The sequence below is a fragment of the Cryptomeria japonica genome, chromosome 5 (genome assembly GCF_030272615.1).
Source record: "Cryptomeria japonica chromosome 5, Sugi_1.0, whole genome shotgun sequence".
Taxonomy (NCBI): domain Eukaryota; kingdom Viridiplantae; phylum Streptophyta; class Pinopsida; order Cupressales; family Cupressaceae; genus Cryptomeria; species Cryptomeria japonica.
The window spans coordinates 607,386,907-607,458,995 of NC_081409.1; the positions used below are offsets into that span (position 1 = coordinate 607,386,907).

The 72,089-nt window shown below is 36.2% G+C and overlaps 1 protein-coding gene across 1 annotated transcript; it reads right to left on the bottom strand.

Moving 5' to 3' along the window:
• Window positions 1-37,512: 37,512 nt before the first annotated feature.
• Window positions 37,513-38,079, bottom strand: LOC131875990 (18.1 kDa class I heat shock protein-like). Its single transcript, XM_059220745.1, has 2 exons — window positions 37,851-38,079; window positions 37,513-37,769 (listed from the first exon to the last, which is right to left on the bottom strand). The coding sequence occupies exons 1-2, from the start codon at window positions 38,077-38,079 to the stop codon at window positions 37,513-37,515; spliced, it is 486 nt and encodes a 161-aa protein (XP_059076728.1).
• Between the last annotated feature and the right edge of the window lie 34,010 nt (window positions 38,080-72,089).

Here is a 72,089-nt window from a genome sequence, read left to right on the forward strand (position 1 = left end):
GAAGAATCAGAAGGAACCAACATTGAAGAAGAACCTAAGATGATGAAGGCAATCGATAGAGTTGTAAAGTCTGTAAAGATAGTAAAGGAAGTGTCGAAGGCAACTCTACCTTTTGATATCTCTACCTACAAGCTGGTAACTAACTTTCAAAGGACAATGAATCAATTAGAAAGGAAGAGATTTGAAAAGGTAAAAGAACATTTTCAATCTTTTAGTGAAGATGAGAAAGAGAAAGTTATTCATCAAGTAATTGATCATTTGTGTCATTATATTAGATTGCCTCAAGATATATTGAAAAGGATATTTTAAAGTCTTTGCACACTATTCTTGTAAATAAATGGGAAGAAGCTATTAAGTTGGAAAGATAAATTATTGATGAGATTCTTGTACAGTATTTTCCCAACTCGTCTAAAGATGATATTAGTGCTTTAATTGATCAGCACAAAACTTAGTTTTCTTTCAAAGCAAGAAGACTAAAGATTCTTAATAGAAAGAGGTCAACTATTGAAACTGCAACCTGTCAAATTGCCTGCAATATGAAGTAAATGCAAGAACTCATACAATCCTCTAAGAATGAGGAAGATGTTGTCAATAGACCAAAATTAGATTAAGAAGAGATTGTTCAAGCAAATATGGTCTATCTTGTCAAGGATGACACCACTATTCATGTTATTGATGATGTTCATGACATAGTTGATATATCTGGAGATGTCACTACATTGGATATGGAGCCTCGTGAAGTCACAAATTCACAGTTCAAGTCAGTTGAGCAAATGCCAACTCAACTAAAAGTGGACAACCCACCGGGAATGAAACAACTCGAGAAACCCCAATCTACAACACATCTATCTACACCTATTAACAAACTTGGTTAGTTAGTTGCAGATGCATCTGATCAAATCAAGTCAATGGAAGATGTTGCTCCAATCTATGCTGAAAAGAGTCACATGAAGAAGTATGGAGAAAAACTGGCAAAGGATATTGATAGTACAAAAATGGCTCTATCGCACAATAAATATTTGTTGAGCAATTTTATTGAAACGAGAGGAAATTTTCTTGCTTCCACCTCTAATTTTTCTTTCTTTTATTCTGACATTTCAAAAAGGCATACAAAAATAGAGCAAGAGCTTGAACAAGTATGCAATGCATATGCTCCTCCTAAGGATTCTATTTTTGCCTTTAATAAATTTGTAGATGATTTGCATAACAGGCTAGATATCTAAGATATTGAGAAGGCAAGGAGACTCTGGTCTCTAAATTAATTCAAAAGTCTGCTCACATCACTAGTAGACATACTTCAGAGAGCTTACTCAAATGTAGAAGCTATCCTAGCAACTCCTGAAACCTGCACACTGGATTCCATGGAAGAGTTCTGTTCACAGCTGATGTCTATATTTGAGTACACTGAGAACGTGTTGGAGTCATGGACAAATGCTTTGTCACAATTGAAGAAGAGCTACAATGTTATTTTCATGAGAATTGCTTATGCTTGAACTTTGATTCAAGTTTTTCAGTTATTATTGTATATGTTAAACACTTTGATACCAATTTTCTATATATATATATATATTTTTTTTTTCTTTTTCAATTTGGCATTGTTGTCAAAGTGGGAGTAGAAATATGTATGTGTGTTTTTGAAAATTTTGTATAATGTTTGCATTAAGGGGGAGCATGAGTATATGTGTAAATTTGTTGTGTATGTAAACTTAGCGGTATTACTGTAAAATTTTCTAAGTGTTGCCATCAATGCCAAAGGGGGACATTGCTGTTATGATGATTGTAATATATTCATCATATGTTGTCATTGATGAAACACTCAGACACACACATATGATTATATTGACTACCGGTGTAACTTCAATTGTTTACACTGTCAACTGATATACTTAGTGGTTCATCTCTAACTAGTACTTTGTGATAACCGGTATGTCTATAAGAGACAACCTGTGGTTATACTAAGTCAGCATCAAGATGAAGATCAAGATGGAGATCAAGCGAAGATCATGACAGGAGATTCAAGGATAATTGTTCATGTGTTTTACTCAAACCATTATTTGATTGTTCCAATTGGTATTTGATAATTTTATGATGAGTTACCACAGATTGTGATGAGTTATGATCATTTGACTTGATACACTGCACCTAGGAAATTGTGTTATGATTTACTTAGAGAAAAATGAAATCTAAGTGTCTATATATCGACATCTTAGTAAATCATTTTTTATATGATGGTATGCATGAAGAGCGAAAGATTTTGATGAAGAGTGTGTTGTATAGAAATGTTGAATATGCTTATAAGGATCTGATAAAGAAAGTATTATGCTACTCAGATAGATCAAACCAATCCTGTTGTTTTCTAACAATTACAACAAAATCAAATCCCCTAACCGAGTAAGCTCTAACAAGCTTCAATGTATAAATCCTCTAATAGGGTGACCCACTAGTTTGGATTCAGAAATCATCCACCGAGGTTACTCCTAATAGGGTACTCCCTTTAACAAGGTATAAGCTTCTAATCAAGCTTTGGGATCTCTAACAAGATTCACTCCTATTACAGCACTTTGTAGACCTTAACCAACCAGTTATCTATTACTACAGTTAGTTAATTTGTGAGTTCCATCTCACCTTAGTTTTTACCTAGTTGGGTTTTCCATGTACAAGTACTTGTGTTATGGTGGATGTTGTTATATCATTTTAGATTGCATGCATTGTGTTTAAAAGCTTTGTTCAGTTCATCTACCGGTTTGTGTTTGAAGTATTTTTATTTTTGGTCTCACTGATTCATCCCCCCACCCTCTCAGTGCTTTTCAAGTCCATCATATGATCGGAAAAGTACTTTTGTTCGAGCTTTCTTTCTTGGAAAGAAACTTATTTCATGGATCAACAAGAAATAGTCATGTACCTCTTTATCTACTATTGAAACTGAAGTATTGTTATGCTGATACTAACTGTACACAAGTTCCATGGATGAAGCAAATGTGGAAGGACATAAAGTGCATTGCAATGAACTGGTAGTTATTGTTCATTGCAAAAATAAATTTTATTGTTAAAAAATTAATAATAATATACAATTTGTATAGTCATTTTTATAATATATTATAAGATTTTTAAATATACAGATTTCCTCCGTCCACTTTATAGAATAAAATCAGCATAGTTATATTTTAAAAATTTATGTAGTGGTTATAGCAGTATGATTATCAACAAACATTGTTAATCAGTTAATAATAAATAACGGTCATAACTATCTTATATTTTACTATATATTTAAAAATATAGAATTGTATCATCCAATTTACATGCTTAGAACTAACATACTTACATTTTTAAAAACCTATACAAAATAAAAATCATGGCATTGGGATATACCAACAAATATTGTCAATGAATAACTAATAGATTACTCTCATCTAATTTGCATAAGGGGAGCTAGCATACTTATATAAGTTTAAAAAATCTAAGCAAAATACAAGTAATGAGATATTGATTTAGTAGCAAATATTGTTAGTCAAAATAATATACAACTAGCATAGTGATCTTATATTTGATTATAACATTTAAAGATATAGATTTACCCCACCCAATTTATGCTAACAAAGATAACATACTTATATTCTCAAAAAGTCTATATAAAATAGCAATCATGGCTTTCTGATTTACCAACAAATATTGCTATTAAATCTTATATTTTATTATAATATTTAAAAACATAGGTTTACTCCATCCAATTTACACGAGTACAACTTCCATGCTTATATTTTGAACAATCTATGTAAAATAGAACTAATGGCATTTTGATTTACCCAAAAATATTTTTAGATGAATTAATAATATACAAACCAACTTGAATGCTTACATTTTAATAAATTTATGCAAAATAGTAGTCATGGCATTGTGATTAGTAATAAATATTGTTAATGGACCTAGCATAATTATATTTTTAAAATTATTGTAAAACTAACCTATATATATATAAATATATATAAAAAATTGTCGAAGCCTCGATATCTGTCAACTTTTTATATATATATTTCTATATATATAGGCTAGTAGCATCCGTAGGTGCAATTGTAAGGAAATTAAATTATAAAATACATATTAATTTACTTTTTTTTTTCAAGCAATAAAATTAAGTTTTTGAAATAATAGAAAAATTAAAGCTTCGATATCTCAATAATAAGTAATAATAATACTTTTCTATATTTAATAATATTTTTCATTTAAATTATTTAAATCGAGGAAATTAATAATTTATTTAACCTAAATAATTTAAGTTTAATAAGATACATTTATTAAAAAAAAACAATTTGACCCTTAGTAAAGGTAAACCCAAATTAAAACATAATCATTATAAAATTGTAATAATGATTTCTTGTCAGGTTAGGATTAGGGTTCAATTTTATAAATAATTTAACCCTATAATTGAAACATCTAATAAAAACATATGTAAAAGTATATTTGAAATGAAATAAAGTCAATTGCAATATTATTGTCATTCCACATGAAAAATATAAAGTTTTATAAGTGATTATGGCTTTTACATTTTCATACAATGTAGTGGACAAATTATTATGGCCACCATATATTCATACAATCTAAAGGCATGCAAAACAATGGTATATAATTTCCATACTTATTGGTTTCAATAAGAAGTTGTGGATCAAACTTTTCTAATTTAATGGACTGTAGTATTTTGCCTTCAGGTTTTGTATAATGATACTTTCTCTCCCACAATTAATATGCATCCATAATGTTAAAAGGAGACCATTTATATGTTTCTTCACCTTCTTCATTATCTATTTCTAATTTCCACATTTCATGATATTCTTTGTCAACCAATACTATGCAACTATCACATCCAGCTATTTCCCAAGACGTAGTAAAACTCTTCCAGTGAATCATACTATCAAAATAATTTTCATAAACTTTTGTTTGTACTTCATGAGAGTCAAATTCTGCAATTGGTGCATACTTTCTAGTAGTATCTGTTGGTGATGGAATTATCATCCAAGTTAATGTAGTGTAGTTGAATTCAACAATCTCGCCATTGTTTGTATGATTTCTCATCCAGTAAAATCTTCCCTTACAACCAAAACCTCTTCCCAATGGATAGTATGAATTTTCAACATATATTTGATTCCATGAATCTGATTTTGACTCATAAATTTCAATATAGCATCGACCATTGCAGTTCTTATAGTATTGTCCAAGCAAGACTATTAGCTGATTAGTGGAGAAGACATAACTTGTTGCCATAAAATTAGTATGTATTGTTGTTGTGATATCTCTTATAGAAGAAAGTTCAATCCAAGATGGAGTACTTGCATTTGATTTGTCATATATGTAGAAATTGAAATCAAAATCTTTTATCCATTTTGAGCAACAATACATATTATTGGATATCATCTCTATGCATTTGCAATACTTTGGGATGAATTAATAATATACAAACCAACTTCAATGCTTATATTTTAAAAAATTTATGCAAAATAGTAGTCATGGCATTGTGATTAGTAATAAATATTGTTAATGGACCTAGCATAATTATATTTTAAAAATTAATGTAAAATAAGAATCATGACATTGTGACTTACCACCATATATTGTTAGTTAATAAATAGCATACAATTTGCATAGAGACCTTATATTTAATTATATCCACAACATATTTAGAGCTCACTACCATTCTTACATTTTAAAAAATATATGTAAAATAGGAGTTATGGAATTGTGATATACTAAGAAATATTATTAAAATTATATTTACCTCCATCTAATTTAAAATCAATGGAGAGATATCAATTTAAAGATAAGTTATAAATTAAAATAAAGAAGCTTATTTTTTATTTTCTTAATAATTTAGAATAAAAGCATATTACAATTTTTTAGATTTTCAAAATTCTACAATTTTATAAAAAACAAAATTAAAATTAAAATATGTTTTCTTAGACACTAGAGAGAAAGGGAGGGAGTCAAGGTGTGTATTTAGGAAAATAGTGGGAGGGGTTAGAGAAAATTAGAGAAAGGGAAGGATAAAAAGAGGTAGTGATGGGGAGAGAGAGGTGACATATTGAGGAGAGAATGTGTGTGGGGTAGGTAGATAAGAGAGGGGAGATAAAAAGTATAGTGTATAATGACAAAGATATGTTTAGAGCTTGGGGAGAGATGAGAGAGTAATATAGATAGGGGAAAGGGGGAGAGTGAGAGTGAGAGTGAGAGTGAGAGTGAGAGTGAGAGGGAGAGAGAGATATACATAAATATAATTTGAGAAAAAGAGAGTGAAATAGAGATAAATACAATGATTATAGAATTTTGGTGATTATTTAAATTTGACTAATTTTGAAAAATTACAAGATCTAGATATTAGCTAGAGAGATAGTGAGATAGAGAGATGTATAGAGGGAGTAGAAGGATAGTCATAAGAAAATAGATAGGTCTAGATCTTAGGTAGAAAAAGAGAATGAGATAAAGAGAGATAAGGACAATGGTGATAGGAGCATACTAATTAGAAAAAATGACAAGGTCTGAAAAATTAGAAGATCTCTTAAATATAGAAATATGCATTATGATTCTTAGAGTTATAAAATTAAATTATTATACCTAAATGTTACATTCCATGTACATATTATATGAATAAAACTTAGGGAAGGCAAAATAAATTAGCATTCAAAATGTGTTTATGTTTTATGAAACTAAAAACCTAAGTAGAGGCAATATTTTTTTGTACCTTAATATTAATAAAATATGTACTCATTTTAAATTTGATTATCATAAGGGGTGTGTGTGTGTGTGTGTTATTATCATTCAACAAAACATGTATGTGCTTTTTCTCTCATAAAAACACACATTTTTTATTTCAAATAAAACATACATATTTTGCCTTGTACTTAGCCTTCAATCCCAAGAATTAGGCTTAGGATATTCCTTTCAGTTGGTATTGATTTGGTGATTGGATTCTATCTTATATGTTGGTAAGCCTGGTTTGTTGATTCGGTGAGGGTTTCATCGGCAGAGCTTTGTTGAAGATCTTTTGATGCAATGCATAAGTGGTGTTGGTGTGACTTCTAGTAGAGTTTCAGGATGTTGATGGTGATCGTGTTTGAGACTTGACTGATTGGGATTATTTCTTTAGCGTTTGTGGAACTAAATTGGGTCTGGTACTATCTAGGTTTTGAACTAGCTTAATTTAACATGTTCTTGGGACTCCTCGATGTGTTTTTGAGATAAATTATGGGTTGGATGATATTTGTTTGGTCTCAGACCGACATGTTTTATAATTATGTAATAGGTTTTATTTTCTGGTGGTCGACCTAATTGTTTGAGGTCGAGGGTTTTTTATATATATGTATATGATCTCATTGTAAATCATAAGGGATAATGGTATGTAAGCGAATAATGTAATAATCATTCATGCAGAGGATTTAGTCGATCGTACGTGATTGAGTTGGGTTTATGTAAGAGGATTAAGTCCTCCGGTATTGAGCTTAATTGGAACTATATTCAAGCATAGGAGAGGCTATTATTATAGTTCATTCTTCCTTCTGGATTGTAGTTTGGATTTCTATGTAGTTAGTGAGACTCCTTTTGTAATGAGCAGTGTGCTCTAGGTTGTTGGCCTTCCTGCAAGTGTAGGCCCCTCAATTTGTAATCACATACTTACTATAGAACTATTATCTGACTGTGGGTAGGATTCCCACCATATTTTTTCCCTTTATTGGGTTTTTTATGTACAAATCTTGGTGTCATGTGGATGGTATCTATTCTCTAATAGGTGCTTGTCCTTAATTGGTATATCTTTTGTTTTGGCAATTGATTTATATATTCTAGTATTGATCTTATGTGTTCTAGTAATAAAGTTTTAATTCCCTAATGTTTTGGTAATCTGCTAGCAACTGATTCACCCCACCTCTCAGTTGTCCTCTAGTTTTTTGAAATATCTTACAATTTTATGTTTTGAATGCTTTATCTGATTACTAACCATTGCATCTCCTTGTGATTTTTCACCCTCTTCATTTTGGCACATCCGGTGGGACCCATGTCCCTAGTACTAATTTAAAAATTTGAGTTTGTAGGTTATAGGTTCCGCTTCAACATCTACACCTACAAGTTGACACCTACACTTAGTTGTTTCAATGTCTACATTCTGGATTGATGCCTCCACACAGAATTCAAATTTACTAAACTGCCTTTTTGTAAGTTGTTGTCCTTCAACATCTCTACGCTACTTTGACACCTGCGCATAGTGTCTTTTGACACTTGGTTTTAGAGCTTTTATTTTTTATTTTTATAATCTAAAAAGAACAAAGACATCTAAAGAGGGTTTAAAAAGAATAAAAAAAAAAATCCTAGGCTAGTTATTTACTTTATGTTTACTACAAATTAGTTAAATATTTTAGGCAAAAAGTTAGTTTCTCGGGCCTTTTGATTCTTTAGCATCTGTGCAGACAGTCGACGTCTGCACTGTGGTTTGACGTATGCGCTCCGATTTGACGTCTGCATCAAACCCAAAAAATCCTGCCCAAATTCAAATTTTAAATTTCAAAATTTTAAATTTTTGGCTAACTATTTTTCGCATTTATTTTTGTTTTGATGTCTGGGTAGATGTTTAATGTCTGCTCTTATGTTTGACGTCTCCGCATCAATAGTTTAAAATTCAAATTTCAAAAAAAAATTATGTTTTCTCGCTTTCTATTTTGGCAGTGTGTGGGTAGATTGTTTCAGTGTCTATGTAGATGTTTCAATGTGTCTGCATAGGCATTGCGGCATCTAAGCCTGTGGTTCAATGTCTACATTGTAACATAAGAATTTTTTTATTACTAATCGCAATTTTATTTTTTGCAGGTATTTCTCGTTAGTCCAAGACCATATTTTGAAACTACTGACTATTTTTCCAGCCCCGCTTGTTAAAGAATAAATCTTTATCACTAGTTTAGTTTCTTTTCTTGCAAATTAGATTAGATAACCTTTCATGTGGGACTAAAATTAACAATTGTATTCCATGTCTTGTGGGCTTGCACATATGTTTGGGTGGACCCACTGCTACGCTTGAGTATCTCTCCCCTTGCCTTCGTTGATCTTGGGTGTAAGAGAAAGAGCGATCAACAACACCTGTATTTTATTATGTAGTGAGAGGTATTCTTGATTGGGTATTTCATCACCCCACAAGAGTACTTTGAATTGGGACACGTTGGGGATATCAACTCTCTCGACATGATCTCAAGCGAGTTTTTTTTAGCCGCTATATAAATAAGCTGGCCATGTGACTAAAGTGATGAGTGAATTCAATTTATGTGAGGGCGTTCTCTGCACTGATAAGCTAAGTTAGAGTCTTAAGTGGCTTTCTTCAAGAATCCATCGTTGGATCGGTGATCCCTTGGAAATTACACTAAGAACCTTGTTATAGTAGCCCAAAATACCACATTCATATTGTAGGGGATGCAGACCATACCTCGAAGTTACCTCTCATGTACCCACTAAAGATGAGACAAGAATTCCCCATATAATAGATCCTCATATCTTTGGAGTAAGAGAATCTTGTATGCTTAAGAAGTGAGTACACTGTAAGGGGGAGCCATTGCTACCAAAATCTCTATTTGTCCTCTTGTTTGAGGTATATCTTGTGTGAGAGGCATATTGAATGGTTTCCACTTTTCAGCCTTAGGTTATGTGTCTTAAAGTGTGTGTTCATTTTATCAAAACTAGTAAAATTTGTTTGGGCTAATCTATTCTCCATCACTTTCATGCTTATCATCAAGTTTTTCACTTGGCCAATGTGTATACTTTGCTTGATGTGTTCTTTCCAAGAGTAGTCAACAATCCCCCATTTCACAAACATTTTCCATTATTGCACACACCTTCCCACTTTGACCAACTTTCGGTTAGAATTTCATAATTCCCTTCATGCCCATGTCAGCCAAACATCCTATAAGGTCAATCCACCATCAAGTTGAGAAGAAGAAGCCTAGTTTGAAACAAACCCTCAAGTGTAACAAGTTCCTATATATCAATCGCAAACTCTTAAACTGAAACATAGAACCTTCTTGCATCGCTTCTGTGATTACCTTTGTAGTCGCCACAATGAGTTTGATGAGGAGTCTCTAAGGGAGTGTGATTTTCAATAGAGGTCAGGCCTTTCACAATCCACAAATAGGGGTGGTCATATCAATTTTTCTTATTTTACCTCTCAACTAATCACACATTGAGTCATCTTCAATCTAGAGTAGCCTTGTCCTATTTCTTCCATAATTATTATCATCCCTCTTGTTCTTTTCCATCCTTTTATTTTCAAGGACTTAGCACCCCTAGTCAAAAAATCCAACTTTGAATCCAATCAATCCAAATCCTATCATCCAAAGATCAAATCAATCAATCATTCAAAATATAATCAATCAATCTCATCCTAAGGTTAATTCCTTGACAAATTTTGATTTAGACCCTCATCCTTAATCCATCAATCAATTAGATTTTTTGCTTGGGAAAGAATCTCCCCCAAGTACCTTTTCCAAATCACTGTGGGTTTATCCAAACCCTTCTCTTTTGTCTTATTTCACTTAGGGACATTATTCTACCCTAAGTAGGAGAGGACTTGATCACTATCATAGGGTCTAAAATTTACCTAGCCTAGTTGTCACCTAGTTTATGGTTAACATCATCAATCGCTCACTTCAAAACCTAATCCAAGGACTAAGGTGTAATTCCAGTCATATCATTCCCGTTTAAATCCAAGGACTACCCAAACCCATCCTCATCCAATCAAATATTTATAATTCCTAAACTTTCTTCCAAATCATCTCTAAGGTTATTTGTGCATGGTATTGACTTTCACTCAAAATGTAAAAATGGTAGTTGAAGACTATGGAATGTCTGATACTAGTATCCTCTACAATCAAGATCTGCCACATCAAGAGGAATAACTTGTTGATTAACCTGACCTTTATCCATGTGTCCAATTGTTTCTCATTGATCCTTACAATCAAGACATGATGGAGAAATTATTAAAACATAATGCTAATGGGCTTGTAGCTCATCTCATCGCTCAAGGGGCACAACTGCCCTCAGGATTTGACTAGTCTATCCTTGACAAACCTTCGCAAGGTGACCTCATGGACCAAATTTTCATTCACACCATCCTCCATCCGCCACCTAGGACATCCACACCAGTGATTTCCACACCTCCAACTTTTGTCCCTCCAACTTATGTACCTCTGATTTTCGTACCTTCTATTTTTGTACCTCAAATCGCATCCAATCTAACCATGTCCCAACTTCCTAGGTCAACTACCCCTCTTTATAAGTCTCTCAATTATATCAACATAAGCTTTCCTACCATTAGCACTATTAGTGAGTCACATCCTCAAGTCACCTCGAACCCTTTTGTTACATCACAAGTTGTCATCTCTTCACGGCCTTTCATTTCCTCATATCAATACATTCATGATGGTGATATTCCATCCTCATCTCATCAAATCCCAAGATTAAACATAGGTTACTATGTCTCTAATGTCCCCAATCAACAACCTAGTCTTTTTAAAGAAATTAAGGACAAGAAGGACCTTATAAAAAAATTTAAGAGTGGAATAAACAAGAGACCTTACACCTTTGAGGAAATATGTCCTTGTCCCTATGACCCATCCATTTTCGTCACTCCCTATTGAACTAGGTTTTAAATGCCTAAACTTGAAAAATACAAAGGCAAGGGTGATCCTAGACATCATGTCCGTGAGTTTCACATTTTATGTCATGAAGGCTTTTTCCAAAAAGTGTTTTCAGAGATACCCTCGCTTGGTTTTATTCCCTACCCCTTCTCTCCATCACATCATTCCCATACTTGGTAGAAAAATTTGTGTCTCCCTATTCCTATAAGATTGAGAATGATTATTTTATGATGGACCTATGTAATACAAAGCAAAGGTCTAGAGAAACTTTCACCAAATTTCTCCAAAGATGGTGACATCTCATCAAGAAGTTCTCTTGGAACATATCAGAACCTCATCAAGTTGAGCTATTCTAGTGTAACTTGGTACTAGAATTATCTAAATAGGTTACTATTCAATGCTTGACTACCTTTGATGAGATATCCAAAAAGGGTCTACCCTTGGAATGTGTTCTTTTGGGAGAAGGAACACTAAAACACTATCAAAAAACTAACCAAGGTTTATCTTACAATGACAAGCCAAAGTTTTGATCTAAGAACAAGAACGTGGTCAATGATGGAGTCATTGACACGAAGTGTGTCCAAACTATTGTCGAATCAATCCAAACCTTGCAATCAATCAAATCAATCGCAACCACGCAATAATCCTTCCATCTAAGATCGAACTCCCCATTCCAACAACCAATCCCAAAGTGAGTACACCCTGCTTGGTGAGCCTATAGAGGTCATCTTCCAAAAGCTTGACCAAGCTGGCATAGTTCTCTTTCTCATAACCCATACTTTTGACCCTAATCAACCTAAACCCCAGTGGTACAATGAGACTGAATATTGTTAAAATCACCATGTCAATGGTCATGATACATGAAAGTGTATGAAAATCAAGAACAACATTCAAGACCTTATTGATAAGGGAGACACTGGAGTAGAAGGTGCTAAAATTGGTAATACCAAGGATAAACTCAAAATGTACAAAGATCCATTCTCTAAACATGGTAAGGATAAGGCCTCGTCATCTCACAATGTAAATTATGACTACAGTAATTATGTCTTTGTGTTTGACTCTTGTGTGGGTTGCATAGAACTCGTAGATACCCATGTTAATACCATCACAATCTAAGGAGTTGATCCCCCTCCTACCCCTCATAGACCAAGAGTTACCATCCAAAGTGTACCTTCCCCACAATCATCAAGTTAAACCTCTCAAGCCAAAATAGTCATTCAAGGAGCCACACCATCAAATTATTGAAATATAATCACCCATAGAAGAAGAGTAACCATCGAGGGAGCTCCTCCCCCTCTCTCCTCCTTCACAGAAATCCCACTAATCTATACTACTAGTGACTGCACCTATAGGGATACCTATACCCGAGGCACCTATTATCCCCCCTCCTCCTCCACAAAACCTGTCTTTGCCCCCTAGCTCTTTGTCCTCCTCCTCTTGTTGCTACTCTATCTGTGAGTTCATCCTCCTCTCTCCCTACTACCTCATCCACTGATGGTCATAGCTCATCCCCCTCCTAGATGCTTGGTATGCTAATCCTCACTGGTCGAAGAGCCTCCCAATAGTAGGTGTAAGCTCTTGTGCATCCCAAATCATCCCTCACTCATCCCAAGTGATCCTCTCTACAACATCCCAGCTGACCTGGACCTCCAAAGGTCCCACCACCTATCCCCGGATTCTTGTGTCCTACGTAATTTGTGGATATGTATTCTCATGCTTGATAATGTCTTAGACCAATCTCAACTACCTCATAACTCTATGTGTCACATACTACTCAATGACATAGATAGTCCTCTCGAACAACTAAAATTATGACTCTACCCACGCGAGGTGCTAGTCTCCCTTCCATCTCTCACAGTCCAAGAAGGGTTACCAGGTGAAGACCACCATCTCATCTATAACCCTCTATCGAAACCACAGGGCTCCTATCCTGGTGTAGTGCAGTAGTCCCTTGTACCTGTCAAGATAAGGGAACCTACATCTCTTATCTTGAACACCCACTGGCCTCACCATTGAAATGTTCTCCCAAGCCCATATGTGTAACAAGCTAAGCCCTATGACGAGGCTCCTATAACCCTGGCAGACACAAAGATGAATATCATGGAAGAGCTGCATGAGCATAACTACTCCCCATGCATAGGGAACACAATCCTCCACCATATAGTACACATAGTAGGCCTATCCAATGGATAACCCATTCTCGCTTAGGTCTAGAATCACATGATTGCTGATCAAGCCGCATATGAATAGTACTAATTGATAGATATGTTGAATCTACATGGCCCACCCAAGGTGCATCCATGTACCCTCCAACAATAATGCATCATACTCACTCACTTGACAAAGTTTGTAGTCTCCTCCATCTATCTGGTACTATGGGATCATGCCTTTGATGGGGATGTTCAAGATCCTCCAGACATTTAATAGGGTGATAGTAGCCTCCCTGGTAGGTAGGTGAAATGTGCAAGTTTGGCTATCCCAACGATCTACTATTGTCATTATCATCACAATTTGTTCTTTGATTTGTGGCTACCTCCCAACAAATCCTTGTCCCACTGCACTCAAAATCTCTCTCTCATCGGTCCTAAGTCATCTTTATAGTCTCATAATCAAAGGCCAATTCTCTCATGATATGAGAGGCCTGTATCCTCCTGCAACGAACCAATTAATCTCATTAGCTTTCTTATTCTAACCTATTCTACCCTATTCTACCCAATTCTACCCTATTCCTATCTTATGATACCCCTAGGGCATGTACGCGACTCAATGCCCCCATTTAATCCTTTTTCCATCCCCCCTTTTTCCCTTTCCTAGCCTCCTCGGCAGAGACATTGATCCCCTCTAGTAGAGATGTTGAACCCGTGGCACAAACATCATTCCCCCCATTCTACCCTTTCTCCCAAAAGCAATGTCTGCGCAAATGTTAACCACTTCTGGAGAAGTTGTTCCCCCCATGCAGATGTTAAAAAGACGATCGACGTCTATGCCCCAAAAAATTTCTTGCCTCATTTATGACCCTAATAAATGCCTAAATCTATGAAATCACAAAGTGGGATCAAGGTAACTACTAATGGGCCATACTTGGTCAGTCGTTGGTATCATCAAAATCTCTGCATGGTGCTCATGATGTGGGATGTGATCCATCTTTCTCCTAGGGCTTTGTGCTCTCCAATTATTCTAAAGGTGTATGTGACAATGACCCTTCCTTAGGCCTCGTGTGGCTTATATAAGTCCCCCATGGCCGTCTTTTCTGACGCTTCTTCCATCTTCATTCTTTCCCTTTCTTCACTTTTATTTTCTTCTCTCCCTTTTTTCTCTTTCCCATCCTCATCATTTTTTTCTTTTTTGAGAATTTCCCCGTAAACTTTTTCAAATTTCTAGGCTAAATTCTCGAGGGGGCATATGCCACCCGCGTCTTCATGCTGGGGCACCATTTTTCTATCTTTAACCCATCGCCAATTTTTTCGTTGTGTAAAAGAGGCTCATAATGTAGATGCTTAAATTAATTATTTTCATTAATTTACCCTTAGTAAATAATTAATTGATTTAATTATGTTATCCTATATTCTTCCTAAAATTAATTTAATTTAATTTAATTAATCCTCTCACTATAGTTCAATAATTGATTTATTATATAAATTGATTATTCCCTATTCTTCTAAAGTTCCTCATTTAATTAATTGCTCTAAATTCCCTTTAGGTAATTAATTTAAATTAATTAACTAAATTATGTGATTCGTACAAATCACTTTCCTCGAATCCTCACTTAAGCTAATCAATTATTTTAGAAGCTTGCTTATCATTATTTCCCAATTTTTAATTCCTCCACTCAATCTCTCTCCTCTTGTCAAATCCTCCTAATTTTCCCATTTTTTGTTTAATCTCTCATTAATCTTCTTAATCATCCTCTCTAATAATTTGCTAGTGACTAATCCTCATGATTAGCTGCAAAGTCAACCAATTGCCATAAATTGCTTGTTCCCTCTCACCCTCCAACCTTAAATGCACCAACTTTGGTCATTTCAAGGATCTTAAAATTTCCTCTCTTCCCCATGCACTCTCATCTTCCCAAGGAATTTTTTATTTCTTTTCACATTTCCTTTCCCCATGCATCTCATTATTTGAGAATTTTTAATTCCCTTGTCCTCCCCTAAGAAATTTTTAATTCCTTTTTGTCTTCCCAATGTACTTGAGGGTACCTTGTCCATGTACATTAGGGAGTGTGGAGACAAGAAATACCTTTATGGCAAATCTCTTGGTCCCCACACCATGTCCTCTGAATCCTCACCCATCTCAATCCTTCAATCTCAATCCTTGATCCACTTTCAATCTCATTCGTTCATTCCTCCCCCTTCAATTCTATAAATTGGGGTTTCCTCCCCTTTATTTCATATCTCATCTTGTGCAATCTCATCTTGCTCATTTAGCTCTAGAATCCATCCTTAGTGCATCCACATTATCATCAATTGTATTCATCCTCCACATCCATCATATCCTTGCAAACATCCACCCATTTTATCTACCATAGTTGTTGTGCATTGGAGACAAACCTACATCTCAATCAAGAGCTCATCAAATCAAGTGGAGACAAGGTTTCTTCTTCACTTCATCCATAGCTCAATCTGAAGGAGAGGGTAAAACAGAAAGGTATAATGGTTATTGTTTTATGTTTTGAATTCTTTATTTGATTACTAACCATTGCATCTCCTTGTTATTTTTCACCCTCTTCAACCAAAATAGAGAGTTTGTCCAAAAAACATGCCACTCAAGAAAGATGCCACCCTTCTAGAGTTTGCAAAGAAAGACCCTATTGTGCATGTAAAGAGGCCCCCCAAAAAAAGGAACCATAGTTGCTCATAACAAACAAAGTCGACTACACATGGAAGAATACCAAAAATTATCACTGATCTCAACAAACACCTAAAAGGTGAGAAGCCTCTCCAGTGGAAAAGAACTCCGATGCTCATGAATATTAATAAAAATATGGAGCAACATGACGGTAGAACAAAGGCAATGATGTAGATTGCAACCAACCCAAAGGAAGAGGCATCAAATATTTGTGATTAAGTTGCTCATGCACCAACCAAACATACATAGAAGCTAAAAATGGAGCCTCATACAAAATAAATGATCCGACTATGAGTTCACTTGAAAACAAATGAGCCATTATTTGCTTGTATGGGAGAGATTGCAAAGAAATCTAACTAATTTCCACCAAAACCTAAGTCTTTGTTACATAGAATCCAAATTATAGCAAGAATAAAGGAGCATTAGAAAAATGGAAAAATAAATACCACTAAAGACCAAAATACACTATGCAATAAGACCAAGCAACTCTGGGGTAAGTGCACCAAGTTGTGGTACCAAAAAGGTGCCACTTTTTATCTTTTCATAAAAATGCATCATTGGCATGAAAAGGTCATCCAAACCTACGAGTTGGATGCCTAAGGCAAATCTAACCCAAAGGGTTGGTATTCTCCCAATAAAACCATTTAACGAGTGCTAAATATGGCACTCGCCTTATTTGGCACTTGCCAAATGCAAAATTTTGAATTTTCACATTTGGCATGTGCCAAATTTGGTGCTCGCCAAATGTGAAATGTCAATTTTTCTGCATTTGGTGAGCTCCAAATTTAGAGCGTGCCAATCTGGGAACAAGTTACATCCACCGTCGAAGGAGAATATATACATGAAATGTAACATTTAAGTATAGCTCTATAGGACTTATAATGTAGATTTTAGTTTTTAGAGGATCATATAAAATTTCAAACAATCAAATTTCAATAATCAGCATGTCAAATTTAAGTAATCAGCATGCTCCTATTACCATTATTTAGCTATGTATCTCACTCTCTTTATCTTCCCCAAACTCCAGACCTATCTCTCTCCCTCTCTTGTCTCTCTCACTTCTCTATCCTTGACTCTCTCCCTCTCTCTTCTCTCTCACTCTCTTTTTTTTTCTCTCCCCTCCCACTCCTTTCTCTCAGTCACTACCTATCCCTTTTATCCTCTCTCTCCCCATATTTAGGGTTGTCCCTCCCTCCCTATTCACCTCACTATGTCTCCCTCCCTATATTATTACCCACATTTCTCTCCCCCTCTAGGTTTCTCAGTTATCTAATTGTCCACCCTCTAGTTCTCTCCCCCCCTCTCCACCTTTCTCTCCCTTCTCCTTACCTCTATCTATTTATGCACTCTATCCCTCTCTTCTCTCTTTCTCTCTCTCCAAACCCATCTATCTCCTCATTCTCTAGGTCTCTCACTTCCTCCATGTCTACCTTTATATCCATATCCTCTTACTCATCTCTTTGTTATTATATCTCTTCTATTCTCCCTCCCTCCCCTCTTCAGGTCTCTACCTTCCTTTCTTCCTCTCTCCCTCTCTATATCCCTCTCACACTCTCTCATCTTCTATCTTCCTCTCTTATTCTCTATCTTCATTGTCTAGGTAATTACCTCTCCATCCCACCCTCTCTCCCCTCTCTAGGTTTCTCCCTCCCTTCCTCTCCACCTATCTACCTCTACATATAGGTCTCATTACCCACCTCTCTTTATCCCCCTCTATCTATCTCACTCCTCTCTGGCCATCTATCTCTCTCACCTATCTACGTACCCCCTCTATAGTTCTCTCGGTCCCTCTCTACCTCTCTCTCCCTCCTCCTTAACCCTATCCCTTTATGAATTCCCTCCTTTTCTCTCCCTCCCAAACCTCTTTATCTCCTCCTTCCATAGGTCTCTCACTCCCTCCATGTCTACCTCTCCATCAATCCCTTCTTACTCCTATCTTTGTTTTTCTATCTCTTCTCTTCTCCCTCCCTCCCCTGTCTAGGTATCTCCCTTCATTTCTTGACCTCTCCCTCTCTACCTCCCATGCATACATACCCCCATATATATCTCACTCCCCCACTTTTTTATTCTCTCTTCCTCTTTTATTATCTCTCTCACTACATTATAGGTCATCAACTCTCCCTCACCTCTCTAGGTTTATCACTTCCTTCTTCTCCACCTATCTACATCTGCATTATGTCTCATTACTCACCTCTCTCTCCCCCCTCTATCTATCCCATTATTCTCTCTTATCATCTAGGTCTCTCATCTCTCTTTCCCAATATTATTCTCTCACCTATCTATTTGTTCCCTCTCTAGTTATCTCCCTCTCTCTTCCCCTCTATCTCCCTTTCCTTTTACCCCTATTTATTTTTTAATTCTCTCCTCCTCTTCTCTCTTTCCTCCCACCTCTCTATATTCTCCTTCCCTAGGTCTTGTAGTCCCTCTATGTCTACCTCTCCCTCAATCCCCTCATACTCTTCTCTCTCTTTATTATTTCATCTCTCCTCTTATCTCTCACTCCCATTTATAGGCATCTCCATTCTTTTCTTCCCCTCTCCCTCTCTATCTCCCTCTTCCTCCTTATCCCCATCTCTCTCTCTCTCTTCCCTACTAATTCTTATTCTCTCTTTACCATCTACTTTCCATCACACCCTCTCTACCCCTCTCTAGGTTTCTCCCTCATTCCATCTCCACCTCTCTACATCTCCATACATATCTCATTACCAACCTCTCTCTATCACCTTATATCTATCTCAACCCCCTCTCTCTCTCTCACCCTATCTAGGTATCTCATGCCTCTCTCCCTCTCTAGGTATATTATATCTCTATATAACCCATCTAGGTATGTGCATGAGCATGTTCGGTCATATGACCCCTTAGTAAACAATTACTATCTATCTTAGGACACCATATGACCTCTTAGGACAACATATGGTGTCATTACAAGTCATATAGTGTGCTAAGGGGTCATATGGTGTCATTATGGGTAATATGGTGTCCTAAGGGGCCATATGGTGTCCTAAGGGGTCATATGGTGTTCTATGACCCCTTAGGGTACCATATGATCTCTTAGAATACCATATGAGCCCTAATGACACCATATGGTGTCCTAGGGGGTCATATGGTGTCAAGGGGTCATATGGTATCCTAAGGCATCTTAAGGACATCATATCACCCCCTAGGAAACCATATGACCCCTAATGACATCATATGACTCATAACGACACCATATAGTGTCCTAATGGGTCATATGGTATTCTATGACCCCTTATGACACCATATGACCCCTAACGACACTGTATGGTCTCATTAGGGGTCATATAGTGTCCCAAGGGATCATATGGTGTCGTTAAGGGTCATATGGTGTCCTAAGGGTCATATGGTGTCCTAAGGGGTCATATGGTGTCCTAAGGGTTCATGTACTAGGATGTTAAAAGGGGTCATAGAATACCATATGACCCCTAACGACACCATATGGTGTTATTAGGGGTCATATGGTGTCCTAACGGATCATATGGTGTCATTAGGGGTCATATGGTGTCCTAAGGGGTCATATGGTATTCTATGACCCATTAGGATGCCATATGACCCCTTACGACACTATATGACCCCTAACAACACCATATGGTGTTGTTAGGGGTCATATGGTGTCCTAAGGGGTCATATGGTGTCATAAGGGGTCATATGGTCTTCTATAACCCCTAAGACCATCATATGGTGTCTTGAGGGGTTATATAGTGTCATTAGGGGTCATATGATGTTGTTAGGGGTCATATTGTGTGCTAAGGGCTCATATGGTGTTCTATGAACCTGAATGACACCCTATGGAGTCCTAAGGGGTCATATGTTGTTCTTAGGGGTCATATGCTATCCTTAGGAGTCATATGGTCTTCTATGACCCCTTAGGACATTTCATGTGGTGTCCTAAGGGGTCATATGGTTTCGTAAGGGTCATATGGTATTCTATAACCCCTTACAACACCATATGACCTCTAACATCACCATATGGTGTCCTAAGGGATCATATGATTTCCTAAGGGGTCTTATGATTTCACAAGGGGTCATATGGTATTTTATGACCCCTTAGGACACCATATGACCCCATACAACACCATATAATCCCTAACAATACCATATGGTTTCATATGAGGCCAAAAGGTGTCCTAAGGGGTCATACAACACCATATAACCCCTTAGGACACTGTATGATCCCTTTGGACACCATATGACCCATAAAAACACCATATGGTGTCGTTAGGGGTCATATGGTGTTCTAATGGATCATAGAATACCTTATGACCCCTTAGGACATCATATGACCCCTAACGAGACCATATGACATGTCCTGAGGGCTCATATGGTATCTTAAGGGGTCATAGAACACCACATGATCCCTAAGGACACCATATGACCCCTAAGGACACCATATGACCCCTTAGGACACAATATGACCCCTAACAACAACATATGACCTCTTACACCACTATATGACACCTCGGGATACCATATGGTGCTCTTAGGGGTCATATGGTGTCCTAAGGGGTAATATGGTATTCTATGACCCATTAGGATTCCATATGACCCCTTAGGACACCATATGATCCCTAAGACCACCATATGGTATCCTGAGGGGTCATATGGTGTTGTTAGGGGTCATATTGTGGAAGAAAAGAACATGCAGCTAGAAATCAAATCAATGGCAAGAACTTACCCATCCTTTATTAAATCATTCCCTTAGTCCCTAGAAGAAACCATTCACTCTTATGCGGTGTGGACCTTCACTGTTCACAGTTGTTAGTCCTAGTGTGTAAATCCCTAAGGGGTCATACGGTGTTCTATGACCCCTTACGACACCATATGACCCCTAATGACACCATATGTTGTCTTAAGGGTTCATATGGTGCCCTTAGGGGTCATATGGTGTTCTATGACCCCTTGAAACACCATATAACTCCTTAGAACATGTCATATTGTGTCCTAAGGGGTCATATGGTATTATATGACCCCTTAGGACACCATATGACCCTTAACATCACCATATGGTGTCCTAAGGGGTCATATGATTTCCTAAGAGGTCATATGGTGTCCTAAGGGGTCATATGGTGTTTTATGACCCCTTGGGACACCATATTACCCCTAAGATCGCCATATGGTGTCTTGAGGGTTCATACAGTGTTGTTAGGGGTCATATGGTGTTTTATGACCCCTTAGGCCATGATATGACCCCTAATGACACCATATGGTGTACTAAGGGGTCATATGGTGTTCTTAGGGGTCATATGGTGTCCTTAGGGTTCATATGGCATTCTATGACCCCTTGAGAGACCATATGACCCCTTTGGACATGTCATATGGTGTCCTAAGGGGTCATATGGTATTCTATGACCCCTTAAGACATGTCATATGGTGTCCTAAGGGGTCATATGGTATTCTATGACCCCTTAGGACACCATATGACCCCTAATGTCACTACATGGTGTCCTAAGTGGTAATATAATTTCTTAAGGGGTAATATGGCATCCTAAGGGTCATATGGTGTTCTATGACCCCTTAGAAAACCATATAACCCCTAATGATAATATATGGTGTTTTTTAACCCTGTGGGACACCATATGAGCCCGCAGGACACCATATAACCTCTAAAAACACCATATGGTGTCTTAAGGGTTTATATGGTGTTCTATATCCCCTTAGGACACCATATGACTCCATACAACACTATATGATCCCTCACAAAACCATATGGTGTCATAAGGGGTCATATGGTGTTGTAAGGGGTTATAAACCACCATATGACTCATAAGGACACCATATAACCCCTAATGACATCAAATGACCACTTAGAACACAATATGTTGTTGTTTGGGGTCATATGGTCTCCTAAGGGGTCATATAAGACCATATGACCCCTTAAGACATCGCATAACCCTTAACAACACCATATAGTATGACGCCTTAGGACACCATATAGTATGACACCTTACGACACCATATAGTATCGTTAGGGGTCATATGGTGTCCTAAGGGGTCATAGACCACCATATAACCCCTTAGGACACTGTATGATCCCTTAGGACACCATATGACTCCTAACGACACCATATGGCATTGTTAGGGGTCATATGGTGTCCTAATGGGTCATAGATTACCATATGACCCCTTAGAACACCATATGACCCCTAATGACACCATATGATGTGTCCTAAGGGGTCATATGGTATCTTAAGTGGTCATAGAACACCATATGACCCCTAAGCACACCATATGACCCCTTAGGACACCTTATGCTATTGTTAGGGGTCATATGGTGTCCTAAGGGGTCATAAAACACCATTCTTAAGATACAATATGACCCTTAACGACACCATATGACCCCTAACGACAACATATGACCCCTTAGGATACCATATGGTGGTCTTAGAGGTCATATGGTGTCCTAAGGGGTCATAGAACACCATATGACCCCTTATGACACTATATGACCCCTTAGGACACCATATGACCCCTAGCGATACTATATGGTGTTGTTAGGGGTCATATGGTGTCCTAAGGGGTCATATGGCATCCTAATAGGTCATAGCATACCATATGACTCTTTAGGATACCATATGACCCCTAACAATACCATACAACCCCTTAGGACACCATATGGTATCGTAAGTGGTCATGTGGTGTCTTGAGGGGTCATATGGTGTTCTATGACCCCCTAGGACACCATATGACCTCTTTTAACATTCTAGTACATGACATGACCATTAGTGACACTATATGACCCCTCAAGACACAATATGGTGTTGTTAGGGGTCATATGGTGTTCTAAGGGGTCATATGGTGTCATTAGGGATCATATGGTGTTCGAAGGGGTCATATGGTATTCTATGACCTATTAGGACACAATATGACCCCTTATGACACCATATGACCCCTAATGACACCCTATGGTGTCATTAGGGGTCATATGGTGTTCTAAGGGGTCATATGGTGTTGTTAGGGGTCATATTATGTTATATGACACCCTACGAGACCATATGACCCCTAACGCCACCATATGATGTTCGAAGGGGTCATTTGATGTTATTAGGGGTCATATGGTGTCCTAAGGAGTCATATGGTGTTCTATGAACCTAGAGTAGACCATATGACCCCTTAGGACACCATATGGTATCGTGAGGGGTCATATGGTGTCATATGGGGTCATATGGTGTCCTTAGGGTTCATATGGTGTGCCAAGAGGTCACAGAACACCATATGACCCCTTAAGACACCATATGTTGTCATTAAGGTCATATGGTGTCCTAAGGGGTCATACAACACCATATGAACCCTTAGGACACCATATGGTATTGTTAGGGATTATATGGTGTTGTATGGGGTCATATGGTGTCTTAAGGGGTCATAGAACACCATATGATACCTTAGAACACCATATGACCCCTTGAGAAATCATATGACCCCTTACAACACCATATGGTAATGTTAGGGGTCATATGGTGTTCGAAGGGGTCATAGAACACAATATGACCCCTTAGGACACCATTTGGTGTCATTAGGGATCATATTGTATCCTAAGGGGTTATAGAACACCATATGACCCCATAGGACACATATAACCTCTAATGACACCATATGACCCCTTAGGACACCATATGGTGTCATTAGGGGTCATATGGTGTCCTAAGGGGTCATAGAACACCATATTACCCCTTAGGACATCATATGACCCCTTAGAAAACCATATGACCCCTTTGGACACCATATGGTGTTGTTAGGGGTCATACGGTGTTCTAAGGGGTCATAGAACATTATATGACCCCTTACAACACCATATGGTCTCATTAGGGGTCATATGGCATCCTAAGGGGTCATAGAAGACCATATTTCCCCTTAGGACACCATATGACCCCTTAGGATACCATATGGTGTCCTTAGGGGTCATATGGTGTCCTAAGGGTTCATAGAATACCATATGACCCCTCACTTTTGGCAATAATTTTTGTGATGAGTTATGATCATTTGACTTGATACACTGCACCTAGGAAATTGTGTTATGATTTCCTTATACCAACATGAAATCTGAATGTTTATATATCAGCATCTTAGTAAATCATTTTTGATATGATGGTATGCATGAAGAGCGATAAGTGTTAAGATGAAGAGTGTGTTGTATAGCAGTGTTGAATATGCTTAGAAGAACCTGATCAAGCAAGTATTGTACTACTCAGACATTTCAACCCAATCCTATTGTTTTCTAATAATTATAGCAGAATCAAATCCCCTAACTAGGTAACCTCTAACAAGCTTCAATGTATAAATCCTCTAACAGGGTGATCTATTAGTTTGGATTCAGAAATCCTCCACTGAGGTTACTCCTAATAGGGTACTACTTTTAATAGGGTATAAGATTTTAATCAAGCTTTGGGATCTCTAACAAGATTCGCTCCTAGTCGAGCACTTTGTAGACCTTAATCGGTCACTTATCTATTACTGTAGATAGTTAACTTGTGAGTTCTATCTCACCATGGTTCTTACCTATTTGGGTTTTCTATGTACAAACACTTGTGTTATGGTGGATGTTTTACTTATTGTGGATGTTGTTATATCATTTTGGATTGAATGCATTGTGTTTAAAAGCTTTGTTAAGTTCATCTACCAGTTTGTGTTTGAAGTAGTTTTATTTTCGGTGTCATTGATTCACTCTCCCCTTTGAGTGCTTTTCAAGTCCATCAATTGGTATCAGAGCCAAACTTCTTTGAAGCCTAATCTCTTAGAAGGGAGCCTTGAAACCACCATGGGGGACATGAGATATTTCAAGATGGCTAGAGAGCTAGAAGCTAGTAGAAATGAGCTTGAAAGCCTTAGGGTGAAACTGAAAGATTCACAAGTCAAAAGGAGAGAGCTAATTGAATAACTATTAAAGATATCTGATAATAGTTCTTCAAATGAGGCCACTATTGATGCTTTAGCAGAGGAAGTTGAAAAGTTAAATGGTGAGAAACTGAATCTGAGGAGAGAGCTAGAATGTCTCACTATCTGCATGAGTTAGGAACTAGAAGCCAAAAGAGCTATTGAAAATATTATCAAGGAAAGATATCAAGAGATTTCCATGATCAAGTGGGAAAATGTCACTATGCATGAGCATTTGGCTGCTGAAAGAGAAGAAAAGGAGAGCCTATAGCTAGATCCTGAACTTGCATCATCTTTGAGAGACAACCTATCAAAACATAATGAAGATCTCACAAGATAGCTTATCAAAGTCAATGAGAAATTGGAGAAGTTCAACAGAAGTTCTACCATGCTGGAAGAACAAATTCAATTACAAAGGATGAAGGGTGATATCTCTGGACTTGGTTTTCACACATCTGAAAAAGGAGAATCCTCTGGTACAAGGAGAAACACTCTTAAGAACAAATATTCTCCTAAGATCAATAAACCTGTCTGTCATGTTTGCCATAAACCTGATCACACTGTGAATGTTTGTAGAGACAAACCTAACAGAATTGCAAGCTACAATACTAATGCTAGGTATGTGTCCAAGAAGTTTGAAGGTCATTGCTTCACATGTGGAATGTATGGGCATAGATCTGTTGAGTGCAGATATGGAGCAAACAATCTTGTACCGCACATGCATCCAAGACCAAATGGTGACTGGATGAGGAATTTTGACAACCAGGTAAACCTGAATTGGCAAAGATCCTACGGCAACCAGTTTAGTCCATTTAAGATGGAAAAGGTAACAAATGTTATTTGCACCATTTGTAATAGCTTTGGTCATGTGGCTATGAACTATAGAAGAAGAACAAGAGGAGGAAATGTAGGACCTTGGAGATCATCTGGTATGGCCTATTATCACTATAACAAACTAGGGCACTTAGCAAAATTTTGTAGATCTAGAAATAGCAAATCAGTCAATTCTTCTAAGGATTAGAAAGGAAAGTAGAAAGTTAATATTGAAGAAACCAGAGAGGAAATGAATCGGATTTGGAAGAAGAAAAGTAATGACTCACCTTTAGAAGAAATTGTTCCTTCACCTAGTGAAGAGAACCCTGCACCGGTGACTTAAGCCTTTTTAATATGGCTAAGGGGAGCTTAACAGTCAAATTACCTCTCGACCCCTTAAGAAAAATGATAGGTAAAAGAACTTTGAAGTATGAAATTTTGGTAACTTTTTGTCAATATGTTATCAACCGGTTTTCTCCTTGATTGGTGAAATTAGGGTTTGTAACCCTAGCAGGCGAGCATTTAATGCAATAGGTAAAAAGGATAAAATCATTTTTTTACTGTCATTTTTACCCTAACGCATTCGAGAAAGAAATCGGAGCACTTGTTGAGTTGAGAAAGTTCATTTTCTATCAATTTCCGAATTGCTTTGTGATCTATGTAATCAAGCTGAATTGAAGGTTGCAGAAAGTTGAATTGGTGTGGACTTCAGAATACTACCGGTAAAACGAGGCAGCATGCGTAAGAAAATGTATTTCTTTGAAAATCTTTCTTCGAAGTCTTGTTCATCTGCAATTGCATCATCTTCAAAATTTGTAGAGAGGTTAATGATTACTTCTGAGCCTATGGAAGTTGTAGTTATTGAACAAATTGTGTCATACAATGCATTGTCACAAGTTCCGAGTGGAGTTTTGGTTAAAGGTGATTTATCTAGTTATATTGACTGCAAGATAGAAGATCTGGGATCTCTATACATTTATACTCAGTTGAAATCACTTTGTGATGAGAACATAAATATTGAAACAAGGTATGCTAGGGTTTTCATAATGTTGCTTACTTTCTTGAAGAATTTGAGGAAGAACATATCAGAATCATTTTGAGTCGAGTTCATGGAGAGAACATGTATTTAGAGAGAACTCACACAATAACTAAGGAAGCCATTCAGCCTGTAACTACTTCTTTCTCAACTGGTGAAGTACCTATTCTAAGATGAATTTCAAAAGATATAGTATTCTCTTTAACTGGTTCTACTTCTAATAAGTGTTCATTTTCTATTAACAATATTAGAGACCCTGCAGTGAAACTAGCAGCACTGGTGATAGGCTACTGAGTATTTTACTCTAGTAGACTTAATAGTGTTCCATCTACAACAATTCATACAGCTCAGAGAATGATTGTTGATAATGCAAATTATGATCTTTGTGAAGCTATCAGAAGGCAATTATTTCAAAATTTGCAATCTATTAAAAAGAACAATAGTCAAAAGTTCAAATATGGTCAACTATTAGTTGGATTATTCTTCTATTTCTAGAACTTTCTACTGGGAATTTGAGACATTGAATGGTCAAAAGACCTACTAGTCACTACACAAATAAAGAACAGCATTAAGGTTGTAAGAAATACTTTCCGTGCAGCTATGAATAAGTATTTTAATGAATTTCAAAAAAAATATGAGCATGAAAATGAAATTACCAGAAGACATGGTAAGACACTTTGCAAAAGACATAGTCTTTACTGTTAACACTGAATTTTGCTTGATGTAAGCAATTGAGCCTAGGAAAGAAGAGATGGAAGACATGAGTTATGAGGTGAACTATGATCTTCTGGCTGGATATGCTAACAACCTATTAGCATCGCCTAAAGACAAAAAGAAGGCAAAATTCGACATTGTGGCAGTCCAAGTTGCACTAGTAGAAACCAATACTACTCCTGTTACTAATGTGAAAGGAAGGAAAAAGAAGTCTGATGAAGCACCTCTAGTGATAAAGAATACAAGGGCGACTCAGAGTATCCAAACCAAGAAGGAATGAGAAATTATTAATGAGATTCTTGTACAATATTTTCCCAACTTGTCTAAAGATGTAATTAGTGCTTTAATTGATCAATACAAAACTCAGTTTGCTTTCAAGCAATAAGACTGAAGATTCTTAATGGAAAAAAGGTCAATTATTGAAATTGAGCCATCAAATTGCCTACAATATGAAGCAGATGCAAGAACTCATACAATCCTCTAAGAATGAGGAAGATGTTGTCAATAGACCGAAATTAGATGAAGAAGAGATTGTTCAAGAAAATGTGGTATATCTTGTCAAGGATGACACCACTATTCATGTTATTGATGATGTTTAGGACACAGTTGATATATCTGGAGATGTCATTGCACCAGATATGGAGCCTCCTGAAGTCATAAATTCATAGGTCAAGTCAGTTGAGCAACCGACAACTCAACTAAAAGTGGACAATCCACTAGAAATAAAACAACTAGAGAAACCCCAATCTTCATTGGTCATTGAAAATAATAAGAATGAGTCTACTGAAAAAGTTGTCACACAATGCTCTTAAAAGGAAATAGACAAGAATACAGAGAAAGAGATCATTAAGGTTGTATTCTCTGAACCAGCAAAGCAAATGCATCTTGATGCAGATGATGATGATTCTTTAAGTATTTCAGGACCTATTGATGTGGACAACATGAGCGCATCGGAAATGATGAAGATTGCTAATGTCATGTGATCTAGGGCACATAAGAAGAGACTCAAAGAGCAAAGGATTGAGGTAGAGATAATTCAGACTGCAGTAGACATTTTATCTAGTTTGGTACCAGAAACAACTACAACACATCTATCTACACCTATTAGCAAACTTGGTTAGTTAATTGCAGATGCATCTAATCAAATCAAGTCAATGGAAGATGCTACTCAAGTCTATGCTGAAAAGAGTCACAAGAAGAAGTATGGAGAAAAACTCGCAAAGGATATTGATAGTGGAAAAATGGCTTTGTCGCACAATAAAGATTTTTTGAGCAATGCTAATGAGACGGGAGGAAAGTTTCCTTATTCCACCTCTAATGTTTCTTTCTTTTTTTCTGACATTTCAAAAAGGCATACAAAAATAGAGAAAGAGCTCGAACAAGTATGCAATGCATATGCTCCTCTTAAGGATTCTAGTTTTGCCTTTAACAAATCTGTAGATGATTTGTATAACAGGCTAGATATCTAAGATATTGAGAAGGAAAAGAGACTTTGGTCTCTAAAGGAACTCAAAAGTCTGCTCACATCACAAGTAGACATACTTCAGAGAGCTTACTCAAATGTAGAAGCTATCCTAGCAACTCCTGAAACCTTCACACTGAATTCCATGGAAGAGTTTTGTTCACAGCTAATGTCTACATTCGAGTACACTGAGAACATGTTAGAGTCATGGACAAATGCTTTGTCACAATTTAAGAAGAGCTACAATGTTATTTTCATGAGAATTGCTTGTGCCTAAACTTTGATTCAAGTTTTTCAGTTATTATTGTATATGCTAAACACTTTGATACAAATTTTCTATATGTATATATATTTTACCTTTTCAATTTGGCATTGTTGTCAAACTGGGAGTATAAATGTGTATGTGTGTTTTTGAAAATTTTGTATAATGTCTGCATTAAGGGGGAGCATGAGTATATGTGTAAATTTGTTGTGTATGCACACTTAGTGGTATTATTGTAAAATTTTCTAAATGTTGCCATCAATGCCAAAGGGGAGATTGTTGGTATGATGATTGTAATCTATTCATCATATGTTGTCATTGATGAAACACTCACACACACATATGATTATATTGACTACCGGTGTAACTTCAATTGTTTGCACTGTCAACCGATATACTTAGTGGTTAATCTCTAACCAGTACTTTGTGATAACTGGTATGTGCATAAGAGACAACCCGTGGTTATACTAAGTTGGCATCAAGATGAATATCAAAATGGAGATCAAGCGAAGATCATGATAGGAGATTCAAGGATAATGGTTCATATGTTTTACTCAAACCGGTATTTGACTATTCCAATCGATATCCGATAATTTTGTGATGAGTTATCACAGATCGTGATGAGTTATCCCATCGACAAAATTTTGGCGGTAATTTTTATGATGAGTTATGATCATTTGACTTGATACACTACACCTAGGAAATTGTAAAATGATTTCCTTAGGCCGACATGAAATCTGAATGTCTATCTATCGACATCTTAGTAAATCATTTTTGATATGATGGTATGCATGAAGAGAGAAATATTTTGATGAAGAGCGATAAGTGTTAAGATGAAGAGTGTGTCATAACCCCTCTTTTGACATTGGATTATTGTGATTAGCTAAATACGATAATTAAAACATTTATTAATTAACATTGAATAAGATTGGAAAATCGTCTCATTTATGAGACTTCACGATTTTCCTCGAAAGTGAGAGAGTTATCATAACCCCACATCCTGGTGATGTAATTAATAATAGATTTTGTGATTCTTCATCATAATAATAAATTATCATTTATTATGTAATTAATAATTGATGTAATAATATTAATAGTAATAGTAATCATTCATTAATATAAAAATAATATTAATATTATAATAATACTGTCATATTCCCTCCTAGATAGTTATATATATAATTATTATTGATTAATATAATAACTACCAAAAAATGATTATTTGGAATTGATTTATTTATTAAATATTATTATTTAATTAATATTTATTAATGTTTATTACTAGTAATATCTTGAAATATTCAAATAAAAAAAAGATAAATTAATATTATATTATAAACACAATTTATTAATAGATATCCTTGTTTATTAGTATTTATTATTAACACCCTTGTTATTATTAATATTCATGTGTATTAATGTTCATTGTTATTAATAATCATATTTATTATTAATGTATGAATGAGTATCCACAATTTATAAATAATTGATGCCATTGTTATTAATGTTCATATTTATTAATTCATTTTATTAATGTTCATGTTTATTAATATTCACTACCCATTCCTTACCCACGATAGTCAATCATTTTAATGCACCAATCTGCATTTAATTAGAATAGACATGACCCATTTGTGAGACACGTATGGAGAAGCGGGGCTTTTTGGGAGGGGTCACAACCGGTCAATGGTCTTTAATACCTTTGACCCTTCCTCTCCTACTGATATAGAGCATACCGTCACAGAGAGGATGAAAATACGGGAGATAAGGAAAAGAGGATAGGGCAATAGGAAAAAAGGGAAAGAAAAAAAGATAAGCATCGGACAAAAACCAAGAATCACAGTTTCAGCAGTATTGAATTAAGACAACAGTCTATATACTGATCTGAGCATTTTAGCATGAATGATAATACTTGACATTCTGATAAAGTTGAACTATTACCGTTTTCTATTGATATGAGATAGGCATATTATTTGGATAATTCATGATTACTGTTATATATACTTAAACATATTGTTATTCTTGTTACTGTGTAATCACTGCATAATAGAATAGATACATTGATTCCTTTAAGCTTCACCCAATGTGCTGTCTCGCTATGGAGGGGAGATGTGGGCATATAAGGAAAGCAAGTAGCCTGGTGGTCCATTCGAGTTGAGTTGGGAGGCCGAATGATGGATGTAATTTTGTGGCCCCCGGCTTGATAGATAGGCTGAAGGTGCCTTGTATGATCTCCCGTGGGCTTCATAACGTGGATTGGGGAAAGCCCCAAAGGAATCTCACCTATACTCTATGACTATTATGATGACAAATAGAATTCTATTTGTAACTTGTTGGATTATATGTTTTGATAACTAATCTGATTGCACGTTCAAAATCAAGGAACTAAGTTACATTTCCATTTTTGAGGACGATCCAAACCCTAGTTGAGAATTATTTAGGGTAAATTAAATAAAGGCCCAATAGGGGAAACAATTCAGTATTAATACTACTAATATACCTAATATTGTTAATAATACAATTTAATATTATTATTAACTCAGCACGGAGGATGGAAAAAAAGGGGAAGAAAATAATGGAAGACACGTCAATAAATAAAGATTGTGAATTAAAAGCACATTGGAAGGGGATAAAAAAAAAGGAATATAAATATCTGGCAGCCATCGATAAGATCAGATCAGAACTATTATTAAGTTACAGGCAGTAACATCTTTGTTCTCGGTAGTATGCACAGGGATCTGCTTAATACATATGCTTAATATATGAAGTGCGATAATGTTCTTATGCAGAATTTAATGAATAAAATATTAATAAATTATAATTAATAAATAAATAAATACTAATAATAATATAATAATTATAATAAACAAATAAATTTTGATAATTGTAGAATAACTATTATTATGATATTAACTGAGTAATGCTCTACAGACAAATGTAATAATAATAATATATAAATACATAATATATATAGAGTAATGATTTGATCAGAGAAATAAATATTATAATATAAATCAAAAGAACTCTTAAGTTAATATCGGGAAGAAGAATATGTTTTCTGTTATGACGGTCTGTGTTTAAAGAAGTGGGGAAGGAGATGTTCCTAATAGGGGACATTATAATTGGTTTGATACTTACATTAAGAACTAGGGATGTTTGATAGACAATAATTTATTTATGAATATTTAATTGACTGATTTGCGAAATATCATTGATTTGATGCATGTTAAGGTGGAGTTGTCTCCTAATATATTCAGTCTGAGTCATAAGTATCTTGAAATTGATTAATTATGGCTAAAGCATAATTAAACCCATAAGGGGACATTACAGAGTGTATAGCAGTGTTGAACATGCTTGGAAGTATTTGATCAAGCAAGTATTGTTCTACTCTGACAGATCAAACCAATCCTGTTATTTTCCAACAATTACAGCAAAATAAAATCCCCTAACTAGATAAGATATAACAAGCTTCAATGTATAAATCCTCTAACAGGGTGACCCACTAGTTTGGATTCAGAAATCCTCCACCAAGGTTACTCCTAACAAGGTACTACCTTTAACAGGGTATAAGCTTCTAATCAAGATTTGGGATCTCTAACAAGATTCTCTCCTAGTAGAACACTTTGTAGATTTTAACTGGTCAAAAATAAGGCAAATATACATGGTATGAGAAGAATCTAGTCTTCGTTCAGGCCTCAACATACAAATACCAAGGTGAGGGCCCATATGAGGACAAAATTATAATGAAATATAATTTAGGATGCTACACCTTTTTATCTATAAGATGAGTTAAAGGAAATTTAGGTATAGTATAACCATTTTCTACTACCATCCAAACATCAAATTCTAAGGAAGAAATATAGATTTCTATTATAATGCTCCAAAATATATAATTTGTGCCATCAAACAAAGGTGCCTTATTTGATGATGAAACTTCTAGGATAGTCATGTGTTCTATTAACATAATGTGCATAGACTAATTAAGTCTCTAAACAAGCACTAGCTCTAATAAATAAAACTTCAACTATTATCCAAATAATTCTCTTGAAGAATTATAAACTTAATTCTAAAATGAAAGCACCAAACTGAAATCTAAGAGATAGATCACACAAAGAAACCAATGCACAAGAGATTTTGTGGAAACCCAAGATGGGAAGACCACAATTAGAAATGTTGCTAGGATCTATTATCCTAATCCAACCTCATAGTTAAAAAAATTTCAAACTTTTAGGGCACTAGCCCAAGGAAACCCCAAATACCCTTTGAGAGCACCAACTACCTACAAAAATCTCAACATAACAAATTGAGCACAAACTTACCAACTATCAATAATCTTCTAAATGATGTTTACAAACTTAGAAATATTCATCAAATAACTTACAATATACTTCTTTTATTTGAATTACAATTATATTCAAAACTCTAAAACGTTCACCACAAAATGATCACATACTTGTATTCATAGCACTTCATCAAGTATTGTTATTGAATGCCCTTCACAATATTGCAAGATGAGTTCTCCCTTCTTATCTCTCACTCACAAAAATGTCTAAAATATGCATCCATATAAATAGAGAAAGAACTGTTACAACGAAATGATAGTTTTTAAACTAATGATAACTGATCATGATGGGTAGAGGTTAGTTACAACTTGTCTAACCAACTTGGAAGATCATTATGTATATCATTTACACTAACTCTTTTTGATCAATTATTTTCTATTTATAAATTCAACCATCAATTGGATGGCTAGAAGATGGTTATAAACTACTTACTGATGCCAACTTCATAAACTACAAACATAAGCAATAATAAAGTTCACCATGTTTTAATATAAACATATCATCTAATCAAAATATATTGAAGCTAAGGTTAGAGATAATTTATATTATTTATTCAATTTATATTCTTTATCACCATTCATCATTAACATCATTTTGAAACTACAAGTACTTGTATCAACATAACTCATCCTCCTGAAATATGAGACTAAAAATAAGACAATCTTAAGAGATTTCAACACCATTAAGGTTACATGATCTTGACTCTCAAGAGAAATGGCAAATTATTTATCCCATTTCCCACCAATGATCAAAATAAGGTAAGGAAAGATGGCAACCAAAGAAATAGAGGACAAAAGGACTTGGTTTTCCACTATTAAGTTTAAATGATCTTGACTCTCAAGGGAAATGGCAAATCATTTATCCCACTTCCACCAATGATCAAAATAAGGAAAGATGGTATTCTACAAATTCAAATGAGTGGGAATGGGCTTCCAATAAATCATCTAGTAATTATGACATTGCAGAAACCTTCAGAGAACTTTGGAGAGGGTGTCAAACCTTTTAGTCACAAAAAATATTCAAATAAAAACAAATGATGGGTTTTTTTTTTTTTGTGAAGACCGCACCAAGATGGTTTATGACCCCAAAAACTAAAAAGAAAGAAAGCATATGATGGTCAAAACCTCCCTACATTGTAGAATTTAAAAGAATCTTTTTTTCTTTTCTCTAAGCTTTGAAGAGTTGATTTATTTGAAATAATATTGACAAATGAGTCCTAATAGAAAAACTAATATGATTTCTGATCAACAACCTAAATGAATCAAAACTGCAAATATCTTGTTTAAACTCCCAAGAATATTTAACCTTCATAAACGACAATATAAAACAAAATCCACCCACCCCGCTCTCAATTTCTCCTTTTGCTTGCCCAGCATAAGAAGAGAGCACAAGCACATATGATCACTAGTCGAATCTCTGCCACACTTCAACAGCTTATAAGATCATGCTTTATCCCCCATTTTTATTTTAGTCTAAGGTCTAGTAAAGTAGGCATTACCTTAGAGGTGCATGACTTCCCTGCATTAATGCTTTCTTTAATTTGCTGTTTTATAATTTGCTGTTTTATAATTTTGATAGATACTATAGATTCAGGGGCTCATTATAAGATTTACCATTTTAATTATCCTTTATTTTTCCAAATAATTGATTTGAATTGCGACATTGCTTTACGCTTATTTTTAAATGTTTACTCATAAATAATTTTTGATCTTGGCAGTTGTTCTCAATTTACTTATTAAATTATAATAAATACATTTTCAAAGGTGTTTATTGTCTATTTTTAAATAAACTTGGTTATTTTTCCAATTTCTTCTGATATAACAAAATGTATCACATTATAAAGGAAGAAGAGTTTGGAGATAAGTTTAAAGTTCTATTGGTATTGGGGTTTACAATGATATTTATGATGCTATGTATGAGAAATGCGAGGCCTCGGCTTAGAATATCAAGCACACAAGCAAAATGTGAAAAGGCACAGATTTTTGAAAATTGAAAGCACAATATGTGTAAATATGTTTTTAACAGTTGCACAGCTACAAAATGAGCTTAACAATCAATAATTTTGTCAAATAAAGAATCAAGTATCTGTAAATATTGTGTTTCTTTATTATATTTCCTTTCAATAAAAATAATTGAAGACAAAAAGAAAAGCCATTTTTATTTTAAAACAGAGTTACTGATAATAGATTTTTTAAAGAGAGAACAATAAAAATCTTGTTGGAATTCAGTAGCATACATATTGGTAGACCTTAATAAATGGAAAAAAAATCAAAGATAGATTAAAAAAAGAGAACACAAACACAAAATTAACAATTGGCAGCCAAATTAGAGAAGTGATTCCATTCAAGCAGGAAAAATGCTAAGCGGAAAAATATGTTTGTCTAAGGTATATGACAAACAGGCTTATAAATTCCAACTGAATTACTTCATGCATTATCGTTATTACTCTGTAAAGTCTAAACCTCTCAAGGAATTAAAAGAGACAGAAATATAGAAAACAAACTGAATATTTATATTAATAATAATGAAACATTACATCAACCTTCATTCCTCTATAAACTTCAGATATGATTGCATTCCTCTATAAACTCACAACTTATAGCTGGAAGAGAGTGCATACAAAATGAAAACCATAAAATATATAGCAAATTCATCACTTACCAAGGAGAGGGAGGACGAAATAAAATATTATCTGCCAAACTACGCATACTTTAAAGCATGCGAAACCTGCAGATAGAACAGCGGGTAGAGTGTAGAATTAATGTGAATGAGATCCTCCTTGAGTGCTTTCATTTAATGCTGAGGATTAAGAGCCGATCCGATGCTGTTTAAAGAGCCCCATATCTGGTGCCTTCTCACCTATCCTCCTTTTATACGTGCGAATAAAACATTTCACTTGAGAATTTATCTATGTCGATTCCTGTGTGAATACATTTAACAAAGCAAAACTGAGAAGGAAAATAATAATAACTCTATATCCAATGTTCCACAAAATATATCTAAATGAAGAATGCTTATTCACGGTGCTTTGAATTATTCTTCTGTTTAAGTAAAATGTCTGAAAGCTGTCCTTTCAAACATTGTTTAAGGTGATAGAAATTTCACAGAATCGAACAAAATATGAAAATAGTGATGCATATTCCTCGCAGTTCAAAATTTTTGGTCAGTTTCATTTGATGGACTTTAAATGGAGTAATCTTTTTACAAGTTTTTGATTTTGACAATGTTTTTTCTTAAAAAGATTTATTATTAAGCTAATGAAAACAATAGTAAAAAAGAACCTCAATTATTTACTTAAAACTATAAACTTATTCACTTATTAGAAATCAAACAAAAACATATTTTCAACTGATTTTCAAATCAAATGTTTTCACTTAGTCTATTCGGACTAAGATTATTTAGTGATAAACCCTAACAGAACATTATTGATCAACACTCAAGAAATCGATGATAAAAAGAGACTCTATATCTAGCATATTTCAACGACAATGTATTTAGCAGATTTCAATGGATTTGAACTGAGCCTGAGTATCAGGCTGCTTGGGCACTGTGACAGTGAGCACTCCATTTTCCATGCCAGCTTTAACCTCATCCACCTTCGCATTCTCAGGGAGCCTGAAACGCCTCTGGAACCTCCCTTTGAAGCGTTCACAACGGAGATAATTCTTGCCCCCTTGTATGCTGCGTTCTCCGCTTATTTCTAGAATCCGACCCTCTACCATTCCTAATTTAACGGCCACTTTATCGACACCTAGAGCGAAACAGAGTCGGACAAAACTTTCTTGAAGCAAAATCGAAATGAAAATGAAACCCTAAATAAATAAATACTTACCGGCAAGGTCAGCCTTAAAGACATGAGTATCTGCAGTTTCATTCCGATCTACAGGTGGAAATGTTGGAGTGTCATTCCAAGACATGAAACTATCAGGCATTTTGTAATGAGGGTCAACGATTTTGGCGTAACTATTAGCAAAGTCGCTGCGTTTCATTTCGTAATAATTCGTGAAGTCTCTGCGGGACATTTCGTTAAAATTCACGAAGTCTGTGTGGATATCAGACATTTCGTAACAATTCGCCAAATCAAGAGAAAAAACTTCTTCTAGCTTCACCCCTGACGTCTCTTGTTAGATCGGCCTTGAAGAAAATGGCAGATTGAAGTGTCTTATATATGTTTCTTAAATTTGTTCCAGCAGTTTCTCAAAGAACCAGATAGTTGTAGCACGTTAGGGTAACCGTTATTGCTAAAACATTGTAACTTATTCAAACGATTGCAAAAATAAATTTTATTGTTAATAAATTAATAATAATATACAATTTGTATATCCATTTTTATAATATATTATAATATTTTTTAATATACAGATTTACTCCATCCACTTTATAGAATAAAATCAGCATAGTTATATTTTAAAATTTTATGTAGTGGTTATAGCAGTATGATTATCAACAAACATTGTTAATCAGTTAATAATAAATAACGGTCATAACTATCTTATATTTTATTATATATTTAAAAATATAGATTTGTATCATCCAATTTACATGCTTAGAACTAGCATACTTACATTTTTAAAAACCTATGCAAAATAAAAATCATGGCATTGAGATATACCAACAAATATTGTCAATGAATAACTAATAGATTACTCTCATCTAATTTGCATAAGGGGAGCTAGCATACTTATATAAGTTTAAAAAATCTAAGCAAAATAGAAATCATGAGATATTGATTTAGTAGCAAATATTGTTAGTCAAAATAATATACAACTAGCATAGTGATCTTATATTTGATTATAACATTTAAAGATATAGATTTACCCCACCCAATTTATGCTAACAAAGATAACATACTTATATTCTCAAAAAGTCTATATAAAATAGCAATCATTGCATTGTGATTTCCCAACAAATATTGTTATTAAATCTTATATTTCATTATAATATTTAAAAATATAGGTTTACTCCATCCAATTTACACGAGTACAACTTCCATGCTTATATTTTGAACAATCTATGTAAAATAGAACTAATGACATTTTGATTTACCCAAAAATATTTTTAGATGAATTAATAATATACAAACCAACTTGAATGCTTATATTTTAATAAATTTATGCAAAATAGTAGTCATGGCATTATGATTAGTAATAAATATTGTTAATGGACCTAGCATACTTATATTTTAAAAATTAATGTAAAATAAGAATCATGACATTGTGACTTACCATCATATATTGTTAGTTAATAAATAGTATACAATTTGCATAGAGACCTTATATTTCATTATAACACTGAAAAATACAGTTTTATCCACATCCTATTTAGAGCTCAAGAGCCAGTAAGAATTCATGTATTTTAAAGATCTATTTAAAATCAATGGAAAGATATCAATTTAAAGAAGAGTTATAAATTAAAATAAAGAAGCTTATTTTTTATTTTCTTAATAGTTAAGAATAAAAGCATATTACAGTTTTTTAGATTTTCAAAATTCTACAATTTTATAAAAAACAAAATTAAAATTAAAATATGTTTTCTTAGACACTAGAGAGAAAGGGAGGGAGAGAGGTAGGGAGGGAGTCAAGGTGTGTATTTAGGAAAATAGTGGGAGGGGTTAGAGAAAATTAGAGAAAGGGGAGGATAAAAAGAGGTAGTGATGGGAAGAGAGAGGTGACATATTGACGAGGGAATTTGTGTGGGGTAGGTAGATAAGAGAGGGGAGATAAAAAGTATTGTGTATAATGACAAAGATAGGTTTAGAGCTTGGGGAGAGATGAGAGAGTAAAATAGATAGGGGAAAGGGGGAGAGTGAGAGTGAGAGTGCGAGTGTGAGTGTGAGTGAGAGTGAGAGGGAGAGAAAGATAGATATAAATATAATTTGAGAAAAAGAGAGTGAAATAGAGATAAATACAATGATTATAGAATTTTGGTGATTATTTAAATTTCACTAATTCTGACAAATTACAAGATCTAGATATTAGCTAGAGGAGAGATAGTGAGATAGAGAGATGTATAGAGGGAGTAGAAGGATAGTCATAAGAAAATAGATAGGTCTAGAGCTTAGGTAGAAAAAGAGAATGAGATAAAGAGAGATAAGGACAATGGTGATAGGAGCATACTAATTAGAAAAAATGACAAGGTATGAAAATTAGTAGATCTCTTAAATATAGAAATATGCATTATGATTCTTAGAGTTTTAAAATTAAATTATTATACCTAAATATTACATTCCATGTACATATTATATGAATAAAACATAGGGAAGGCAAAATAAATTAGCATTCAAAATGTGTTAATGTTTTATGAAACTAAAAACCTAAGTACAGGCAATCTTTTTTCATGCCTTAATATTAATAAAATATGTACTTTTTTAAAATTTGATTATCATAAGGGATGTGTGTGTGTGTGTTTTAAATATGTACCTAGCCTTCGATCCCAAGAATTAGGTTTAGGATATTCCTTTATGTTGGTATTGATTTGGTAATCGGATTCTATCTTATATGCTGGTAAGCCTAGTTTGTTGATCCGACAAGGGTTTCACCGACAGACCTTTGTTGAAGATCTTTTGATGCAATGCATAAGTGGTGTTGGTGCGACTTCTAGTAGAGTTTCAGGATGTTGATGGTGATCGTGTTCGAGAATTGACTAATTGGGATCATTTCTTTAGCGTGTGTGGAACTAAATTGGGTCTGGTACTATCTAGGTTTTGAACCAGCTTAATCTAACGTGTTCTTGAGAGTCCTCGATGTGTTTTCGGGATAACTTATGGGTTGGATGATATTTGTTTGGTCTCAGACCAACATGTTTTATAATTATGTAATAGGTTTTATTTTCTAGTGGCCGACCTAATTGTTTGAGGTCGAGGGTTTTTATATATATGTGTATGATCTCATTGTAACTTATAAGGGATAATGGTATGTAAGCAAATAATGTAATAATCATTCATGCAGTGGAATTAGTCAATTGTACATGATCGAGTTGGGTTTATGTAAGAGGATTAAGTCCTCCTGTATTAAGCTTAACTGGAACTATATTCAAGCATAATAGAGGCTATTATTACAGTTCATTCTTCCTTCTGGATTGTAGTTTGGATTTCTATGTAGTTAGTGAGTCTGCTTTTGTAATGAGCAGTGTGCTCTAGGTTGTTGGCCTTCCTACAAGTGCAGGCCCCTCAATTTGTAATCACATACTTACTACAGAAGTATTATTTGACTGTGGGTAGGCTTCCCACCATATTTTTTCCCTTTATCCGGTTTTCTATGTACAAATCTTGGTGTCATGTGGATGGTATCTATTCTCTAATTGTTGCTTGTGCTTAATTGGTATATCTTATGTTTTGGTAATTGGTTTATGTATTCCAGTATTGATCTTATGTTTTCCAAAGTTAAAGTTTTAATTGCCTAATGTTTCGGTAATCTATTGGCAACTGATTCAACCCCCCTCTCAGTTGTCCTCCGGTTATTTGAAATATCTAACAGTTTTATGTTTTTAATGCTTTATTTGATTACTAACCATTGCATCTCCTTGTGATTTTTCACCCTCTTCATTTTGGCACGTCTGGTGGGACCCATGTCCCTAGTACTAATTTAAAAATTTTAGTTTGTGAGTTTGTAGGTTCCTCTTCAACGTCTACACCTACAAGTCAACACCTACACTTGGTTGTTTCAATGTCTACGTTCTAGATTGATGCCTCCACACAGAATTCAAATTTAATGAAATGCCTTTTTGTAAGTTGTTGTCCTTCAATGTCTGTGTGTTGCTTTGACACCTGTGCATAGTGTCTTTTGATACTTGGTTTTAGATCTTTTATTTTTTATTTTTACAATCTAAAAAGAACAAAGACATCTAAAGAGGGTCTAAAAAGAATTAAAAAACAATCCTAGGCTAGTTATTTACTTTATGTTTACTGCAAATTAGTTAAATATTTTAGGCAAAAAGTTAGTTTCTTGAGCCTTTTGATTTTTTAGCATCTGCGCAAATAGTCGACATCTGCACTCTAGTTCGATGTATGCACTCCGGTTCGACGTATGCGCTCCTGTTCAACATCTGCATCAGACCCAGAAAATACTGCCTAAATTCAAATTTCAAATTTCAAAATTTTAAATTTCTGGCTAACTTTTTTTTGCATTTTATTTTTTGATGTTTGCGTAGATGTTTAATGTCTGCTCTTAGGTCTGACATCTTCACATCAGTAGTTTAAAATTCAAATTTCAAAAAAAAATTATGTTTTCCCACTTTCTGTTTTGGTAGTGTGTGGGTAGACTGTTTCAGTGTCTACGTAGACATTTCAACGTCTGCACAGGCGTTGCGACATCTAAGCCTATGGTTTAATGTCTACATTGTAACTTAAGAAGCGTTTTATTACTAATCACAATTTTAGTTTTTGCAAGTATTTCTCGTTAGTCCAAGACCACATTTTGAAACTACTGACTATTTTTGCAGCCCTGCTTGTTAAAGAATAAATCTTTATCACTAGTTTAGTTTCTTTTTTTCCAAATTAGATTAGAGAACCTTGCATGTGGGACTAAAATTAACAAGTGTATTCCATGTCTTGTGGGCTTGCACACATGTTTGGGTGGACCCACCATTGCGCTTGAGTATCCTCTCCCATTGCCTTCGTGGATCTTGGGTGTAAGAGAAAGAGCAATCAACAACACCTGTATTTTATTATGTAGTGAGAGGTATTCTTGATTGGGGATTTCATCACCCGACCAGAGTACTTTGAATTGGGACACGTCAGGGATATCAACTCTCTCGACATGATCTCAAGCGAGTTTTTTTGAGCCACTCTATAAATAAGTTGGCCACGTGACTAAAGTACTAAGTGAATTTGATTTATGTGATGGCATTCTCTACATCGATAAGCTCAGTTAGAGTCTTAAGTGGCTTTCTTCAAGAATCTGTCATTGGATCGGTGATCCCTTGGAAATTACACTAAGAACCTTGTTATAGTAGCCCAAAATACCACATTCATAGTGTAGGGGATGCAGATCATACCCTAAAAATACCTCTCATGTACCCACTCAAGATGAGACAAGAATTCCCCATATAATGGATCCTCATATCTTTGGAGTAAGACAATCTTGTATGCTTAAGAAGTGAGTGCACTGTAAGGGTGAGCCATTGCCACCAAAATCTCTATTTGTCCTCTTGTTTGAGGTATATCTTGTGTGAGAGGCATATTGAATGGTTTCCACTTTTCGGCCTTAGGTTGTATGTCTTAAAGTGTGTCTTCATTTTCTCAAAACCAGTAAAATTTGTTTGGGCTAATCTAGTCCCCATCACTTTCATGCTTATCATCAAGTTTTTCACTTGGCCAGTAGGTATACTTTGCTTGATGTGCTCTTGCCAAGAGTAGTCAACAATCCCCCATTTCACAAACATTTTCCATTATTTTACACACCTTCCCACTTTGACCAACTTTCGGTTAGAATTTCATAATTCCCTTCATGCCCATGTCAACCAAACATCCATAAGGTCAATTCGATGTCAAGTCGAGAAGAAGGAGCCTAGTTTGAAACAAACCCTCAAGTGTAACAAGTTCCTATATATCATTCGCAAACTCTTAAACTAAAACATAGATCCTTCTTGCATCGCTTCTGTGATTACCTTTGTGGTCGCAACAACGAGTTTGATGAGGAGTCTCTAAGGGAGTGTGATTTTCAATAGAGGTTAGGCCTTTCACAATCCATAAATAGGGGCGGTCATATCAATTTGACTTATTTTACCTCTCAACTAGTCACAAATTGAGTCATCTTCGATCTAGAGTAACCTTGTCCTATTTCTTCCATAATTATTATCATCACTCTTGTTGTTTTCCATCCTTTTGTTTTCAAGGACTTAGCACCCCCAGTCAAAAAATCCAACTTTGAATCCAATCAATCAAAATCCTATCATCCAAAGATCAAACCAATCAATCATTCAAAATATAATCAATCAATCTCATCCTAAGGTTAATTCCTTGACAAAGTTTTATTTAGACCCTCATCCTTAATCAATCAATCAATTAGCTTTTTTGCTTGGGAAAGAATCTCCCCCAAGTACCTTTTCCAAATCACTGTGGGTTGATCCAAACCCTTCTCTTTTGTCTTATTTCTCTTAGGGACATTAGTCTACCCTAAGTAGGAGAGGACTTGATCACTATCATAGGGTATAAAATTTACCTGGCTTGGTTGTCACCTAGTTTATGGTTAACATCTCAATCTCTCACTCCAAAACCTAATCCAAGGACTAAGGTGTAATTCCAATCATATCAATCATATTCCAATCCAAGGACCACCCAAACTGATCCTCATCCAATCAAATATTTCTAATTCATAAACTTTCTTCCAAATCATCTCTAAGGTTATTTGTGCATGGTATTGACTTTCACTCAAAAGGTGAAAATGGTAGCTAAAGACTATGGAATGTCCGATACTAGTATCCTCTACAATCAAGATCTGCCACATCAAGAGGAATAACTTGTTGACTAACCTGACCTTTATCCATGTGTCCAATTGTTTCTCATTGACCCTTACAATCAAGACATGATGGAGAAATTATTCAAACATAATGCTAAAGGGCTTGTAGCTCATCTCATTGCTCAAGGGGCACAATTACCCTCAGGATTTGACTGGTCTATCCTTCATAGACCTTCGTAAGGTGAACTCATGGACCAAATTGACATTAACACCATCCTCCATCTGCCACCTAGGACATCCACACTAGTGATTTACGCACCTCCAACTTTTGTCCCTCCAGCTTATGTACCTTTGATTTTCGTACCTTCTATTTTTGTATCTCAAATCACATCCAATCTAAGCATGTCCCAACTTCCTAGGTTGACTACCCCTCTCTATAATTCTCTCAATTATATCAACATAATCTTTCCTACCATTAGCACTATCTGTGGGTCACATCCTCAAATCACCCCGCACCCTTCTGTTACATCACAAGCTATCGTCCCTTCGCGACCTTTCATTTCCTCATATAAATACATTCATGGTGGTGGTATTCCATCCTCATCTCATAAAATCCCAAGATTAAACATAGGTCACTATGTCTCTAATGTCCCCAATCAACAACCTAATCTTATAAAAGAAATTAAGGACAAGAAGGACCTTATAAAAAACTTTAAGAGTGGAACAAGCAAGAGACCTTACACCTTTGAGGAAATATGTCCTTGTCCCTATGACCCATCCATTTCTGTCGCTCCCTAGAGAACTGGGTTTTAAATGCCTAAATTTGAAAAATTCAAAGGCAAGGGTGATCCTAGATACCATGTCCGTGAGTTTCACATTTTGTGTCATGAAGGCTTTTTCCAAAAAGTCTTTCCGGAGATACCCTTGCTTGGTTTTATGCCCTACCCCTTTGCTCCATCACATCATTCTCAGACCTAGTAGAAAAATTTGTGTCTCCCTATTCCTATAATATTGAGAATGATTCTTTTATGATGGACCTATGCAATACAAAGCAAAGGCCTAGAGAAACTTTCACCAAATTTCTCCAAAGATGGTGACATCTCATCAAGAAGTTCTCTCAGAACATATCAGAACCTCATCATGTTGAGCTATTCTAGTGTAACTTCATACCGAAATTATCTAAATAGGTTACTTGTCAATGCTTGATTACCTTTGATGAGATATCCAAAAAGGGTCTACCCTTGGAATGTGTTCTTTTGGGAGAAGGAACACTAAAACACTATCAAAAAACTAACCAATATTTATTTTACAATGACAATCCAAAGTTTTGGTCTAAGAACAAGAAGGTGGTCAATGATGGAGTCATTGACATGAAGCGTGTCCAAACAATTGTCGAATCAATCCAATCCTTGCAATCAATCAAATCAATGGCAACCCTGCAACAATCCTTCCATCTAAGATCGACCTCCCCATTTCAACAACCAATCCCAAAGTGAGTACACCCTGCTTGATGAGCCTATAGAGGTCATCTTCCAGAAGCTTGACTAGGCTGGCACAGTTCTCTTTCTCATAACCCCTACTTTTGACCCTAATCAACCTAAAACCCAGTGGTACAATGAGACTGAATATTGTTATTATCACCATGTCAATGGTCGTGATACATGAAAGTCTATGAAAATCAAGAACTACATTCAAGACCTTATTGGTAAGGGAGACATTGGAGTAGAAGGTGCTAAACCTAGTAATTCCAAGGATAAATTAAAAATATACCAAGATCCATTCCCTAAACATGGTAAGGATAAGGCCTCATCATCTCATAATGTAAATTATGACTACACTATTTATGTCTCTGGGTTTGACTCCTTGGTGGGTTGCATAGAACTCATTGATACCCATGTTAATACCACCACAATCTGAGGAGTTGATCCCCCTCCTACCCCTCATAGACCCAGAGTTACCATCCAAGGTGTACCTTCCCCATAATCATCGAGGTAGACCTCTCAAGCCAAAATAGTCACTCAAGGAGCCACACCCTCAAATGATTGGAATATAACCACCCATAGTAGAAGAGTAACCATCGAGGGAGCTCCTCCCCCTCCCTCATCCTTCGCAGAAACCCCACTAATCTATACTACTAGCGGCTGCACCTATAGGGGTACCTATACTCGAGGCACCTATTATCTCCCCCTCCTCCTCCACAAAACCTTTCTTTGCCCCCTAGCTCACTATCCTCCTCCTCTTGTTGCTACTCTGTCTGCAGGTTCATCCTCCTCTCTCCCTACCACCTCATCCACTGAGGGTCATAGCTTGTCCCCCTCCCAGATGCTTGGTATGCTAATACTCACTAGTCGAAGAGCCTCCCAATAGTAGGTGTAAGCTCTTGTGCATCCCATATCATCCCTCGCTCATCCCAAGTGATCCTCTCAACAACATCCTAGCTGACCTGGACCTTCAAAGGTCCCACCGCCTATCCCCTAATCCTTGTGTCCTATGTAATTTGTGGATATGGATGCTCATGCCCGACAATGTCTTAGACCTATCTCAACTGCCTCATAACTCTACATGTCACATACTGCTCAATGACATAGATAGTCCTCTTGAACAACTAAAATTGTGACTCCACCCACATGAGGTGCCAGTCTCCCTTCCATCTCTCACTATCCAAGAAGCATTTCCAGTTGAAGACCACCATCTCATCTATAACCCTCTAACGAAACCATAGGGCTGCCATCTTGGTGTAGTGCAGCGGTCCCCTGTACCTATCAAGATAAGGGAACCTACACCTCCTATTTTTAACACTCACTGGCCTTGCCATTGAAATGTGCTCCCAAGCCCATATGTGCAACAAGTTAACCCCTATGTTGAGGCTCCTATAACCCTAGTAGACACAAAGATGAATATCATGGAAGAGCTACATGAGCATAACTGCTCCCCATGCATAGGGACACAATCCTCCACCATATAGTACACATAGTAGGCCTATCCAATGGATAATTCATTCCCGCTCAGGTCTGGCATCACATGATTTCTGATCAAGCCGCATATGAATAGTACTAATTGATAGATATGGCCCGCCCAAGGTGCATCCGTGTACCCTCAAATAATAATGCATCATACTCGCTCACCTGACAAAGTTAGTAGTCTCCTCCATCTATCCGGTACTATGGGATCATGCCTTTGATGGGGATGTTCAAGATCCTCCAGACATCTAACAAGGTGATAGTAGCCTCCTTGGTAGGTAGGTGAAATGTGCAAGTTCGGCTATCCCAATGATCCACTATTGTCATTATCATCGCAGTGTGTGCTTTGATCTATTGCTACCTCCCCATAAACCCTTGTCCCACTGCGCTCAAAATCTCCCTCTCGTCTGTCCTAAGTCATCTGTATAGTCTCATAATCAAAGGCCAATTCTCTCATGATGTGAGAGGCCTGCATCCTCCTTCAACCAACCAATTCATCTCATTAGCTTTCTTATTCTAACCTATTCTACACTATTCTACCTTATTCCTATCTTATGCTACCCCTAGGGAATGTATGTGAGTCCATGGCCCCCTTTCATCCTTTTTCCATCCCCCATTTTTCCCTTTCCTAGCCTCCTCGGTAGAGACGTTGATCCCCTACAGTAGAGATGTTGAACCCGTGGCACAAATGTCATGCCCCCCATTCTACCCTTTCTCCCCAAAACAATGTATGCACAAATGTTAACCACTTATGGAGAAGTTGTTCCCCCCATGCAGATGTCGAAAAGATGATCTACGTCTATGCCCCAACAATTTTCTTGCCTCATTTCTGACCCTAATAAATTCCTAAATCTATGAAATCACAAAGTGGGATCAAGGTAACTACTGATGGGCCATACTTGATCGGTCATTGGTATCATCGAACTCTCTGCACGGTGCTCGTGATGTGGGATTCGATCCATCTTTCTCCTAGGGCTTTGTGCTCTCCAAGTATTCTAAAGGTGTATGTGACAATGACCCTTCCTTAGGCCTTGTGTGGCTTATATAAGTCCCCCATGGCCTTGTTTTCTCACCCTTCTTCCATCTTCCTTCTTTCCCTTTTTTCGCTTTTAATTTTATTCCCTCCCTTTTTTCTCTTTCCCATCCTCATCATTTTCTTCTTTTTCGAGAGTTTCCCCATAAATTTTATTAATTTTCTCAGCTAAATTCTTGAGGGGGCATATGCCACCCGCGTCTTCACATTGGGGCATCATTTTTCTATCTTTAACCCATCACCAATTTTTTTGCTGTGTAAAAGAGGCTCAAAATATAGACGCTTAAATTAATTATTTTCATTAATTTAACCTTACTAAATAATTAATTGATTTAATTATGTTATCCTATATTCTTCCCAAAATTAATTTAATTTAATTTAATTGATCCTGTCACTATAGTTGGGTATGTGTAGGATCATGGTGTGCCAAAATAGGCCCTTAAGTGGCAATGAAATTTCAGAAAAAACAGAGCTATGCAACTTGACATGAAAATTTGAATAAGTTTTGAACATTATTTTTAAAATATGTAAGAAGAGAATATATAGAAAATTGAATGTAGTTTCTAAGCTACTAGTTGTTTTTTGGAAAAAAAAAATCCTATTTGATGAAAATTTCAAATTTCAATGTAGTGGTACTAAAATTTCAGGAAAAAAATAAGAAGTAGACATATGTCTGACCACCCTAATCACAATCAAATCTTAATATTTTTTTATAATATTTATAATATAAGTATTAGACTCATGTCCGGATGTGACACATATTTTGTTTTAAATTTTTATGAATTAAATAAGTATTTATGATTTTTTTACTACAGCTTTTCAAAAATTCGGAAACTCCTACGTCTGACAACCTTAACTTGGTCAAAACCTTATGAAATTTAATTTTTTTAAATTTTTCCCTATAGTAGATGAAGCATAGGATGTGACGCATGTTTTGGTTTCAAAAAATGTTATACCGTTTGAAAGTTATGAGTGTTTTTCAATCAGTATATCAATCAGGACTATTGTCAGAATTCAATTAGAAAATAAATAATAATTATTTACTAAAGTCGAAATCAGACAAGCCTTATATTGTTGGAAAGGTGGGAACGTCCTTAAAAAACCCTTTTTGTTTTATCAATTTTGGCTACAAAAAAAGTTGTCAGCCACCAGTGTAAAGTTTGGAAAATCAAGGAATATTGAAAAACAAATTTTTTCAGTTGACTTTCTAGGCTTGTCACTTCCAAGCCTAATATCAAAGCATTCCCAAGCCGATTTGAGTACAAAAATTGGATATCGGATAAAAATGGATATATATATATATATAGAGAGAGAGAGAGAGAGAGAAGGAAGGAGAGAGAGAGAGAGGGATAGAGAGAGAGAGATAAGAAGAGGGAGAGAGAGAGAGAGAGACCATATGACCCCTAATGACACAATTTAGTGTCTTAAGGGGTCCTATGGTGTCGTTAGGGGTCATATGGTGTCTTGGGACATAATAGGACCCCTTAAGACACCAAACCATGTCGTTAGGGGTCATATTGTGTCTTACAACCCATAACTATGACCCCTAATGATAGTTTTGTGATATGGCATCCCATGAACCCTTATGACCTCTTAGGACACCATATGACCCCTAATGACACCATATTGGGTTGCTTTGGGTTATATTGTGTCCTAAGGGGTCATATTGTGGTCTATGACCCCTTAGGACACCATATGAGCCCTAACGACATGATTTGGTGTCTTAAGGGGTCTTATGGTGTCATTAGGGGTCATATGGTGTCCGTAGGGGTCATATGGTGTCTTGGGACACCATAGGACCCCTTAGGACATAATATGACCCAAAGCAACCCAATATGGTGTCATTAGGGGTCATATGGTGTCCTAAGAGGTCATAAGGGTTCATAGGACACCAAATGACCCCTAACAACACCATCGGACCCCTTATGACACCAAATCATGTCGTTAGGGGTCATATTGTGTCCTACGACCCTGTAAGACACAATATGACCCCTAACGACAATATTGTGTCTTACGAGGTCGTAGGACACAATATAACCCCTAACGACATGATTTGGTGTCTTAAGGGGTCCTATGGTGTCGTTAGGGGTCATATGGTGTCTTGTGACACCATAGGACAACTTAAGACACTAAATCATGTCGTTAGGGGTCATATTTACACCATAGGACCCCTTAAGACACAATATGACCCCTTAGGACACAACAATATGGTGTCATTAGGGGTCATATGGTGTCCTAAGAGGTCATAAGGGTTCATGGGACACCATATGACCCCTATGGACACCATATGACCCCTAACGACACCATAGGACCCCTTAAGACACCAAATCATATTTTTAGGGGTCATATTGTGTCCTACGACCCCGTAAGACACAATATGACCCCTAATGTTATGATTTGGTGTCTTAAGGGGTCCTTTGGTGTTGTTAGGGGTCATATGGTGTCCATAGGGGTCATATGGTGTCTTGGGACACCATAGGACCCCTTAAGACACAATATGACCCCTTAGGACACAATATGACCCCTTACAACACAACAATATGGTGTCATTAGGGGTCATATGGTGTCCTAAGAGGTCATAAGGGTTCATGGCACACCATATGACCCCTATGGACACCATATGACCCCTAACAACACCATAGGACCCCTTAAGACACCAAATCATGTCGTTAGGGGTCATATTGTGTCCTACAATCCCGTAAGACACAATATGACCGCTAATGACATGATTTGGTGTCTGAAGGTGTCCTATGGTGTCGTTAGGGGTCATATGGTGTCTTGTGACACCATACAACCCCTTCAGACACCAAATCATGTCGTTAGGGGTCATATTTACACCGTAGGACCCCTTAGGACACAATATAAACCCTTAAGACCCAAAGCGACCCAATATGGTGTCATTAGGGGTCATATGGTATCCTAAGAGGTCATAAGGGTTCATGGGACACAATATGACCCCTATGGACACCATATGGCCCTTAACGACACCAACGGACCCCTTAAGACACCAAATCATGTCGTTACGGGTCATATTATGTCCTACAACCCCGTAAGACACAATATGACCCCTAATGACATGATTTGGTGTCTTAAGGGGTCCTATGGTGTCATTACGGGTCATATGGTGTCTAGTGACACCATAGGACCCCTTAAGACACCAAATCATGTCGTTAGGGGTCATATTTACACCATAGGACCCCTTAGGAGATAACAATATGGTGTCATTAGGGGTCATATGGTGTCCTAAGAGGTCATAAGGGTTCATGGGACACCATATGACCCTTAACGACACCATAGGACCCCTTAAAACACCAAATCATGTTGTTAGGGGTCATATTATGTCCTATGACCCCGTAAGACCCAATATGACCCCTAATGTTATGATTTGGTGTCTTAAGGGGTCCTATGGTGTCGTTAGGGGTCATATGGTGTCTTGGGACACCATAGGACCCCTTAAGACACAATATGACCCCTTAGGACATAATATGACCCAAAGCAACCCAATATGGTGTCATTAGGGGCCATATGGTGTCCTAAGAGGTCATAAGGGTTCATGGGACACCATATGACCCCTATGGACACCATATGACCCCTAACAACACCATAGGACCCCTTAAGACACCAAATCATGTCGTTAGGGGTCATATTGTGTCCTACGACCCTGTAAGACACAATATGACCCCTAATGACATGATTTGGTGTCCTAAGGGGTCGTATGGTGTCATTAGGGGTCATATGGTGTCTTACGTGGTCATATAACCTCTTAGGACACCATATGACCCCTAATGACACCATATTGGGTCACTTTGGGTCATATTGTGTCCTAAGGGGTCAGATTATGTCTTAAGGGGTCCTATGGTGTAAATATGACCCCTAACGACATGATTTGGTGTCTTAAGGGGTCCTATGGTGTCACAAGACACCATATGACCCCTAACGACACCATAGGACCCCTTAAGACACCAAATCATGTCGTTAGGGGTCATATTGTGTCTTACGGGGTCGTAGGACACAATATGACCCCTAACAACATGATTTGGTGTCTTAAGGGGTCCTATGGTGTTGTTAGGGGCCATATAGTGTCCATAGGGGTCATATGGTGTCCCATGAACCCTTATGACCTCTTAGGACACCATATGACCCCTAATGACACCATATTGGGTCGCTTTGGGTCATATTGTGTCCTAAGGGGTCATATTGTGTCTTAAGGGGTCCTATGGTGTCATTAGGGCTCTCTCTCTCTCCCTCTCTCTCTCCCTCTCTCTCTCTCTCCTCTCTCTCTCTCTCTCTCTCTCTCTCTCTCTCTCTCTCTCTCTCTCTCTCTCTCCTCTTTCTCTCTCTCCCTCCTCCTCTCTCTCTCTCTTTCTCCCTCTCTCCCTCTCCTTCTCTCTCTCTCTCTCTCTCTCTCTCTCTCTCTCTCTCTCTCTCTCTCTCTCTCTCTCTCTCTCTCTCTCTCTCTCTCTCTCTCTCTCTCTCTCTCTCTCTCTCTCTCTCTCTCTCTCTCTCTCTCTCTCTCTCTCTCTCTCTCTGTTTCTCCCTCTCTCCCTCTCCTTTTATCCCTCTCTCCCTCTAAAATATGACCAATAAAATCCGATATCCGATTTAATCAGATATCAGATTTCTGCCAAGTGGTAGTTTAGTTCATAAATGGCGGCAATGGGAATTTTGTTTGGGGGACCACATATTTTTGTACAAAAATCGGATATCGAATAAAATCCGATATCCGATTTTAGTACTAAAAAGCAATAAAAAAAGGGTTTGTGGGCCATTCTATAGATTCCAACGGCCGATAGTCTGGGTCCTATGTTTTCTGTCAAGGATCACGGGGTTTCAGACAGCTAGAGACAAATTTGTGCTTTTGGGAGATTCTCAAAGTGAAAACTTACATTGTCAATCATGAAGGAGCATATGTGTGGAGGGAAATGGGAAGTAGTAGTCGTCGGAAGTCTAAACACAAAAGAAAACTTTCAAATGACCAAGTTGAAGTGTATAGAGAAAGATATAGGGAATGTCATAGGAGGAGAAGACAAGGTATGTTAAATATTGCTAATGTTATTTCAACTGAAGAGGAAATTGAAATTGAAAATGTGCCACAAGTTAGTGAAAATGAAAATGTAAATTTTGAAAGTGAAAATATTGAAAATTTTGAAAATGTTGAAAGTGATAATGAAAATGCTCAACATGTGGAAAATTTTGACATAAGAGGTGAAAATGTGGAAAACTTTAACATTGAAGGTGGAATTGCCTCACCAAGTGAACCATATGTAACACCTAATTACTTTAGAAATGAAGACCCTCTCATGGATGAAAGACAAATTCCAAATCCAAGACCTTCAAGAACCCCAAAATGGTTATTTGAAATCGATGAGAACATTATTGTGAATCTTGAAGGAAGGAGGTCAACAAGAACCACTCGGTTGTGGGCTACATAAATTTTCAACCAAAATTTTATCAATAAGACATTGACTGAGAAATGTCAACTCTTTGTTCAATTGCTAAAGATGATAAAGATGATACCATTGCTAAACAAATTGAAGATTCGTATGAACAAGAAGATGGAGAGAAATTCTATTATTGCAAAAAAAGATACGAGATAGTGAAATATAATTTGAAGAGTGGAGGTGAAGGTTATAGATGTGAATTAGTCTCAAGAGAAGTGAGTATTGCTGATTTTATTTTGGATTTTAAGGAAAATATTTTCTACAAGTATGCAAGGCACACCCATAGGTCTCAGTGGTTGGATCAATAGTTCAGGATGTGTAAGAACTCTTTCCTGATTGGCACTATTGTATTGGTGGTTGATTTTGTAGAGAACTATACATTGCAACCATAGAATGAGGTAGAGTCTCAGTAGTACAATTCAATCCAGATTGCTATTTTTGTTCACATTACATATAAACATGCTCCTGATAGTATAGAAGAGGACAGGAAGATAATCAGGGAATATCATTTTTATATGAGTGATGATAGATCACACTCCTTCGAGTATGTGCAACATTCTTTCAAGAATTTTTTTGAGTTCTTGCATGAGAAAGATATTGCAATTGACCAACATATAATATGGTCAGATAACTATACGGGTAAATTCAAGAATGCTCGTATGTTTTATTGGTTGAGTAGAATGCATGTGGAGAGGCGTATACCTCATATTTGGTGTTTTTTTGAGGCAGGCCATGGGAAGGGAGAGCATGATGGAGCAGGTGCATGTTTGAAGAGAGCTCTAGTTAAGGAGCAATTGAGGCTTTCAGGTGCAAATTTCTCTGATGCACTTTCTATTGTTGATTGGTGTAGTTCAGCATTGTCACATGGAGGTACTCTTGATTCAGTAGTGAGTAGATTCTTTTGGTTGGTTGAGGAGGGAACAATGGGAGATAGATTGGATTGTCAAACAATTAAAGATTCTTCAAAGATGCATTCATTTCTCAGCTCAAATGCAAGTACATGGACCATTTGGACTCGAGCGTTGGCTTGTTTTTGTCAGAGTTGTGTTTGGTGTGGTTGGGATCAGTGCGAGTCAAGTGAGTGGGTTGATACGTGGGTTCCCCACTATCTAACTCCTTTATCTCAAACAATATCCTTGTCAAACGATGACATGGAAAGTTCACTTGAGTATGATTGTCTATCAGATCTTGTATAGCCAGGACATGCTTTTGCAGTTGTTGCACCACAAGGGAATAAAGAGAGATCAGAATATTGGTTCGCACGATGTGTATAGGGAAAACAAAAGCTAACACAACTAGTGACAGATGATGATGGGTTCACATATCCTATAGGTTTAGTTGTTGTTGTGGGAACTTCGTTGTGAACATACATGATTAGAAAGAATGGCATACCTACATTTGAAGACTATGAGAGACACAAAACCATTATAATGTATTCACACCTTATTATAGCTACAAATGTCAAGTTGTTGAAGCATCAAGCAAAACCAAAGACCAAAGAGCAATGGACAGTGACTACTACTGATCATGAAGCAATACTGGATACTCTTAAACAAAGAGGTGACCCTTCAAGCACACTTGAGTAGTAGGTCTTTAATGGTGCCTTATTTTTTTATCATGCATTTCATTTCAAACAATGATCATTAAACCTTAATGTTCAAGTTTGTTACGTGTATATTAAGGATGTGTTCAAAATGTAGGTCTATTGATGAATTTTTTTTTGGGCAACACAGTTTTTGCATGCACATAGCGAGTACACTCGACATAATTGGAAGGGACATTTTTTGCAACACCACTTATGTTCATCCATGCAATTTATGTGTAGACTAACAATTCTTAAAAATACAGGTTCATGCTAGCTCATTCGTCGTTGACAAGGCCCTCTCTTTGTGATGGTACATATTCCTTTGTGCATTAATGAGATTAAATTGTGGGTCTTGTTGTGTTTATTATAATGAAGATGATTTAAATGCATGTGGCCAGGACACATCTGTAGTGGATTAAATTGTCATGACAGATGATCTATTGAATCAAACATTTGACATTGACTAGTCAAGGTGGTCATCGAACTTTCCCTCAGGTAACCTTGTCTATTTTTATTCATTAATGGTTTATAAAATAAATTCAGTTAGATTTTGGCAATTGAATAACATTCTTTCATTTTTAGATGTTGACATCAAATGCACCTAATATTCTCTCCACAATGGAGCATGGTGTTCTCTAGCAGTAGCATCTTTGATGCTTTTGACATTAGTATGAGTCAGATTAGTAAATTTCTATTTTGATTCTTCCCACAGGGATTTGCAACTTCATATTGTGAGTGTGCCCCTGTTACAAATGAATTGTACTTTAATCGACATAGATGGTCTATGATGGCTTTTTTGTAAGACTATATGGTTTTATTACATATATTGTACTTTAATCGACATATAACAATATCCAAGTGGTGGTTGGCATGAGCTTGAATATGGTAAGTTGTATGCATCTTGAAGTTGAATATGATATGTTGTATACATCTTGAAGTTGAACTTTGATTAGACTTTGTTAGCTTTGATGAATCATAAATGTCATTTCATTATTAATCTTGTGAGTGTGAGGTGTAGGAATAATAACTAATTGAGAACATCAATTCAAATCCATAATATAGAGGATACTAATTTATTTATTGTAGTTTAGTGCAGAACTTATTTATTTTTTCTAATAATGAAATAGGTACAACTGTATTGAGATAAAATGAAGCTTTTCTCTCATATGAAGATGTCACATTGGCAAATTGGTCTATATTATAATACACAAGACGTAAGTAAAATCAAAACTCTCTCGTCAAATCCTTCCAAATTCTATGTATGCTGGGAGAGGGAAGAGTGTGTGGCTTTAGGGTACAGTTTTGGACTTGAACCATATTGCATAAATCTCAAGGCTTCAACTTGATTATCATTAAAGGTTTCTGATTGTTTACAAAATATCCTTTCATATCCCTTCTTGGATCCCTCTCATGGCCCCATAGGTTCAATTGAAATGTTCGCAGGTGCCATGGATTCCGAGTTAGGTCCCATCAAAGTTTGACAATTTTGAGCACTTAGGGTGCTCAAGGGATGACACCGATAGGGTATGACCCTGAGCATTCGATCAAGTGGGGGGGAAAAATAGGAGCATGTGTAGGTTAATAATGCCTAAGTGGACATGTCAAAGCTAATGGTTCATCATTGTGACGGGCAGAATGAGAAATCAGCCACGCGACAACATTCCATTGACTGAGACTAATATTTTTTCACCAACCAAAAACTTGCTGCCCTAATAAAACTATAGGGCAACTTGAAAAACCAAGATAGGCTTTCGTAGGGACCCCTCTCGTGGTCCCATAGGTTCAAATGGAACGTTCACAAGTGCCACAAATTTTGACTTAGGTGCCATCAAAGTTTGACAATTTTGAGCACTTAGGGCGCTCAAGGGACGACGCCGGTAAGGTATGACCCCGAGCGTTCGATTGAGTGGGGGGGGGGGGGAATAGGAGCATGTGTAGGGTAATAATGCCTAACTGGACATGTTAGAGCTAACGGTTCATCATCGCGATGAGCAGAATGAGAAATCGGCCATGCGACAACATTCCATTGAGTGAGACTGACAATTTTTTCGCCAACCGAAAAATTGCTACCCTAATAAAATCCATAGGGAAAATTGAAAAAACAAGATAGGATTTTGTAGGGACCCCTCTCATGGCCCTGTAGGTTCAAATGGATCATTCACAGGTGCCATGGATTCTAAGTTAGGGCCCGTCAAAGTTTAACAATTTTGAACACTTAAGGCGCTCAAGGGACGATGCCGGTAGGGTATGACCCCAAGTGTTCGATCGAGTGGGGGGGGAAGTAGGAGCATGCGTAGGGTAATAATGCCTAACTAGACATGTCAGAGTTGACGATTCATCATCGTGATGAGCAAAATGAGAAAACAGCCACGCGACAACATTCCATTGAGTGAGACTGACGATTTTTTTGCCAACCGAAAAATTGCTGCCCTAATAAAACCATGGGGCAAATTGAAAAATCGAGATAGGATTTCATAGGGACCCCTCTCGTGGCCCCATAGGTTCAAACTGAACATTCACAGGTGCCACAGGATCCGAGTTAGGGCCCGTCAAAGTTTGACAATTTTGAGCACTTAGGGCGCTCAAGGGACGATGCCAATAGGGTATGACCCCCCTGAGTGTTTGATCGAGTGGGGGGGAAAAACAGGAGCATGCATAGGGTAATAATGCCTAACTGGACATGTCAGAGCTGACGATTCATTATTGCGATGAGCAGAACGAGAAATCGACCGCGCGACAACATTCCATTGAGTGAGACTAACAATTTTTTCGCCAACCAAAAAATTGCTGCCCTAATAAAACTGTAGGGCAACCTGAAAAACTGAGATAGGCTTTCATAGGGACCACTCTCATAGCCCCATAGGTTCAAATGGATCATTCACAGGTGCCACAGTTTCTGAGTTAGGGCCCATCAAAGTTTGATAATTTTGAGCACTTAGGGCACTCAAGGGATGACGTCGGTAGGGTATGACCCTGAGCGTTCAATCGAGTGGGGGGAGGGAAATAGGAGCATTTGTAGGGTAATAATGCCTAACTGGACATGTTGGAGCCGACGGTTTGTCATCGCAACGAGCAGAACAAGAAATTGACCATGCAACAACATTTCATTGAGTGAGACTGACGATTTTTTTGCCAACCAAAAAATTGTTGCCCTAATAAAACCGTAGGGAAACTTGAAAAACTGAGATAGGCTTTCATAGGGACCCCTCTCGTGGCCCCATAGGTTCAAACAGATCATTCACAAATGCCACGGATTCTAAGTTAGGGCCCATCAAAGTTTGACAATTTTGAGCACTTAGGGTGCTCAAGGGACGATGCCGGTAGGGTATGACCCCGAGCATTCGATCGAGTGGTGGGGGAAAAATAGGAGCATGCATAGGGTAATAATGCCTAACTAGACATGTCAGAGCTGACGATTCATCATCGCGACTAACAGAACGAGAAATCAGCCATGTGACAACATTCCATTGAGTGAGACTGATGAATTTTTTGCCAACCAAAAAATTGCTGCCCTAATAAAACTGTAGTGTAACTTGAAAAACTAAGATAGGCTTTCGTAGGGATCCCTCTTGTGGTCCCATAGGTTCAAATAGATTGTTCGTAGGTGCCACAAATTCCGAGTTAGGGCCCATCAAAGTTTGACAATTTTGAGCACTTAGGGCCCTCAAGGGATGACACCGGTAGGGTATGACCCCGAGCGTTCGATCGAGTGGGGGGGGAAAATAAGAGCATGCGTAGGGTAATAATGCCTAACTGGACATGTCAGAGGTGATGGTCTATCATCGCGATGAGAAGAATGAGATATCGGCCATGCGACAACATTCCATTGAGTGAGACTGACGATTTTTTCGCCAACCGAAAAATTGTTGCCCTAATAAAAATCTGAGTGTTCGACCAAGGTGGGGGGCAAAATAGGACCATGCATAGGGTAATAATGAATTGTATCAAGTATTGTTCATTAAATGAATTGTATTGTTCATGAAATGAATTGTATTGTATTGTTCATTAAATGAATTATATTGTTCATTATAAAAACAACACTTACGATAAAATGAAATGAAATGAATTGTATTGTTCATTAAATGAATTGTATTGTTCATGAAATGTATTGTTCATTGAATGAATTGTATTGTATTGTTGATTAAATGAATTGTATTGTTCATTAAATGAATTGTATTGTTCATTAAATGAATTGTATTGTATTGTTCATTAAATGAATTATATTGTTCATTAAATAGCCATTATTAACCATTGTTAATTATTGGAATGAAGATTAAAGATTTCCATGATAACACCACGCACAAATGAGCAACAATTTATATGATCAAATATCAACTTCTATATATATAAAAATGTCAAATGATTACAAATGTATGTCCATACACAAATATGGCATAAATGCCAACTGAAACAAAATGTATGTCTAAATATGTGAATGTATGTCCATATACAAAATATACATGCCAACTAGACATGTAAGCATCCCAAAACTATCTATAACATCCTAAGCTAGTGATGGATCATCAAAATCGATCCTCTTTACTGCACTGCTTGGCTCTGAAGGATCCTACACAAGAAAAACAAACCACGATTAATATTAGTTATATTATATAATTCACATTCGAAAAGTTAACATAAAAATGAACTATAATTGAACTATTCATGTTTACCTCATCTCCACATTTTCTCTTGAGCTTTGCAAGACTCTTGATGTATGTCTTTGGTAGAGGAGGTATGTTTTGAATATTTTCATAAACAACCTACATATGTTCAGAAACATGACATTGATACAAGTTAGCATATAATTGACATTGATAATAACAAATTATATCTACTAATCAAAAAATAAAATAAACACACATCTACTCGAGGCATCTCTTCTTCTTCTTCAGGTATACTGGGTGTAGTCATCAAGGATGTGAAGCCAAGGATTCTCTGTATATATACACAACAAGTATATGAAACTATCAATCTATGTCTAGACATTTATAATCACTATAGGTTATTTAAACTATTCATTCAATCATATTTACATTCAATTACCTTTCCCTTGTCTCCAACTGCACTACCAGATCCTAAATCACACTGCTCCGCACTCATGCTGCTTGTGCCCAACAAAAGTAAAATAAGATATGCATGCAAGTTACTACATAATCTAGTTAATACCAATATAAATGATGAGCATGTATGTACAATAAAATACAAATGACTTGGTGCAATAATATATGTACCGTCAAGCTATTAAGGACAAATGAAATGGCTGACAAGGTGCCCTCCTGAATCTATCTCAACTCATCCTCGGTCATCAACTGTTAAATAGACCATGTAAATAAAAATTAGTACTTAATATTATCTAATTTATAAATATTTAATTAAAATATAACATGAACTGTGCAAATACAAATCTTACCACTACATCATCAATGTATGATGATGGTGCCTCTTTGCCTCTAGCATGTGAGGACTCCCCAGGGTAGCCTCCAGTCTATGTAATAACATCTGGTGCATCATGCATATCATGCACCTCATAATCTGCACTGTCCACAGGATGATTGACGGGCTGTCCTACTGGACCCAAGCATACGTGCCCACACATGACACAAATATGGGGTATGCATATGTGTGGAGCCAAGGATGACATGTCAATGCCACCAGATGCACCACTACCATCAACAGTCGGTTGAGCTACTGACGTGGCTTGAGAAACCAAAAGGTTACTCAAAGAGTGAATAGTCGATATGGTCCGTGAAGCTGCCTCATGAATGATATCAGGATGCTACACTGCAGGTGGGGGATCAATAGGAGGAGGGGGGACTTACGGGCCCTGGACTACTCTGACTGCCCCAAGTCTATTTTGGGGCATACCTAAACCTACACCCTAGAAAGGTTGGATGTCAAAGTAGTTCACATGTTTGTGTAAAACAAACTCAGCATACAATTCTTTTATAAAATAGAAGGGGATATCAAGGTTTTTGTTGGGTGGTTTGTCGCAAACCATCCACCAATGATCCTAAAATTTTTTCACAATCCCATCATTTGTGCACCATTTAATAGAAAGTTTTGTTTTTTTGGGATCTACAGGCTGACTAGTATGAGGATTGACAAACAATGAGGCAATTTCGGCTTTGGATATCTCAAGATCCTTGATATCCTTATGCGACAAGCCATCTTCATATTTTTCCCTCATAGAATCTGGCCACAAAAGGGTGGCATCATGCTCCTCAGTCATAGTTTCCATACTTTTTATGATCGACGTGAGATGATCAAACATTAGGTTTAGATGAGGGATACTATGATATACTTCTGCAATCCCCCTCAATTCATTCAAATCCTGAATTGAGGGGGGGTTTGGCAAATCAAGGTTTGGCTGTTGCAGTTGTTGTTTGTCAGTGTTTTCATTGTTATCCCCCATTTTTAACCTAATTGAATGTAAATAATTAAATTTAGTTAACAAACTTAAACAATTAGGTATTTGATTTAAAAAAACCTAGTTTCCATTAAAAAAACAATATTTTCAATGAAAAATCAAATAAACATTAACAAAAAATACAAAAAATGAATGAAAATGATTCAAAACGATAAAATTATTACCTCTGAATCTATCTTTTAGCAATTTTTTGTCAAAAAATTGGATATCGGATTGTGATGAAATCACGTGGCCCGTGAGTTAAAAATGACTCACGAGCTGCCACTGTCAAAATATAAAAGTCTCAGAAAATCTAATATCCAATTTTTACACTTAAATTATTTTTAAATAACATATATAATATAATAATATGTTATAATTAATTGATCACTAGGATGGAAGGTGAACAAAAGCAGAAGAATTTGCAAAATGAAAATCATGGCGAGGATGGAATAGTAGATGCAAAATCTAGCGAAGACAGAAGAGTGATACAAGTCATAGATTTAAGCGAGGAAATAAAGGAAGATATAGAAGTTTTAAAGGACTTAGCAATTATCTGTAGATTTATAGGCCTGAGAGCGGATAGAAAAATAGTACAAAGGTGGATCGAGGATACATAGAAGACACCACAGATAACAAAGTTTATGCCGAAAGGGTTCTTCATTGTGGTTTTCACTACGGAAGAATGGAAAAAGATATTGGATGGGGGATTATGGACCATGAAAAATAAACCATTATATATACAAAAATGGTATCAAAATTTTAATCCACTCAAAACAGAACCCTTTGAGAATGCAATATGGATTTTCTTGAATAATTTGCCGATGGAATACTGGTTGGAAGAAGCCTTAGAAAAGATTGGGAGATCAATGGGAACCTTAATGGAGATAGACGCAAAAATTGCTACTGGGAATTCATATATGTATGCAAGGATGAAATTAGCGATAGTCAGAAGAATCCCACAAGTGATAAAATTGAGAAGTCACAGGTTGGATTGGTTACAAGCGATCGAAATAGAGGAAGATAAACATTTCTGCTCTATTTGCGGAAGGAGAAATCATGACACAGACAAGTGCAGAATTAATAAAAAAGAGAAAAAGATCTAGAGGGCAAAACAAAAACCAGAAAATAACAAACTAGAAGAGCAACTCCAAATCGTAGATAGAGAACATGTAGAAGAAAATCATGGCAATAAATAGAGTATGGAGATACAGAGAGAGGAGGGAAATAATAAAATGAAAATATATGAGAAATCAAGTAATAAGGAGTCAAACTGCCCAATTGACTTCGAGTTGTAGGAAGGAGGAATTTCTGAGGAGGAAGATGATAATGATGAATTAGAGATTACTGACACAAGGAATATAGGCCAGTCCATGGTTATACCAGTAGAGAAAGGGAATAGAGGCAAGGGGCAGAAATCCAATAAAACAAAAAGAGAAGAGGAGGTGGCTAAGAAAGGGTTTCTCAGTGTATCGAAATTCTTGAATGGGAAAAGTACCAAGGGAGTTAACCGCTCCCTTGGGAAACAATGAGGATCATTACATGGAATGTCAAGGGCCTAGTGGCCCCTGACAAACACTAAATGTTAAAGCGACATTTGGCCAAGATTGCAAGTGATATTGTAATGATCCAAGAAACTAAATGTAGTATTGATGACAGTGATAAGTTAATCAGGTATTGCAAAGAGTAGAAAGGCATCTTTTCACCAGCAACGGGAAGAGCTAGAGGGCTTGGGATACTGTGGAATTCCTCATTGGTAAATATTACTAAAAGTTTTGAAGGGAAACAGTGGTTATCTTGTCAGGTTCAGTACATACCCAGTATGCTGGAATTGGAACTATGGAATATATACAGCCCTACAAATTCGTAGGAGAAAGAAAAGTTGTGGGAGGAAATTGAGAGCTCTATATCCTTGAATAGGAATAAGAAACTTATTATCGGTGGAGATTTAAATGTGATATTTGATTTAGCTGATAAACATGGAGGCATAAGGAAAATTACTAGGGACATATTAGATTTTAGGAATTTTGTACAGAAAATAGAGGTTGTGGATTGCAAGCTGAATGTTGGATGGTTTACATGGAATAACAGAAGGCAGGGACAAGACAATATAGCAGAGAGATTGGATAGGTTTTTGATAGGGTCTTACTGGGAGGAAGGAAATATAGCATCTACAGTCAAAACATTGCCATACAACATTTCAAACCATTATCTGGTACAAATAGATATTGGTACAAAGATTCAGGGAGGAAGCGAGTATTTCAAATTTCAAAATATGTGGTGGCACGATGAAACATTGATAGACAATTTGGAAAAATGGTGGAACCAATGTAATGACATCAAAGGTACACCCAACTTTTAGTTTACAAAAAAACTGGCTTACATTAAGAATCAATTAAAAATATGGAACAATAAGGTTTTCAAAAAAAAAATTTCTGAGAAGGAAAGAGTTGAGTCCCAATTGGAAGCCCTGAATCTTAAAATTATAAAAGAAGGTATGGATCAAGAAGATTTCCAACAAGAAAAGGTATTAAAGACTAAATTAATAGAGATATTAATCAGAGAAGAGATTTATTGGAAAGACAAAGCTAGAGAGCTATGGATTAAGGAGGGTGATAAAAACACAAAAAAATTTCATGCATCGGTCAAAGCTAGAAAAGCCCAAAATATAATCAATGAAATTAGAAATGAAGATGGAAAATACTACAAAGATAGAAATAGTATTGGACAGGCTGTTGTAGCTTACTTTAAAGGTATTTTAAATGCTAACGATCGGAGGGAGGAGTTATGTTCAAAAAAGATGTTAGAAGCTTTGCCTCAGATGGTCACTGATAGGGATAACCAGATGATGTTGGAACCATTCACAGAAGAGGAAGTCTGAAAGGCAGTCTTTGGGCTCCACCTGGATAAAGCACAAGGACTAGACGATATGACTCCAAGATTTTTTCAGAACTACTAGGAATTCTTAAAAATAGATTTATTGGAAGTAGTGGAGTAGGTTAGGAAGAAAGGCAAATTTGTTAGAGAGATTAATAATATGGTTTTGGTGATAATACCCAAAAAAAACAATCCTACTTCATTTGAGGAATACCGGCCTATAGCTTTATGTAATACGATGTATAAGATAATCACGAAGGCATTAGCAAATAGGTTGAAAAGAGTATTACCAAATTTGATTTCCTTAGAGAAAAATGGTTTCACACCAGGGAGGGAGATAATCGATAGCATAATCCTCACAACTGAAACTTTACACACAATCATGCAAGATAGAAGGAAAGCGATGGTGATTAAACTTGACATCTCTAAAGCCTACGACAAAGTAAGATGGGATTTTTTGATAGAGGTAATGCAGAAAATGGGGTTCACACAAAAATGGATAGAAATCATAAAGGTATGCATATGCACCCCTCATTTCTCTGTGGCAATTAATGGATCTTTATTTGGTTTCTTCAAAAGTCAGAATGCATTGAGACAAGGAGACCCAATATCTCCTTTTTTGTTCATTATTATGGTGGAATCTTTAAGTCGCTATATTGCTAAACTTCAGGAGGAAGAAGTCTGGAAGGGAATTAGAATTCATGCAGAATTGAAACCAATTACTCATTCATAGTTTGCAGATGATACCACACTATTTGGGGAAGCAACTATATTTGAGGCAAGGATAATTAAAGATGTTATGGATTATTATGCCAATGTAGCAGGACAGCAAATCAATAATAAGAAAACCAAAATTTTTTTCTCTAATACAAAGAAGGATATACAAACAAAAATCTCAAAGTTATTTGGTTCGTCAATTGGCTCATTACGAGAAAAATATTTAGGAGTACCTATGATCGTGGGGAATGAAAAATTAGAAGTATGGGAGGAGTTTACTTCAAAGTGTAGACAAAAAACAAAGGCCTGGAAACATAAATGGCTAGCTCTTCCGAGAAGAATTCTTTTAATTAAAATAGTGTTATCAGCCATGCCGATATATGCAATGTCAATTATTAAACTATCCTCCCAAGCTATACAGACTCTAGAAAGTTTCTTCAAAAGGTTTCTCTGGGAAGGAGCTAAGGAAGTTAAGAAAATACCACTCATTGGATGGGAGACTGCATGTAGCTCAAAAGAGGAGGGAGGAGCAAGGCTCAAAAATTTAGAAATGCAGAACTTCGCACTTGGAGCCAAATTAATATGGAAAATATACCGCTCGCCTGAGAAATTATGGTGCACAATTATACAAAAGAAATATTTAGATAATGATGATCCAGCTAGAATACTAATAGCTATTGACACCAATGAAGGATCTATGATATGGAAATTCATAAAAGAATGTAGATATATTATAATCGACCATATTTCATGGAAGAAGAGCCAAGTTCTGGGAGGACTCCTGGCATGGACAAGAGAGTATCAACAAAATATTTGGAGATAAGGAGTGGATTATCAAGGCTAAAAGAAAAGATGGGGAATATGTGGCAGATTATGCAAGAGAATTCTCCCTTGGGAGTGGGATATTCGAATGGAAATCCATACAATTGAAAAGTATAGAAGACAGTTGTATGCAGGAAAAGTGGGTTGATAAATCTCAATATGTGAAAATATTACAAAAAAAACTTGTCCACACACACACACAAGACTTCTTGGTGCAAGCTATGGAGTAATGAAGTATTACTCAACTTCCCAAGGTGGGTCCCATGGTTCTCTATCTCACAATGTCCCTCAAACCAATGTTTTTGCTCTCAGATAACTGAGCAAAATGGTTTAGGGATGGCAAATGCAAGAGCGAGGGATGCTTTGATAAATTCTAGAATGAAATGTATCCTAAGCTATGTATGATTCTAGAAATGCAATAAACTAGATCATAAGATGACAAGGTTAGTATAAATACTAAGGGGAATATGTGGTAGATTATGCAAGAGAAGTCTCCCTTGGGAGTGGGATATTCGAATGGAAATCCATACAATTGAAAAGTATAGAAGACAGTTGTATGCGGGAAAAGTGGGTTGATAAATCTCAATATGTGAAAATATTACAAAAAAAACTTGTTCACACACACACAGGACTTCTTGGTGCAAGCTATGGAGTAACGAAGTATTACTCAGCTTCCCAAGGTGGGTCCCATGGTTCTCTATCTCACAATGTCCCTCAAACCAATGTTTTTGCTCTCAAATCGCTGAGCAAAATGGTTTAGGGATGGAAAATGCAAGAATGAGGGATGCTTTGATAAATTCTAGAATGAAATGTATCCTAAGCTATGTATGATTCTAGAAATGCAATAAACTAGATGATAAGATGACAAGGTTAGTATAAATACTATCCTAACATGATATATTTAGTCTATTATTGAGCTAAATGATAAAGAAAGTATTCTAAACATGCATATTTAGACTAAATTTTATTCTAAAGAGAGGCTAAATGATGAGCATAAAAAATGATATATGAGAGCTTGAATGTATTTGAGCATAAGTGTGATATTACAAATTTGGAGGATGATCAAAATGGAGGAATGAGAGCTCTATTTATAGCAAAAATAGGGCAATGGATGGTTAGGATTAAATGGTTTAATCAAGGGTTGAGTTTGAAAGTTGGGGATCCATGTTTGTAATTGGCACCAATGAAATGGTGACAAGTGTCAACATTTGGTTGGGTTGAGAGAAGGGGTTGGAGGAATTAAATGCCTGAGAAGACCTTATGGTTATCTAGAGATAAGGGTTAAGCTTAAGTTAGGCTTACCCAATGGATTAAGAGTTAATCCAAGGATAAACCTTTGTGCAAATGATTAAGAGATAATCATGGTCAAAGCATTAAAGGTTTGATGAGACCCTTGGGTTGGGTGAAGGTTGAGTTAAAACAAATTCTTTAACCATGTAAGAGGGTTTGAGTTAACCATTAATGGTTATTGAATACTTTGGGGAATTAAGTGGTTGAAGGTTTGAAGCCTTTAATGGTTATCAAAGACTTTGAGGAATTAAGTGGTTGAAGGCTTGAAGCCTTTAATGGTTATCAAAGACTTTGAGGTTTGAGAAGTGACTTCCCTTTGCTTAGGGATGTGACAAATTTTAGAATGATGGGTTAGGCTAATTAGAAGCGATTAGAAGATTCTAGAAGGGATTAGAAAGGGGTTTATGAAGGCAAGTGGGAGATGTAGGATTTTGCAAGTGGATGGAGGAATAATAGGATTTAATTGAAATAAAGTAATTTAATTCAATTTGGTTGCAATTTGGGGAAATTAAATAAATTAGATTTATTTAATTTAGGATAACTATTTAATTAAATTTGAATTATTAAAAGTGGATAGGGGGGATTTAATTGAATAAAATGATTTATTCATTAAATGGGTATAGTGAATTTTATTTAAATAAATTGAGTAATTTACTTAATAAAATAGAGGAATGTGGATAATTTAATTAAATTGGATTTAATTAAATAGAGAAATGAACATAAAATATTCATTTAGGAATATGGTCATTTTTATACGTCTACAACAGTGATTACAGAAAACTCATTGAAATTCTGAAAAGCAGAAGGATTGTTATTAGAGATAAAAAAGATGAAATTATTTGGTGTGCAGCACAGTCCGGTGAATATTTGGTTAAACTTGGCTACCAAATTCAAGAAGTGGCTAGGAAGAAGTGCGTTTGGCCCTTCATATTATGTTGGAATAAACAAGTAGCCCCACAGGCAGGGACATTCTTATGGACTGCCCTTCACGAAAGAATTCTAAACAGTGAATGATTGAAGATGTATGGTATATAGGGTCCCAGTATATGCGTACTATGCAAACAAAATGAGGAATCAATAAATCATCTATTGCTTGACTGCCCCTTTGCTAGATAGTGCTAGAATTGGTTATGCAATAGTCTAGGTTGGGTGTCTGCCAGTGAGATCAGTCTAAAAAAATGGATTATCGGTTGGCCTATTTTGTATCAGAAATCTCTATGGGGTTCTTTGTGGATTATTGGCCCATCAATGATAACTTGGCAGATTTGGAAAGAAAGAAACAAAAGAATCTTTGAGGAAAAAGACAATACAGTGGAAAAGGTTATTGAAAAAATAAAACTCAGTATTTGTGAGGTGGCAAAAGCAAAGGCTTACAATAGAAGAATTGAATATATAAATGATTGGGACAAAAAAATACAGATTGTATGGGACTCGTTAATCCCACCTAACATTAATGTGGTATCAAAATAGGTAAAAAGGGCTAATGCCTTCTGGGAACCTCCAAAGGTAGGATGGTGCAAGCTCAATTTTGACGGTGCCACTAAAGGTAATCCCGAATTAGTAGGCTATGGAAGCATCTTAAGAAATGAGGATGGAGACATGTTGGGAAGTATAGCCAGCAACATGGGTTTTGCCTCCAATAATGAGGCAGAAGCATTTGCTATGTTAAGGGGTCTCAAATTTTGTGTTGACCAAGGTTATACCAATGTAGAAATTGAAGGTGACTCACAATTAATTATTAATGCAACCAAAAAAGAAGCAACTCCCAATTGGAAATTACAGTGCTATTTGGCCGATATAATACATAACTTAAATCGATTACAACACTACAAGATTACACACATATATCATGAAGCAAATAGAGCTATGGATCAACTGGAAAATGAAGGGATTATATTGGGAAAAGGAGCAGAGTTAATCATAACGAATGGTTGGCATGGAGACACAAGTTAGCTTGTGAAGGAAGATTATGACATGTTTAGAAAAAAGAGTAGAACAAGAATTGGATAGGCACAATCGAAGAGTACATGATTGTCTAGTCTTGAAATAGAGATGTTAGGGCTAAGACAATCCGAGGTAGATATGAATCAAGCGAATGAAGGGCGTGTAAGTTGAAGTCCACTTAGGAAGGATAGAAATCAAGATTTATTCAGATAAGGTCCACTGCTAACAAAGTACTTGCTTTACGAGATGCCAATGCTTCGAAATTGAGAAAAAATAGTGCGTGACCAAAGAATGATTTAGAGACAGAGCAATTTTATAAATGGAAAGGCATTTGAGCAGATTTTAAAGAGGTATTTTTCAGCTTGGGCAACAATGGTGCATCATTTTGGTATAAGTTGTATGTGAAATGAGGAAACCACACAAGCCTAGTACCGAAGGCTTTTTCAAATGGATGAAGTAACCTCCAATGCGGTATGGAAGGTGGCAATTGATGTGCTAGGAGGAGATCACCACTAGTGTGATGGCTTCGTATACAAAGCCATTCTATGTCTGATGATAGATATTCTTGGCTCTAAGGAACTAGTCAGAAATAAAAATATGGTCCCATTTCGAAGATTACTCAAGTCAGATGATAACTGGCTTTCTGATTCGGTTGCGGTCTAGGTAGTAGAAATCAGAGTGAATATGGCTGCTATTGTCCATTATCTAGGGATATAAGTGTGTAATAAGGTAGTAGGTTAAGGCAGGTTAGGCATTGTTGGGTCTGTTAAAAGCAATCATATGTTAATGAGGAATGAGATGTACGGGAGTTATCCCCCTTGGATAACACTTACTAATAAATAAAAAATAATAATAATAATATATTATATAATATAATATAATATAATATTACATTATTATATTATATATAATATTATATTATATTATATTATATTATATATAATATAATATTATATTATATTATATATAATATAATATTATATTATATTATATATAATATAATATTACATTATTATATTATATATAATATAATAATAGACTATATATAATATAATATGTAACATATAATCTATTTTTTAAATTAAAATTACAAATAACAATCGGATATCCTATTATCCGATTTGCATAGGTAATTACTAGGCCAAGGTGTACTGACACCCAGGCCAAGCAAAAATTCAACATGGATTTTCGCGTTTTTAGGCGAGTGAAGAAGGCTATTTTTTTCACATTGCCACTTTTTGGCCCCCCTTGATCCTACACTAACCCAGTTCAATAATTGATTTATTAAATAAATTGATTATTCCCTATTCTTCTAAAGTGCCTCATTTAATTAACTAAATTATGTGATTAGTACAAATCACTTTCCTCTAATCCTCACTTAAGCTAATCAATTCTTTTAGAAGCATGCTTATCATTATTTCCCAATGTTTAATTTCTCCACTAAATCTCTGTCCTCTTGTCAAATCCTCCTAATTTTCCCATTTTTTGTTTAGTCTCTCATTAATCTTCTTAATCATCCTCTCTAATCATTTTTTAGTGACTAATCCTCATGATTAGCTGCAAAGTCAACCAATTTCCATAAATTGCTCATTCCCTCTCACCCTCCAACCTTAAATGGACCAACTTTGGTCATTTCAAGGATTTTAAAATTTCCTCTCTTCCCCATGCACTCTCATCTTCCCAAGGAGTTTTTTATTTCTTTTCCCATTTCCTTTCCCCATGCATCTCATTATTTGAGAATTTTTAATTCATTTGTCCTCCCCCAAGAAATTTTTAATTCCTTTTTGTCTTCCCAATGTACTTGAGGGTATCTTCCCCATGTACATTATGGAGTGTGGAAACAAGAAATACCTTTATAGAAAATCTCTTGGTCACCACACCATGTCCTCTAAATCCTCACCCATCTCAATCCTTCAATCTCAATCCTTGATCCACTTTCAATCTCAACCATTCAATCCTCCCCCTTCAATTATATAAATTGGGGTCTCCTCCCCTTCATTTCATATCTCATCTTATGCAATCTCATCCTGCTCATTTAGCTCTAGAATCCATCCTTAGTGCATCCACATTATCATCATTCATCCTCCACATCCATCATATCCTTGAAAACATCCACCCATTTTATCCACCATAGTTATTGTGCATTGGAGAGAAACCTACATCTCAATCAAGAGCTCATCAAATCAAGTGGAGACAAGGTTTCTTCTTCACTTCATCCATAGCTCAATCTGAAGGAGAAGGTATAATGGAAAGGTATAATGGTTATTGTTTTATGTTTTGAATTCTTTATTTGATTACTAACCATTGCGTCTCCTTGTGATTTTTCACCCTCTTCAACCAAAATAGAGAGGTTGTCCAAAAAACATGCCACTCAAGAAAGATGCCACCCTTCTAGAGTTTGCAAAGAAAGACCCTATTGTGCATGTAAAGAGGCCCCCCAAAAAAAGAACCACAGTTGCTCATAACAAACAAAGTCCACTACACATGGAAGAATACCAAAAACTATCACTGATCTCAACAAACACTTAAAAGGTGAGAAGACTCTCAAGTGGAAAAGAACTCCAATGCTCATGAATATTAATAAAAAATATGGAGTGAC

Bases quoted from the DNA above. Each gene is read 5' to 3' on its own strand.
- LOC131875990 (XM_059220745.1), bottom strand. From the start codon at position 38,079: ATGTCTGATATCCACACAGACTTCGTGAATTTTAACGAAATGTCCCGC. The intron at 37,770-37,850 runs GTAAGTATTTAT...GTTTCGCTCTAG, and splicing joins CTTTAAGGCTGACCTTGCCG to GTGTCGATAAAGTGGCCGTT.